This window comes from Salvia splendens, chromosome 1, assembly GCF_004379255.2.
Source record: "Salvia splendens isolate huo1 chromosome 1, SspV2, whole genome shotgun sequence".
NCBI classification, from domain to species: domain Eukaryota; kingdom Viridiplantae; phylum Streptophyta; class Magnoliopsida; order Lamiales; family Lamiaceae; genus Salvia; species Salvia splendens.
In genome coordinates this window covers 34,739,568-34,800,515 of record NC_056032.1, presented here as the reverse complement: position 1 = coordinate 34,800,515, position 60,948 = coordinate 34,739,568, and the positions used below count along the sequence as shown (strand labels likewise).

Below are 60,948 nucleotides of genomic sequence, written 5' to 3'. Positions count from 1 at the left end.
CACAAGGTCTTTAAAACAATGAAGGAAAAACAAACGTCAAAAGAAACTATTACATAGTTCGTCAAAACAAAACATTCAAAAGCTAACAAACATCAAACGAAACACTACTCCTCGGGAGCTTTCTCATAATTCGCCCCTTCCTCGCTGTCAACCTCAACCTCTCTCGCAAGGGGCTCTTCTTCGGGGTCTTCCTCGTCCTCCATGGGATCCTCCTCGTCTTCAAGAGGTTCCTCTTCATCTTCGAGAGGATCTTCCTCCTCTTCCTCGTCGTTCTCCCGAACATAAGTAGCCACGTCGATATGCCTATCGACTACAAGAACTTCCGTCGCGGGAGGTGCGGAGGTGCGCATCCCAAGCCTCCTCCTCTTGGGGAAGTTTGGTTGCGGAGTCTCACTCTCGTACCGACCCCCGCTGTAGGGGCTGCGACTCGATGAGGATGCCTCCTTCCTAGGAGGAGCATAGGGTGGCGGTCCATCACGAGCATCAACCAGTGCTTCCAAGAGAACCTTCACAAAACCATGCATGTCCCCTTGCATGCTGTAGTCGGGAAGCTTATGCCAGACGTATGACCGTGAAGCCTCGTCGGCCCACCTATTCCAAGGTGCCGGTAGTCCATCAATCAATCTCTTGATTCCCTCATAGTGCCTCACTCCACAGCCATGAGCATCCCGCCATAAAGTCAAGTAATCGGTGACATAAGATATCAAAGGGGCCCTCTCGTCCCTCTCGAACTCGCGATACATCTCCACCGCCCGCAATCCATTCTTGACGTACCTTCCCCTTAGCGGTGCGTGGATCATGATCGCCATCTACAAAAAGTGAGTCCCCTTAGCAACCAGTCGCAGAAAAGAACAAAGCAAGGTAGAAAAAGATAAAACGCGTAAAGAACGTCATGCGTACTACCGTGCATATACCTGTCGATTTCCATAAGGAAAAGTCGTAACAATTCTTTTCTTTTTAGATTATTATCATCTAAGGATAGATGTTCCGTATTTTATAAACGTGGTACTTTTGCAACTTCGTCTATCCTTCAATCTATCACAATCGCATTTCACAAGGTTATCCTTGCCGCGTCACCTCTTCATATTTTGGAAATCGCGCCCTTCTGCGCCCCATTCTTTCTATCACTTCTAATATACTTTGTTTCAAACTTTTGCCTTCTTTTGCGTTGAGCGCGGTGAGACGGAGTGTTGAGCTTTAAACGGATAGCCTTTTAGTCTAGCGAAACGAGTCTAGACTAGATTAAATAAATGACTCTCGGTCCAGAGTGGAAGGAAAAATGGCTCTGATACCATTCTGTCACGACCGCACTTCCTAAGGATAGGAGGCACGAGAAATCGCGACTCGTGGGGGAAATAAGAAGCGGGGAAGAAAGGGGGGAATACAATTCAAGGCGTTGCAACTTAACAATCAACGATGAAATTCCATTTATTCAAACCAAAGGTCAAACCCGAAAGTACATAACGAAAATGACAGAGTTCAACAATTCAAGAAAAATAACAAAAATTCTTAAAACATTGAGTAGCGGAAGCAATTGAGAGTTTAGCTACTACTATGTATGAAGACATAATAGTAACTGGAACAATTATTGAATATAGATCTTGATTCGTCGCTCAACATTCCTCCGCCTCCCGACCTCGCTCAACCTGCACATAGGGAAAACATATGCAGGGGTTGAGTACTTGATGCACCCAGTGAACTCATGCACGAAATACATTTATCGTTAAGATATGTCAAGCCATAATCGTGTGAATCCCGGGTTTTACTTTAAAAGAGACCGAGAAGCACAAAAATCATTCCTTTAAAAAGTGTCCGCGCGGACTAACATCATCCTCCATCATATACCATATCTGAACTATCATGTGAAACGAGAATGTGGCCACAATCTCGATCACTGGACCGGCCGACCTAGGGGACGGCTCACGATCCCTATCAGTGCACTAGTCCGAGTAGGGACTCACTCCCTAGTCAGACCCGAATTCGTTAACTATCAAAGTATAGTAGAGTTTTATTCTAGTAGACAATCAGATAAGCACATCAAAACATAAAAACGGCATGACATACTATTTTAAACCACCCTTATTTCACCATAAACATATCATTTCAAAATAAAAGAATTTAAGTAGAAAAGCCCACCTCAAACGCTTCGGATTTCCGTAAAACTTCTTCGTTCCGACTGTTAACGTGCGTGCGAACCACCTTTTCGGGAAAACACATAAAATTCATATCAAATCTCTGTAACAACGATAATTAGAATGCATGCACTCTAATTAAAATCTTTTAATTCTCTTTCTCGATTTTCGTGCATTTTCGGTTATTCGGCGGCCGCCCAAGGCGTCGCGTGCGACGCCGGTCGGCCGCTTAAATTCGTTCTTTCCTTCGTTGGCTCCTTGTATTTTCCATAACGTCGAAAATAATTTCTAAAAAATTATTTAAGCGCATACTTTAATTTCTGTAATTATTTACCGTTGAAAAAGTATTATTTCATACTTAGGTAAATTATTCACTCTTAAAACAAGAACTTACGGAACTATTTAAATATTTTCCCCCGATTAAATTTTAATTTCCGGCCCAAAAGATTTAATTCCTTAGCCACCTTATATCTCCAAATTAAATTAGTGAGCCCCAACAATTTAAAAGAAGAGCCCAAAATCAAATAAATTTTTCAATCACTTATGAGGCCCAACTAAAAAAAAAACACATGGCCCAAAACTCTATCTCCTTCCCCACTTCTCTCTCTCCTCTTATCTTATTTCTCTCTCCCCGACTCCCTCTCTCTCGGCCATCTGCCCTACGACGAAGCCCCGCCGCCGTCGCCCTCTCTCCGGCTCGATGCCACCGTCGGGGTCGTCGCCACTGCACCGTCATCGAAGCTGCTGTGCCGTCGGAAAGTTGCTGTCCGTCGTGGAGTTACCGCCGCTGCTGCCTCGCCATGACACCGCTGCTGCCGCGACGCCGCTGCTGGGTCGCCACGACGCTGCCGCTGCTGCCACGGAGAAGAGGAGCTGCCGCCATCGCCACCGGGAACCAGCGGCGTCTCTGCCGTCCACCAAAAGCCGCTGCCGGCCGCCGCTTTCCCCGATTTACTCCGAACAAACCCGAAACCACCCCGAAACAACCCGCATGGTACGTTTTCATTACAAAGTTATGTTCTTTGAGTCTTTCGATTACATACGGCGATCGTTTGGTTGTTTCTTAGTTTGTTTCTTACTTGAAGTGGTTATGGAAGAAATATGGTACAAAGACATATATTATGCATGCAAAGCTAATAAACAACTCATGCTTTAAGATAGAAATGGATTATACCTCCAAAATGGGTGAAAATGGTAGAGGAAAAACAAAGGATGGTGGCCCAAAACTTCCTCCCTTCTTCCCGTCGACTTCCTCTCGGCTCTCTCTCACTTTCTTTTTTTTTTTTTTTTTTTTGCTAAGTGTGAATGATGAGAGGAGTTAGAGGTGGAGTTATGGAAGGTAGTGGTGACTCTTGGGGTGGTGGAGTTATGGTAGAAGATGGAAGGGGTGAGAAGTGGAGAGTCTCCTCCTTGGGTTGAAGGCCGTCGGCCATGAAGGAAAAAAAAAAGAGAAGAAGAAAGAAAGAAAAAGAAAAAGAAACTTGGGCTTGGTCCACTAAATTAAAAACCATACTTGGGCTTCCATGATTTAATTTCAATTGGGCTCAATAAATAAAGAAGTTACAAGCCCAAGTTAAAAAAAACTACTACTTGATGGATTTAAAGAGTAATTAAAATTCAAGTTATTTTATATTTAATTGGACTTCAAATTTATTTTGGAAAGTCCAAAATAAATTCATACATTTTTATATTTTTCGTATTTTCCTTCGTTAATTAAAATTCACGGGTCTTTATTTTATTTTGTTATCGCGTTCTTCATAACCAAACATCAAAGTACGTTTAACGGCATCATTTTATATTTGGTGTTGTCCCAAATATAATATCCCTTTGACCATTCCTCGATTTATGCGCGTCGTTATCCATAAAAACATATATTCCTTCCCACTTATATTTTTTTCGTCTTGCTATAAATCAACAATTTCATTGTCGATCTTTCAACGAGACCTTAAACGTGTCTCCAACGTTCATAATTAAATATAAACATGCACGCTTCTTTTCATATTAACCACAATAGCCATATTTCTCCTAGAGCACATTTATCGAGAAGCATCATAATTCGAAATAATTTTATTAATTATTTCGTGATATACATTAAATTAGTACTTTAAAAAGTACGGGCGTTACAACAATACAAAATAAAACAGCAATTTGCATCCAATCATTTCATTATTAAATTTATCTTTAAATTTCTAAGTTACAAAATCGACTACAGGTGTATATGATTAAAATCTTAGTGTTATCATTCAATTAAATCATCTTAATCATTTGCATTTAATTATTTTATTAATAAATTATAAAAATAATACTCCCACCGTCTCACCACAAGTGATCAACTTTCTATTTTGGGTTGTCCCACCGCAAGTGATCAATTTCATTTTTTAACAAAAAACAAAACTTTAACTCTCTCTTACCCTATTCCCTCTCTCTTGCTTTATTCTCTCTTTATCTCTCATACTTTATTCTCTTTTCTTTAACTCAATACATATCATTTTCTTAAATCATGTGCCCAAAAGAAATCTATCACTTGTGGTGGGACGGAGGGAGTACATGCATATATACTTAATTTGTTAATGCTAACATCACACAAAATAAACATAGTCATTCGTAACCTTTTGTAATCTTTACTACTCCATCTGTCCCATAAAAATAGTCTTATTTTTTATTTTGGTCCGTCCTACAAAAATAACCACTTTCTATTTTTGGCAAGTCTTTTCTCCCTTATAAGATGAGTCTCATTCTATACTAATAATACTTCAATCACTTTTTTTTTCTATATCTTTCTTACTTTATCATTTCGCATTAAAATCCATGTTGTCCCTAAAATTCCTATTTTTATTGGACGGGGTGAGTATATTATTTATATATTTAGAATTGACATAAATATGAAGTAATATAATACTGAGTGACGTTGGAGGCTAGGGTGCCCATTTTTTCCTTTTAACTTTTTTTTTCATGTAAATTAATTTAATTTAATTATATAAGTAACTTTCTTTTGTTTTCATATGTTTACTTTTTTATATTCTAATATTTTTTAAATTTTTAATGTTAACAAGTGGAATTATGTATTTTATGTCTTGTTCTTTTCGTTAATTTATAGTAATAAAATTTATTTTTTTTATTCTTGTTTTTATAAATTTATGTAACAATTTAGTTTAAGATTATTAAATAGTAATTGCATTGGATTTTAGAATTGTTTGAATATAAACTAAGAACACAGAATAATTGCAGCATGACATGATTCCACGCTAAATAAAAACACCAGGTAGATGGATTAAAATGGCTAATCAAACAATCTGATGCAACACTATTTCTATATTTTTTTTATTGTAGTCATCTTCCATATTTTCCCGTTTCCATAAACACTCCATGTAATTTAATAGTGATACAATTTACAAATATAACAAAAGGGTAGTTAAGTACATAAATAATTAGTTAATAAGAAAACCGGTTTAAATAAAAACTGATTTAAAATATAAGGGCATATTGTATATACAATTTTTGTTAATTTATCTTTACTCATGAATTTATTACCAATATCCACACACCACAATCCAAATTGGTCTCTCAATATAAAGTTAATGTTCCATATATTAATTATAACATCTAATTACTATTGCGTGTGACCCTCCATGATCTCATTTAAAGACAAATATTGCATGCCACTTCATTAAATAACTATATAATCGAAACAACTCATGAGCTAATAAATAATCACTATAAATACGAATGGAACAAACGGAAAAGGGACTGGTGATGCACGATTTATATTACTCCAATACCAACATTGACATTAGTCACATTACATTTCTACTGAATCTAGCAAATTTTGAAAACAAGTGATAGTACAATATGAGATGTTGCAAAATGAAATGATGCAAGCTAAGAGAGACTTTGATTTTGACTTTTGCCACAAATTCAATATAAATATATTGAGATCCTTATATTCTGTTGACCATTAATAAACCGATTATCCGTTTTTATCAAAATATTTGCCTAATGAGTAATTGGTGATCGATCTTAACCATATTTTTCCATAGTAAATAATTTCGTAATCACTCTTCACCATATTTTTCCATGGAAAATTTGAGTCGTTATTCACATTTCTCTCCAATTACTGCAATGTTAGCTAGGTATGAATAAAAAAATTGCTAGCCCGGCCACTCATAACTTTCTTGATAATAGAACATAGTATTTCTTTTTTTTAGTGAAGGAAACGACGCCTATGAAGTAGTATCATATTCTATTGTTCTTTACCTAAAAAAGATATCGGTAATTTGTTGGTACTGCCGATTTATTAATACTCTCTCCATCCATGAATAAATGTCTCATTTTTTACCAGTTCGGATTTTAAAAAAAAGTTGTTTGACTTTGTAAAAGAAATGGGTAGAAAAAATTAATGGAATGTGGTCCTAATTTTATATATTGATTTTATAATAAAATATGAGTGAACGAATTAGCTAATGTGAGGTTCATTTGCTAAATATTGTAGAAAAGAAATGAGACATTTATTGGTAGATTGATAAAAAGGAAAAAGATACGTTTAATAGTGGATGATGGACGGAGGGAGTATATATCTAATTGAGTTTCACATTATGATACACACCGACTTTGAAGAAACATGCAGATGATTTCCATTTCAGCACGACGTACAACCAAATTCAATTATTTTTCTTGTTATATATTCCCACATAACCTCGCCTAATCATAATCCCATCTGCAAATATTTTTTCTATCAGAAAAGAGAGAAAAAATGGAGAGTAGAATTACATCTCTCTACATTCTAGCCCCCCTTGTTATTTCTTGCATTGTTCTGTTTTGCAATGCTCAAGAAGTAGGTATGTATACAAAATCACCTTCCTCTTAGAATTCTCATCCATTGTTTTTATTTTGATTGTGACCATTTTTTTTTCTGGTTTCAGAGGATGAAAGGGAGTTTGATTATGGGGCAAAAAGTGAAAAGGGTCCAAGAAATTGGGGAAAAATAAAGAAAGAATGGGGTGCATGCAACAATGGCACTTTGCAATCTCCAATAGATATTTCAGATAAAAGAGTAAAGATAATTTCAAAGCCGGAAAACACTAAGGTTTACTACAAAGTTGGTAATGCAACTTTGAAGAATAGAGGGCATGATATACAAGTAAGATTATTCACTAGATATAATTGATATGTTTAAGATGAAAGGATAAGCACATTTTTGTTGATGCAGATTCAATGGAAAGGTGGCGTTGGATCACTATTCATCAACGGCACCGATTACCCTCTCAAGTATGCCCACTGGCATTCTCCTTCAGAGCACACTATTAACGGCCGAAGGTACTGACTGTGAATATGTTTGTGTGAGGGTTCGTTGATACACCCGAATTCCATATTAGTATATGTCTCGACTAGTATTGATGGTTACTAACAACAGGTACGACATGGAGCTGCATTTGGTGCACCAAAATACAGATCCTAATCTAATATATACGATAGCCGTCGTCGGAATCTTATATAAGATTGGAACACCTGATCCATTTCTTTCCAAGGTACTACTACTAACTAGTAATTTAATTTTTCTAATTTCAATATCTAATCGTATCAAAATTAACAGATAATGACAAATATATCCTCGATTGTTGATAACAAAGACAGCGAAAGTGCTCTGGGAATGGTGAACCCCAACGATATTCAAATTGGTAGCGAAACATTTTACAGATATTTGGGGTCACTCACATCCCCTCCATGTACAGAAGGAGTTATCTGGACTCTTAATAAAAAGGTACTACTCTATATAACTTCAATTTAACCACATTATTTTTCCTAATTCATAATTTAAATGTGGAAATTGAATATCATGATCAATCATTTTAATGACCTTAGGTGAAGACCGTTTCCAGAAAACAAGTTAGGTTGCTGAGAGAAGCTGTTCATGATGTAAGATTTTTTAATTATTCCCAATTTGATTCTATATATATTTATGGTTTTATTGTGTAATTTTACAGTACGCAGAGGAAAATGCTAGACCCTTGCAGCCTCACAACAAACGGGATTTGTACCTTTATGGGCCAGGAGATTCCAATTGATTCTATCATTTTTACCTTTATAACTAGGAATGATGATGGGCTGGGATTTTGATGAGTTTATTTCATCTACTCCATTTTAAATACAACTATTAGTAATCTCCCTGCTAATAGAAGTAATGATTATTATATTAATAAAGAGAGAATACAATGATTATTATATTAGTAATAAAGAAAGAATACATTTTCTTATCATCTAGTCCTATTTATTATGACAACTAAACTTAAATTGATATCAATCTTAGTTATTATTACTCGAATCAACCAACCATCTTATTAAAATTATCTTCGATGCAATTTTAGGCAACCAAACAACAACATAAAATTCAACTACCATATTAATCTTTGACAAAACATATCTTAACTTATTCCATACTAAATCCCACTCTTATTTCATCTCTCAATTCGAACAACAGTTATGATGAGTGTGTACACATGTGACATGTCACCTAGTACCCGTGTATGCATTAGTTGAATTAGAGGTGCACAAGGTTTACGGTTCCGGTGGTTAACCGTGAAACTGTAACCGGCGGTTACGATTCAGATTCGAAAAAAATATCGAATTTAAAGCATGCCGGAACCATCGGTTCCGGGCGGTTCTAAATCGGAACCGTGAAAAACTGCCTGAAAACTATGAAGCCAAGCCGGAACCGCAAAAAACCGCCGAAAACCGAAACCGTAAAAAACCACCGGAAAACCGCCGGTTCATAACCAAAACTGAAACCGGCGGTTTTGGAACCGGAACCATAACCCGCGAAACACCCTCGCAGTTCGGTTCCAGAATCGTGGTGACCTCTAAGTTGAATATACTAGTAAACCAATTCATAATTAGCCGGGTATGCATAATAATAATACGGAGTGGAGTATATTTTTTTTTAAGTTGAGCAAGTTTCAGTCAAACATTCCTCATCTTCAAAACAAATTGCTTCCGCAAGTCAAGATTAATAATAGCCACCGAATCTATAAAATTAGGGCATGCATCCAACAGACCGAGATAAATTGCATCTCCAAACTACTTTAATGTTGGTAATTTACTTGAATAGCTTGAAATGACTCTAAAAAGATTTTGTATTATTATTTAAATATGTATATTATGTACAGATATACGCATGCTATTATCTTTCTAAATCGTGTTAATAGCCATTTAAATCACGAAATTTGGTCAAATTATGGTCCATTCCATGAAGTTTAAAATTGGAATACTAAATCATGAAGTTTCAAGTTTCAATTTTTCTCAATTATCTCATTTATATACAAGTAAAGTTTATCTTTTAGTTTCGCAAAATGTCATTTTTTGATGATGTTCGACATTTTACATTAAAATAAGAAAATAAAAAATAAATGAAAGGAAAATAAACAAATAAATACTTAATTTAATGAAACACGTCATTTTTCATTTAAAGATGACACTTTGTATATAGATGGGACAATTGAGAAAAATTGAAGCTTCATAATTTAATATTCCAATTTAAATTTTGTGGGACAGACCGGAATTTGACCAAACTTGATTATTAAAATGACTATTAACCCTATATGACCAAGCTTTGACCAAAATGGCTATCACAAACTTTAATAATTGTTGAATAGCTTCCACTGGCAATAAAATTCAATTACATTAAAATGAAATGAATAACCATACCTGACTTTTAGAGATTTTGTAATCACATCACTATCATTTTTCAGTGGTAACCATATCTTATGTAATGTAATAACAAATGAAATGTTACCAGATTTTGTTGCTGTTGGAAAAAATTCAACAAATATTTAGTTCGTGATATTATATGTCAAGTTCAATGTTCGTGGAAGAAAATAATTTTTTAAAATTTTTTGTGATATTAGGCGTCAGTATCACTATTTTTAAAATGTTATCCTCCACTGGTTTTCGACCTCTTTTGTGCTTAAAAAAGACTTAACTCACTGTCACACATAATTTTTCAATACATACCATAAAGTAATTGGGTAAAGAATCAATACTCCATTTTATACTCTATAGTTAAAATATCGACAGTTTATCCAATTTATCTCAATTAATTACATAAGTATCATAATCATGCGAAAGTAATATACTTTCCTTTAACTTCATTAATTATAAGTATAACAAATTGAAAAGAGATCCATCGCCACACCAAACTGTGTAATTTACTTGAAAAATAAATAAAATTAAAGAATTTCTGTAAATTATTTCAGAAGGAAGCTCCTTAACTATGATAATTTAAGACACTGCAAATGTCAATCACCGCCGCCTCTTACGCCACTGGCAATTGAAAAATATAAAAAAATAACTAGTGTACAAACTAACGTAAGATGGAAAGTTTAGTATACTTCACCAACATGTGTGTTTGTTCTTCCTTCCGTTGGTATATGTTTATATTCTTCAAAAATTGGGGTTTTTACGTTATATATTCTTCATTTCTTTATATTTATTTTTTAATTTTAGGAAAAGGAAAGAATAAAAATAAATGCTTTACTTACTAGATGGAAATATATATGCTGGCAGAGAAGACAGTTACGTGCCCTCAGCACACTCGTAGATATACGCCAAGAATATATCTCTCAAATAAATAACTTCAAATTATTAGAGCCACCGCCCAAAATATCGACATGTTTCTGAGTGGTGTATCATTAGTTTTTGCGCCTTCCTATTTTTGCTATTTTATATCCGAAACTTAAATAAGTAATTAATGGCGGGATGCGCTTTTGATTTTTAGAGTATGCTATGTTATACTAGTATCAATAGTCTGGGTGTTGTGTGTGACACGCACATATTTGTTTTTATATTCGTCTATTACGAAAATCAACTCTTCAAGAGCAGGAAATAATTGATATTCCTGGGTGCCACAAACACAAAGTGAACGTGCAATTATTCCATGCTTTACCAACTCTAATCATTGGGTAAAGTCGTCATTAGGGATTTAAGTAACTATACTTAATTTATTCGCGTGTAGTACTACTACTACTATTGTTCATCGGCACTAAGTAATGTTATAGAACAATATTGTAAGTGCATGGCAACTGCGCTAATAATTTTTGTTCCTATAATTAATAAAGTAATAGACTAATTAATTGCCTATTTTCTTCTGATATTATTTTTAACTTCAACTGACACAGAAATATTGACATTGAAATTAAAATTGAGGAATCATGAGGTATAGTTATTGCCTTATTGGAAAAGGACGCGAGAGTCCAAGGTATACTTTTAAATTTTACATCCAAATTCAACGTATTTAGAGTGTAACTGTAAACCACTAAAGTTAATCAATAATCATGCCTTTCTTCTAATCTTCATTTGTCTTATCTAAACGCATCCTAATTATCTGACTTTAATTCAATCATTAGTTGAAGATGTGAACCTGCAACACTTACAGCTAGGAATTGTAAACACTAATAAATTGGTTGGAAGGATATATTTAATAGTATAAAAAATGGAGCTAGTATTGATTTATGAATATGTCTGCATTCACATTTGAAAGTGTATAACAAATAAAATAAAATAAAGGAAAGAAGAGAAGAAGTGGTGAAGGTAGCGCAAATTCTGTGGTGCCAGGCTTGCACTCCAATTCTTCACAAGGAAAGGAATCGTTCCCAAAAAGTAATGGGTTTGCTTCAAAGCCAACCGATTCTCACTCCATTACCATCACAAACAACCACACCCATATACTACTATGTAATTCATGTTTCTGTTTCTCACTTGTTCACGTTACTACACTTATTTATTCCATCTTAAGTTGCCACTGCAAGAAAGGAAGAACCTCATCATAAGTGAACATTTTCACCTTTCCTTCTTTTCATATTCTATTTATAGCATCTCTTTTTCATCATTTCCATTCAACCAAAACCCATGATGCTGCAAGAAGTTAGTACTATGATCAAGGGGAAGAGGAGCAAGCGGCCGCGCTCCACCTCCCCACTCAGCGTTATAAGCGACGTCTCCCCTTCGCACTCCGCGCATGATGAGGAGGCGGAGGAAGATATGGCTAATTGTCTAATCCTATTAGCCAAAGGGAGATCATCACCACCACCGGCCGAGGACGCGTACCAATGCAAAACGTGTAGCAAGTGTTTCTCATCCTTCCAAGCTCTGGGAGGCCATCGCGCCAGCCACAAGAAGCCGTTGATGGATGACACCACGAATCTCTCACTTCAAATCTCAAGCTGCAGATCGGCATCGTCGCCGAGCAAGACTAGGGTTCACGAGTGCTCCATATGCGGCGCCGAGTTTGGCTCCGGCCAGGCCTTGGGCGGCCACATGCGCCGGCATAGGCCCATTCCGGCCAATCATGGAGTCAAGAAGCAGAGGAATCTGTTATCCTTAGATCTCAATCTTCCCGCACCGGAAGATGATCAACCGGAGTCTAAGTTTCCTTTTGCGACAAAGGAACAAGTCATAGTCTTCGCTGCTTCGCCATTGATTCACTGCCATTATTAACTAGATTATAGATTGATTTAATTTGTTGTTTCCATTCTTTTTTTTACTTTCATTCTACGAATTTCACATGAAAAGTGCCATTATTCAATATTCATATGCTCATAAATGAAGTTGATTCCTTTATATTTACCACTTTTTAGTATACAAGTTCTTTGCATTCTTCAAACACTGTTATCTTCATTTACAATCTCACCTAGCCTACCTTAGTATTAGTAAAATTCGCAAATACCACTACGATTAATTAATCGCCTTGTTTTAGAGAATCACGTATGGTATGCATTTTGTTCACACAACGTGAAAGTTACAAGTCATAAATTAATAGATGTCAGCATTACCTAAATTACATGGTTTTAGTGATTATGATAACCTGCACTATCTCAGGTCCACACACAACCACTAGGGAATTAGGTCAATTCTGTTAATCTACACATCTACTCCCTCCGTCCGCCATTAGGAGTCTCATTTATGGGCGGCACGAGTTTTAAGAAATGTTAAAAAAATTGAGTGGAAAAGAGTTAGTGGAATATAAGTCTCACTTGTATATATTAGTTTTAAATGAAATGTGAGTGGAATGAGTTAGTGGAAGGTGAGACCCTATTACCATTTATGGTAAAAGTGAACCGGGACTCTTATTCGCCGACGGACTAAAATGAAAAAACGGGACTCCTATTCGCGGACAGAGGGATTATTTTATATAGATGAGATGTCAGCCATGTGTTATAAACTCTGCAGTATTTATCTAGCTAATCCTTTTCTTTCATTGCATATTTACATTAATTTTTTTTATGTTTTCTTTAGTAAATACTACTAGTATGATTTTATTTTGAGTAACATTCTGTGCTAGTAAATATTGAAAAGTATATTTAGAGATAGCCTCAATCCAAACTTAGTGTCGCCGAATAAGTCATATCAATAACGTTTCAGGGTTGTGACTAAACGATGAGGGAAAATCAATATTGAATCTACAAATTTTCCCAGCCGTTGTAAGCCTTAATTAAAGTTTCAGAAAAATCTAAATTTTAGTAATTTTGTACATTGTTGTGGGACTGATGATATACTTCCTCAGATACTATGTGAATATATATGTACGATCATGTTTGCTTGACCTTACATATGAAGTGTTCCCATATATCCTTTATCCGTGACTCGTGAGTCGTGAGAGAGCAATTTATCCAATTAAATGAAAATTCAGTTTTTTTTTTCATGGAGAAAAGATTAAATGAACGTAACATAAATTAATATGTTTAAGGAGGGAGAACATCCGGACATATTTTGGAAGAAGGAATTACATATTAGTCACATAAAATTGGGATAACTACTCATAGTCTCATACTCTCATACATTGTTATATGTAGTGTCAAAGCTTCTCGATCCAATAAAACAATTCCTCCACAGAAGCCAGTACCTTAATTTTAGGAATATATAGTAAATACCAGCGGGGACATAAATATCGTTAAATTTTTAAGCGAAACAAACTATTACGCCTAATTTACCAGTAGTACACATGAATGAAGACATTATCACGAGTTCATATTTTCATGTCTTATGGAGTAATATTATATATATTACTACCATTCAAACTAAACATTATTACGTAGGAGCAATACATTTTGACAGCTACAGTAATACAGCCAACTAAATATAGTTGGGGAAATAATTTGTTTGGAAAAATGGTTGGTGGTAAATGGGCGAGCTAGGGTTATTTATATTTGAAAGGCATTAAGAAATATACTATGCGACTGGATTGAAATGAATCCACGTGATGGGTAGTTATTGTAAGTTTGGTGGCCACACAAGCTGATCCCACACACACACACACAATAAGCTCGGGTGCACATGATACCCTGCTGCTGGTGATCCAAGCTAAGATGAGTCAGTTGTAACTAATTGGCTGTTGAGAGTGAGATAAAAAGTATCAGCTCTCTTGTGTGAAGAAGTCGGAGAGTCTTCGTTCGATTATCAAAGAGAGAAAGAGGGAAGATCAATCAGAAACTAGAGCTAGCTTTCTTGAGATTAGATTGTAGCTAATGTTAGTTTGATTCTTTGTTGTTCAGCTTTGTAATCGTTGAGTGAGTGTGTGTGTGATATTCAATCAAGATCCAAACCCTTTCCCGTGGAGGTAGGCTTACGCTAAACCACGTAAGCTCTCGGTGTGTTGTGCTCATTCATTCATCACGATCCAAGATCCCAACAGTTATATTCCCACAATGTTACTACACTGCTGTTATTAGGCACTCGTCACACATTATGACACAATAGTTTGATTCTCTGGGGATCACACATTCAATGTTACTCCACCTTATAAATTTAATCTTTTCTTTATCCTTTGCCCACTACACTGCTGTTATTAGGCACTCGTCACTCACCACTACTAAAAGCTATCTCTCTCTCTCTCTCTCTCAAACACACACACACAAGTTCAAATTAAATTATTAACGTTTTGCATGAAATTAAGGCCCCTAAACAAACGGTAACATAATTGAATTGATCGGCTGAACCCTAGCCTATTGAATTGAGCTTCTATTCTAATTCCACTTCATCTAATCTTATACATGGATCTACAAAGTATTGTTTAGTACTCCATCCGTCCCATAGTAGATGTCACACTTTCCTTTTTAGTTTGTCCCACAAAATATGTCATATTTCCTCATTTGGAAAAAATTCCATATCACATCAATTATAAAATTATATTTTATCTCACCACTTAACACACAAAATAACATCTCATAAAATCATGTGACATCTACCTTGGGACGGAGGGAGTATTTATTTTCATAGATTGTTAGAATTTGTTTAATTTAATTTGATTAATCTTATCTTTAGTAATTATTTTTATACTATGATTTGAGAAAATGATGGAGTAGTATCCTTTTGTAAGTACTAAGTGTGAAGTATTTTAATAAGCAATAATGAAGATATAAAATCAGTGGTGTCAAAAGTCTTACATCCAACTACACCCCAAGTGTGGAATAATCTTAATTAGTGGCGAAATTAAAAATATATGGATATATCAGCGCAGGTAATGTTATGGTTAGTAGATAGTACTCAAATCCCGATAATTTAATAAAGAATGACTGCACCAATGAGAGGTTGAATTAATATACTATACTATACTAATTTCCTCTGCATTTTGATACATAAAGTGCCCTTAAAATAATTGTTGGGGATGAGCCTTATTCGGATCCTTGCCACCCACAGAATCATACAGTACTCCAATTGTTTAATAGAGGTGCTCCTGAACTGATGCAGCGCTCACCTTTTATTGTGTAACAACCAGCTGTATATAATTCACCTTTTTATTTGCTAAACTTGTAATTATTCCACTTGTAACTTATTCATAAATTCTTATATTTTTTATTCATACTATTAGTTTATTGTTTTCCTCGGTAATTTCAGAGGGTACATTATACATAGCCATACATATTCCTAAACGATTTATGAGATACGCTAGTGTTACGTACAAATCAAATTTTGTGAACAGGTTTTAGCATGTGTGAGACAGACTATTTAACATCATAGTAATTTTTTTATGTTATCTAAGAGTTCCCAATCTCCGGAGATTCTTCTCATTCTTCTTTGCTCACAACAATTATTTTGGTCATCAACTCCCAGTTTATATGTCACATGCAGCAAGATTTGGGTTCCAATGTCGATGCATATATATCGCCATTTTTTTATTTAGTTTTTCGAATTTTTACTTTCACCAAGTTGGCAAAGAGAAATAACGAAAAGGGAAATCTAAATTAAATAGAATGCTGAAGTAAAACGGCAACAATTAATTTGAAGTTTTGGAGTCTACTAGTAAGTTAATGGAGTACTATTTCCAAATAAAAAACCTTATTTTACGAGAAATGGTAAATGGATACGGTGCTTAGAGCACCCGCAACGCGGGCAACCGGCGTTCCGCGTGCCGTTCCGCCGGAACGACTTTGCAGCGGAACGCGTTGCGGAACATGGTTTCGTCGAGGTTCCGTTCCCATGCCGTGCCGGGTGCCGACGGCACGACTCGCGGCACGGTCTGTGCCGCCACGCGCTTCGGCGACGTGGCTCTCCCCCGCGTCGTGCGTGACGCCCACTAGCCGGCCCGCGAGTGGGCGACGTCACGTGCTGACGCAATAATTATTTTTTTAAAAAAAAATTCGATTTTTATATAAAAAAAATTAACTGTGTTATTACCGTTTTTTTACCGTTTTTAATTTTTTTTTTTTTTAATTTTCTAATTCTATAAATACTCCTAATTCATCCTTATTTCACACACAACTACACATCTATTCTTCCTAAATCAACTTCATTTCCTCTCCAATTTTCATATTCAATCTCTTCACAAAATGTCCGGCGACGGCAACTACGGCGGTGGCGGCTCCGATGGGTGGGATCTCAACGCGTTCGGCGATTGGGAGACCATGTACAACACACATGGTGGTTCCGGTTCGTCGACGCCGGGCACCCAGGGGTCGGCGATGCCGGGTGGGTACCAACCACCCACTTTCGATGTGGATGCATACGCTCGACCCTCCGCCTCGCGGCCTTCTCAGGGATTGTCCCAGATTCGGGAGGATATCCCCGTTGAACCCACCCAGGGAGGAGGCCGAGGTGGTGGAAGCTCCAGGGCTGCGTCTGAGGCGGCCGAGGAGGAGGAGGAATCGGAGGATCTGGGCCGGCATCCGTACAGCAACGAAGAAACAAAGGCGGTGTACAACGCCTGGCTCACCGTCTCGTACGATCCCATCGTCGGGAATCAACAAGCCGCCAAGTGCTTTTGGGAAAAGGTCCGTGATGTCTACCACCAGACTAAGCCGAAAGGGGTCCGGAAGCGCAAATATACAATGCTCCGTGCTCACTTTGGCCGAGTCGACTTACAGGTCAAAAAATTCTGCGGCATCTACTCGGCCGAAGCGGCGCACTACCAAAGCGGAGCTTCGGGCGCCGACATTCTGAGGGCGGCTTTGCGCGCCTTCCACCAGGACACCGGTCTAAAGTTCAAATTTGTTGATATTTGGCAGCTCGTCAAGGACGAGGAAAGGTGGGCCGGCGGTGTCCGCTCCAGCTCGGGCTCAACCTCAAAGCGCACGAAGCACACGCGAGCGGCAACTCTCGTCTGGTGACACCGGGGAGGGCAGCGAGGGTGAACCGCAGGTGTTTGCGGATACGCCCAGCGAATACGGGGGATCCAGCCGTGGGCGCCGTCGGCCGCAAGGGACGAAGGCGGCTAGAGCGAGGAAGGGCCGAGGCGAATCAAGCCAGCCGGCCTCGGGATCGGGCTCGCGGGGAGGCTCGGACACACTTATGGTGGCGTACATGACCGCCACAATGGCGGACACTTCCCGCTTCTCGTACGCCCAATTCTCAGCCTGGTGGAACGGAATTGTGCATATGGCAGCACAACTTGGCCATCCGACTCCCCCTCAACCTCGACCGCCTCCGGAGGATGATTAGCCGGCGGAGTAGTTTTTTTATTTTCCCACGTTTAATTGTGTGTTTTTTATTGTGTGTTTTTTTATTTTTTTAGGATTTTAATTGTGTATTTTTTATTTGTTTTTAAGTTTAAGTTGTAATTTTTTTAATGTTGTGTGTTTTTTAATAAAGTGTGTTTGTTTTAATTGAATTGGGTTGGAAATAAAAATAAGAAATGAAATTGAATGAATAGTAATTTAAGGAACGGTTAAGGAACGAAGGGTTGCAGGTTCCGTTCCTTAGTTAAGGAATGAAGTAAAAAAGTACAGTGTGGACCGCAAATAGTAGTTTAAGGAACGGTTTAGGAACGGTATAGGAACAACGTTGTGGATGGCCTTAGAGGGGTGGGGATCATCTGCGGTGCATTTCAGCACAGCAGCCCCTGCTGCTCCACACAAAGAAATAAAATAATTAAAGAAATTAAATAAAATAAAATAAAATAAAATAAAATAAATAAATATATACTTATTTTAATTGTTTGTATGGAGCAGCATGGCTGTTGTGCTGAAATGCACAGCAGACGAACCCACCCCTGCTTAGAGGTATCATGGGCCTTGGGTATTGGGCCAACAAATCCCTACTTATTTTGTAACCGCTGTGCTGTTGCGGAGGAATCATTTCAAAGATGGCGGTAGCTGATGGACGACGCGACGACGACGAAGACGGCGCCGCTCTCTTCGAGGAAGAAGGCGTCGACTACGCCGAAGACATCGATCTTTCCGATATACCTATTCATCTCCGTCCCCTCGCTTCCTCCGCCGAGTCTGGCAACCTCGACGCCCTACGCCAAGCCCTAGGTAACTTCTACTCTCTTACGCCACAGCGCACTCCTCAATCGTACTTTTTTTGGTTTTTTGCTCATTTCTCCTACCGGAATTTCCCTCCTTAGAGCCTGAAAACATTAGGTTCCATCTAGATTTTCAGAAGAGGATGCCCGATTTTAGAGAAAGAGGAATGTATGTGGTTTGTATTATATGGAGGATGAGATTTAATGCTTATGGTCCTGCCTTTTGGTTTTTGACTAATTAAACCTAATCCTAAGGTTGTTCTACAAATGATCATGCGTGCATTCGGAACACTGTTGCTGATGTTATTTTCGTTATACTCCTACTTATTAGTTTCACTTGAGTTTACTTGATCTCTGAAACACTTTCGCTGTCGCTGTTTAATATTTGTTCTATGTTGTTCTGCTTTGTGCTTAACCTTCTCTTTTCCACATAGGACGTTTCAGACTTGAGTAGATTCAGACTTGACTAATGATTACGATACTACATCTATAACTTCAGTTGGTTGAAAGTAGTTGCTGCAAGTTATACGACCAAGAACTTTATATGGAATTGTGATGTTGAAATCTAATAATTACTCTCAAGGATACTATAACTTGAGTTTGTAGCTATGGATAGACTCCTTGTGGTGGGTTCGATCGATCAGCTCTGTTATCAATGCTGTTTAGATGTGTTGATTGCTCATTTGTTAATTCATTAAGCACATTAGGAACATAACCACATATTGTGCAGTGCTGCTTGTGTATTCGCAACTGTTAAATTAGTTTGTATGCAAATCTCATAGAGTTTTACTAACTGAATTATGGAAAGAATGTGCATGTCAATAGATATATTTTCTTTGTTATGTTTTTAAAATATGTGGCAAGTTTCTAAGCAGCAAGATCAAAACCAATGGCTAGCTGCTAGTCTGAGTGTGTATCACTTGAGTTAGCCAGCCCTCTGACTCAGAACATTTTATACTTTCTATGATAAATTTGGTTGAGGTTATTTTGTGTTCTGACTCTCGAACCTTATGGACATTTTCAGATGCTTTTGATGGTAACATTGATGAACCAGTGGAAGATGGTGATACTGTTCTTCATCTCACGTGCCTCTTTGGCCATTTGAATTGTGTCCAGGTTAAGCAATAACTTATGACTATATGGTTAGAGTGAAAATCCCTTATTCTCACAGAGATGGATGTTTTTGGAAGCTATAACTTGCAATTACCAAATTATAATATGGGACACTATACAGTTTTTGTTGGAAAGAGGAGCTAACATGGAAGCAAAGGACGAGGATGGTGCAATTCCCTTGCATGATGCCTGTGCTGGAGGTGAGTTTATTGCTTACTGTTCTTCATATTGCCATCATGCTCCTTAGGATGTCTCTTTATTTCTGCTTTCTTAAACCACTTTGCAGGCTATCTGGAAATTTCCCAACTACTTCTAAGCTTTGCTAATGATCCTGACCGTGTGAACAGAATGTTGGAGACTATTGATATGGAAGGGGACACGGTGAGTATATCTTAGTCTTATCATGCTTATTTGTACTGTTCGATCTTTTAGTCTTGTTTTAACTCGAAAAGAAAGATGTGTGGATCAAGTTGCTTACATGATCATTTAACCTCTTTTTTTTTCCTTCTCAATATTAGCCTCTCCACCATGCTGCTAGAGGAGAGTACACCAATGTTGTAAGGTTGTTGCTTTCTTATGGAGCTTCTCCAAGTACAACAAATCTATATGGGAAGGTCAATATACAGTTGAAAATCTATTTTCTGCAATCTTGGATTTTTTTTGATATCAAAGTAATTAATGAGTAATGTTGACAGACTCCTGCTGAACTAGCTGATGCTGGAACTGAAACTAGGAGCATTCTGGAAGAGGCTCAAGCTCAAGGCGCTCTACTTCGCCAGCAGGCCTAGAAATTATGATGGCATCCTCTGCTGCATTGCATATAAAGGATTTCTAGTGCAACTTACTAACTTGACTTACTAGGTTCAACATTGAGTTCAATAGATGAAAATGGATACTCAAATGTCATGAAATGTTGCTACCCCCTATGACACAATCTGATTTTGGTTTGATGCGATTCTTCTCCCCTCTCATAGCCTTTTAAGTGTTTTCATCATTATATTACAGTTGTTGCTAGCCACCTTCCCTCTTCCCCTGCGTTGCCCTGTCTGAAGAATTTTCCTGTCAATCTGTGTTGTGTTTTAACTGTAACCAGGATGTAGGAGAGAATTATAGTGTAGGTTTGATGCTGCATTGCTCATTTTGAAGTATAAAATTTTGTTTTGCTAAGTGTCAAAACATAAAAGAAGAACAAAGCTGTCAGAATCTGTGTTTGTGTTTTGCTTCTCGTCTGAGGCAAACTCCACGTTTTCTCTATCTAAGCTTTTGGAAACTAGAAATACTAATCTTTCTTCGCTTGCAAATGCATGCTCGTCTTATTAAAACATACTACTAGTTTTTATTTATTTCAGCACTTGTGCCGCCTTATGTTATCTTCACCGTACTACATCAGCTCATCTTGTAATATGCATTAAAACCAAATATTAACCGTTGATTTAGGTGTATCCTCAACCGGACTAATATAGATCAGAACACCAAAGTTATCAACAGCTTTACAAGTGTTATTTAACAGTTTTACAATAAACAGCAGCACATACACAGAGCGAATACCCAGAAGCAGTAGAGGGAAAAGAAGCAAACTATCATTTACACATTGTGAACATATGAAACCTGCCGCTTAGAAAGCATGTGAAATGTTGTCTTGCATCATCTCACTGTGATTCTACGTGCAGCAACCACCACTGGGCGGTGTCTGATGTTCTTGTTTCTGTTTCAAGATATTTCTCTTCACTGTTGATCCTTCTTCGAGCAGCCTTGGCACCTCCATTATCTGAGGAAAATGGGAAAAATGAGACAGTTAACTATATCTCTAAATAAAACGAAATATATGTCATATTATCTTTGGATAGTAATGCATGTAAACCTTCAATGCTAGTTCTGAGAAACATTGCTCAACATTTTCTCGAGTTCTGGCGCTGCATTCCAAGAACAGACATCCAAGGTCTTTCGCAAGACTCATCCCTTCTTCCCTGCTTACAACTCGTTCAGATTCCTTAACGTAAAAAATAAGCACTTGGTTAGACAGAAAATAAGCAAGATTAATCAAATGTGACAATTGTTTTAGCAGACAGCACAAACCAGCTGAGTTTCTTGCAACAGACAAATACAATTGGAATTAAATCAAAGACATCCTATGTAGGCTAATATATAGTCGTCTAGAAGCGTGATCTGTATCTGTGCCCAATTTGTGCAACACCAACTAGGGATGTGCTCGTTAAGAACATTGAACTAAACTAGCGTACAATAGTGAATGGAATGTGAGAGCTATTTACATCAGAGTGGTAAAATAACATTTGTGCCTTGAATAATGTTTCACGAGCATAAAAGTAAAGCAAAAGGATAAAAAGAAGAGAGACAAGGATTAACCCTATCAACTTTATTCCCAACAAGCATCTTCAAGCAATCCTCATTGGTGGAGTATAGCTCCAGCTCCTTAGCCCATACATCAGATAAGTTTGTAAATGTATCTCTCCTTGTAACGTCATAAACTACAATGAGATGTTAAATTGGTGAGACATCAAAAGCTAAAGCTTTTATACATAAGAATCTTGAGAACAAGAGGATCTGTAAGAACACAAAGCTAATGTAGCAGATTAAAAGTAAGGAAGGTGTATACTGTAGGAAACTATCTTTCTCTTTCAAATGAGAAGAGAATGAAAACTTTCTCAATCAGAACTTTGCATTTGCTCCAACTTAAAAGTGTCAATTTGCAGAAGGGGGTCATAGGAGTGATTGACCGTAATATAGTTAGTAGTGGGTGTCATAGTTTGGGATTAAACTAGGAAGCAATGAAGATTGGTGTCCAAAAAAACCAAAGAGAAACATTTATAATTTGGCCGAAACAGGTGCCTACCACTTTGGTGAAAAAATTTCTGGCCATTTCCCGTTTCAGTAACAGAACATCACAATATTCTCAACCAGGTAAAACTCATTAAACTTTCTTGGTTCATTCATGGCTTACCGAGAATGATTCCATGAGCACCTCTATAATACGAGCTTGTTAGAGTCCTAAATCTTTCTTGTCCAGCTGCAAAAGACAGAAGCATTGCCATCATACATCTTAATCATGGGACTCAACATAATGGAAGCACGAGAATTACTTATAATTCCTTTTAAAATTGATTGAGTAAAGCCAAGATTGCTACAAAGATATTACCTGTGTCCCAAATGGTGAGCTTCAGTTTCTTCCCACCAACAGTGAGAAACTTGATCTTAAAATCCACACCTAGATGATCAATAAAAGGGTGACAACCACAAAAACTGAAGTACACAACAGATAATCATGAGTAATTTGGAGACCCTTAATTTTTAAAAATTCAAATAAACCACAAGGTCGGTGATTTCTAACTAAGGAGGGGCACTTAGTTGACCAACTTAATAATCCTACAGTCCTAGCCATAAGATTGCGGCTATCCCTCCACTTATTTTAATTTGGTCGAATTTCAAACATCTACCTCGACAACACCAAGGTTTTCATATTTTTTAATGCAGCATTTAAATCATATATATTGCCTAAAATTATTGTTAAGATATATAAATCTCACCGGAGGTTGCATGAAAATGACAACACCCAACGAAGTAATGTTGAAATAATTTGACCAAATTAAAATTGCTGGTTACTCATTCCAAATTTACTCTACACCTGAAACAAGATACAAACAACAAGCTAACATGATCGACAATTCATGCCTAATTTAATCTAATACTAGAATGCCAACAGCACTTGAGCCAGTTTCTACGCTACCAAAATAGCTCCAACATCTAACTATCTACAACAAGTAAAGAAACAAAAACCGAAATCGCCGCTTGAATCAACGTCGACAAATCATTCCAGCAGTAATCACAAAAAAACAAAAAACAAATCCAGGATCAAATTCAACAAAAAAAAATCTACGAAATTGAAATGAATTTGCATAAATCATAAATCTGACAGCTAAGAAACTGTTAGCTGTGCTCACAACTTGACTAGACTTCACGCGATGAATTTCATAAATGATAGCGGACAAATACCTACGGTAGGGGAAAGATCGTCGACTACGTTGGAAATGAAACTGACGAGCAAGCTGCTCTTGCCGACGGCGGAATCTCCGATGAGCAGGATCTTAAACGATAGATCATAGTTGCTCTGCCCCTGACCCGAACTCCCCATCGGAGCACGTCACTTTCTCTCTCTAGAAATGTACAGTTACCTTATCTCTCTAAATATGTAGACGATAAAGCAGATTAAATATAACAGGAACTCTCTGTCCTTGTACCTATCGTGTAGGTGCTCAACAACCTCAACAGTGACAATGCGCAATCAATTGGAGAGGGATGGAGAACTCAAAAGGCTAGGCTGATGAGGAGGAGCTTTTATGCCTTCACTTTCTCTCTCTAGCAAGGATGCAAATTTGAAAGGTAACGTTTATTCCTTTCTTTTTTTGATAGATTAGAATTAGATTCGATTCCCGTTTTTGCGAGATGAAACGCAACGTGGTTGCTGTGACTGACGGTTACCGTTACAGACAAAATGGCAATCTTGTAATTAAACGAAAAAGTCGGGGGTGATATGTCAACAGTTGGAAGTTATGATGGATGGGCTCCATCTGCATATATTTGGTAGGCCTTTTGCGATTGTTTTTAGGGTGTAAATGGGCCTGCTTCGGTTATTTTTTAATACAATTAAAATAGATCGATCCTACTAGCCAGAGGTACTTTATGTCGGTTTAAGGCTGTAAATCATAATTAAATAAGTGAAATATTCAAAACAAAAGTATAGTTGATAGTAGACCATGATGCAATTATTTTTAGTCTCATTAAGTCGATCGTTTTCACTTTCTAATGAGAGAACAATTGAAGCATCTCACTCGAATAATTGATATCTTATTTTAATCTAATGCTGGCCCAGATGAAGGCAGCTTCATTCTTTCTCGAAAGAGACCTGAAATGGTAAGATAATAAACCCTAATCTTTGTAATCATACTAGTGTTTACGCATATTAATGATGGTTATGATTGCAATTGGGCATTTGTGCACGGCCCTCATGCGTACAGACTGGGCCCATATAAAACAAGTGATATTATGTAACAAAAAGAAGACACAAAAGGACCTTCTACAAGGAATTGGTGTTGAATCTGTGAAACGTGGAATTAATTATGGTGCATGCATCTCTCTCTTTCTTTGCAATACAAAGACAAAGGGAGCACCTGACATACCATCACCATAGGCAATGTCACTATATGCAACCCCATTTTCTGTGTCAATAGACCCAAATTAAATTCATGTTAGATCTTCAACTAGTACCATTTTGGAAGCATTCGACAATCACCGAAAATCAGCATGTTGGAGGAAAATGAGGAAATTATCACCGAACAATATGATATACCAAAAATAGCCTTTGAAGAAGCCTCCTTTTCAAAAACTTAGGCCATTCTTGGTTTGATTGAATGGAATGATGGGATGGGATGTGATTCTTACTTCCATTTCATTTGCTCGGTAAGATAAAATGAAGGAGAGAATGGAATGAAAATGCAAAAAATTGTCATTCATACACATCTTCATTCCATTTCCATCCTCATTCTATTCCACCCTTATTTAATTCCATCGTACAAAGAATGAGCTTTAGTACTTGACTCACCCACCTACAGAGGGAAAAAGATTGCTCTATCCTGCTTAATAATTAAATAAACAGCACACATGATAATCACAACCACCAAACCAGCTAGGAAAAAGCTGATCATGTCTACTAAACACAAGAAAGGTTGACACAAATACCATTTTTCTCTGGATATCCCTCTTGTCCATGTTCAGGGAAGGCATACATGACAAAAAAAGGTAAACAATGCACCATCTTATATCTTAAGCATGACATGTCAACATCTCGCACTCCCACCATCGTCAACTTTTTGTTTTACTTGCATCGCCTCCGTCATAAAACGCCCACTCAGTGGATCAACTGGGCGCATGTCTCGTGGACCTCCTTTCCGTCCCATTGCTAGCATGGGTGGTGGGGGTAATAAGCCTGCTCGAAATAGAAGGCGCTGAACAGGATCAGAGGGTTGTGCACCAACTGAAAGCCAATACCTGTATGGTGATTTGAGACATCAGGATATCGGAACGTTCGTGCACTTTAGCAAACATATACTCTTTGATTGTCTGTGGAAGCTTGAACAAATCTGAATATCTATGATGTTAACACCAATACTAAGGGGCAGTTTGGTAGGGTAGATAACTCTTCTATCTTGAAGTTATGTGACCAAAAATTACCTAAACTGTGTATTTTTATCATGTTTTGGGAGATTTGTGGACTACCTCTAAGAATGCAGTAAAAACCCTTTTAATTGTAAATTAGGCCGCTGACGAGAAGTTGAAAGTGCAAGGCACGGAACATGAACAAGAAGGATATCCAGAAAGAAAAATGGAAGTTAAGTTAATTCACACAGCTGCCTAACCATAACTGGAGAGTATCGCATCTTCGGACACTAGCTAGCCAAAATGCGATTGTTATCATCATTTTGTGACAAAAATTGAAAGTACTAGTAGTACAATTTTGGGTAATTTGAGTTTGAGACTCTCCTATGGTTTATCCAGTATTGAAAAAATCAAAATGTCAGCAAAGAGATGTCGTCAGATGATTCTTAAAAAATAAACAGGTTTGAAATGAACTAGTGCTATAAATCCACTTACTTCACTCTGTCAAAGTTAACTCCCATTCTTTTGCCGCCATCCTGACCTGCATAATATTACAAATCAAAGTTGATTAGCCTTTTCTAGATAGAACTGATGCTGCAATAAGCTCTGTACAAGGAATTACACAGCGTAAAGCGCACAGAATGTGAGGATGAGAATCGCAAATGGAGTAATACTTTTTTAATTAAAAACAATGTAATTCGGGACTCAACAAAAAATATCAAGTAGTGCGCATCCATGCGTAATCAATAACACATTAACCGACGCTGCTGTATCCACAAACACTCTGTGGAAATGATCACAACACGAGAAATTACGTGGTTCGATTTACTGAGGTAAATCTACGTCCACGGGAAGAAGAGAGGGCAAATTTGTATTGCTTGGTCTCGCTTACAGATTACAATACTGATTTGCTATAAGATTCAGGATCTAGAGAGCTTAACCCTGGTCTATCTGATCTAAGTTCTATTTATACATTCAAACTAAGATCGTGGTTTGCAGCCCTGGTAGTGGGGTTGATAACTGCTTAATACCACTAAATAGATCGTGGGTGTAATGGAGGTCGTGGGGATCCTGCATGGGTCCACTATCTCCTTGTTCGGTCGAATACTGAGACCGAACTGCTGAACTTTGCCGATCTGAGAGTTGAGCTCGATTGGTCGGCTTTTACCGAGCTATAGGCTGTGACCGAACTCTTTGGTTGAGACCGAACTGCTGAACTTTGCCGATCAGCTTTTGCCGATCTGAGAGTTGAGCTCGATTGGTCGGCTTTTACCGAGCTATAGGCTGTGACCGAACTCTTTGGTTGTGCCGAACTGATACTCTTTCTTGGGTTTTGGGCTGATGGGCCGTCACTGCTATTGGGCTCGCAATTAGGGTTTAGTTGCTTAGTTCGTATCCCATCACCACCCCCCCGAAAAGCGAAGTGAATCACTTCGGCATTTTAGATAAGTGTAAGGGGGAGGCTAACGTCAGGGGACGTGCTCTGCACGTGTCCGCATTAAATGCGACAGCATATCCGGCCAGAGAATCCAGAAAAAGTGGGATTTGAAACGGTGTGACGAATTTGAAATGCCTTTGCAAATCTGATAAATATTTCCTCTCTTCATCATTGGAAACACTTTTGCGATTATTTCTTCTGTATTCTCTTCCGCTTCTTCAAGACTTTCTTCATCATTGAAAAAATTTCTTCCGCTTCTTCAAGACTTTCTTCAGACTTTCGACCATCAGAGAGTAAGAATCATGTCTTCTTCTTCTGAATCTGTTTCTGAATCAGGTAGCGGTAGGAAGGGGGGTAAGGGGTCTTCTGGCCGGAAGAAGTCCGGGGAGAAGACGGTAGAATATTTTCCGAGCATTTTGAGTAAGGATACTGTGATATCCTTACACGGAAAATATTTTCTTCCTGGGGGGTTGTTGGTGATTCCCGACGACATTCATAGGGCTAACTCGCCGCCGGAGGGTTATGCCACCGTTTACGAAGCCTGCTTAGAATGCGGGCTTCGTTTCCCTCTTCCCCCTGCCTTTGTAGAGCTGCTTGATTTTTTTCAACTCCCTTTAGGTCAAGTGACTCCGAATTCTTGGAGGCACTTATCGGCCTTTGCTGCCGAACTGCGTAGATTAGGAAAGGATCTGTCTCTGAGGGCAATCCTTAATTTCTTTCAGTTTAAGAGGAAGGGATCCTGGTTTTACTTGATCCCTTTACAGCCCTTTAGAGCCTTTTGTAAAACCAAATGGCCGAAATGGCAAAATCGTTTCTTTTTTTACAATAGGACAGCGGCTCCGGACTTTCCCTGGAGAGGGCCGAAGTCCGTAATTCCTCATCCTCGGGTAGAACCGTTGGACGAGCTCGAGGGCGAGCTCAATAAGATTCCCATGATTAGGAAACAGTACTCGGAATCTGAGCACGTCAAGGGTGACTTCGTGTTCGATATCTCGTCTTCGGACGAAGAGACTGAGGGTGAGGATTTCTTTTTTATGCTTTACTGCTTTAACGACGAAGACTAACCTTGTTTTCTTGCTTTTTGGCAGTGAACATGCTAAACAAGCTCGGTCGCAAATCCTCCGAATCTAATGAGCCGGAGAGACAGAAAGCCACCGGCTCGGCGTCTGATGCCGAGAAGAATTCGAAAAGGCAGAAGACCTCTTCTTCGGATCCAAAAAAGCCGGAGTCGACTTCGGCAAAGGGGAAGGGGAAGATTCAGAAACCCCCAAGAGCGCCGGAGAAAGACATTGTCTTGGCGGCCCCTTCGGAACATGTCTGTGAGCCTTTTGCATGGCCAACGGACTTTGTAGAGGTGAATTCTCTTCTTGATTTTCTGGCCTTGCTTTTTTCCTATATTTTTTGTGGCCTCTCTGTTGACTTTTTCCTTTTTCCATTTTCAGAGGAACAATATGCTCTCCAAGCTCGTCGCCGTTGAACTCTCCAAAGCGTCCAACGATTATGCTGAGATGCAGAGGAAGTTGAATGCTGCTCGTCACCAGGCCGAACAGGCTCGGGCAGACTTTGAGAAGGCAAGGGCCGCTAGGATCTCGGCTCAGGATGAAGCTCAGCGTGCCAAAAACCAGCTCATCATCCAGAGAGAGCAATCTAAACAGAGGGAGGCTGCCGCCGTGGTTGCTCAGGGGGAGGCTCTCCGTGTTTTCGCGGAGAAACTCTTTTTGAGCAATCAATTTTCAGCCTTTATCGGTGATCTGCTGAAATTGATGACCGATAACGCTGAGCAGGGACCCGAAGTCGTCCTGCCGCTGTATGGCCGAGAGATTTCAGCTCGTCTCCAGAGTCTGCCGCTCCTTGAGGAGCTTGCTTCTTCCTCGGTCCTGCTCTCTGCTGAAAGAGTCCGTAACTGCCGCGCTGACCGGGACGAGAACATGGAGGCCATCTTTGCCTCCTTGGGACCTGTTTCACCCGCTCCAATCTTTAACGAAGAGGGTGGGCAGGAAAACGAGGCCGGCAAGGAGACCGAGCAGACGGATCAGCAGGCCGGCGACGGGCATGCCGAGCAGGAGGTGCAGCAGATCGGCGATGTGGGCACCGAGCAGGCTGGAGGGAGTAGGGAGGCCGAGGCTGAAGCCGAAGTAGACAAGGAGAAGGAGGCTGAAACCCACAGAGGAGCCGGAGACGAAACTGACGGAGTATGATTTCGTCTCCCTTCTCTTAGTTTAGTTTCTTTCTCTCCTTGTAAAATGGCCTTGAAGCCCTCCTTGTGTAAAAATTTTTTCTTGTGAATGAAAAAATTCTTCTTTCTACACTCGTGTCTTCTTTATAGCTTTTCGTAATCTCTTTTACTCCTGTTGTGGTTTACTGCCTGCTCGGTAAACTGAAATGCCGAACTGACATAGCTGCTTTGTATTCTTAACTCTAAGGAGCTGGAGGTACTTCACTGGAAGCGGCTATACTCTTCGGCTTTAAACGAAGCTGAGAAAAAAGCCATAGATGACCAGGTGAAGTATGACGAACTCTTGGCTCGGTTAGTGGAGCTGGAGTCCAACAATAAGGACTTAAAGTCCATAAAGAAAGATCTGGATGCCGAGCTGAACACTGTCATCGCTGAGAGGACTGCATATGAGGATTTCATCTGCGGGCGCGGGGGGAATGACCATATCTGAAGTTCAGAATCAAGTTGATGAACTGTGGGAGGAGCTTCATGTACTCCGGAAGAACAATGCGCTGGAGAGCTCGGCTTGCCAACAAGTTGTGAAGTCATTGCGGCGCTTGGCTTCTCGGTACGACATCATTCTTTCCCGGCGTCCCTCAATCGAGAGATTCCTTAGGCGTTTCCCGCCAACAGATGCTCACACTCCAACTCAAACCTCTAATCCACTTGCTCAAGATTCTACTCCAAACCAACAACGGACTCAGGATGAACCGGAAACGTCAAGACGAGAACGTACTCCAAGTCAGCAACGGACTCCGGAGCAACCGGAAATGTCAAGACGAGAACGCCCTGAAGTTCGTAGAGGAGTTGTGATTATGAGTGAGCAAGATCAGCGGATGCTTCGTGAAGAGACTCTTCGCCGCCGAGGTGCTAGAACTTCCCGGACTCAGGGAAGGGGCGGTAGGTCGATCAGAGCATCTCGTCGACCTACTTATTCTTCAACTGTTCGGAACACCCGAACTCAGCATCATGAGGATTTTTTGGATAGGTGGCTCAACTTTAGCAACCGTGGACAGTAGAATAGTCCTTTGTAATGGTGTAACGCCTTCTCGTAGGGCAGCGAAATTGTATGCCGAACAAGACTTAATAAATGAATTTTTTTCATTTCGCTTCTATCACTGCGTATTTACAGTTCGGCGATTTTTTATTTCATTTATTGTACTCGTCCGCGGTCTTATGAAGAAAACTCTTCTTTGGCCGGACTCGTCCTCAGTCTTATGAAGAAAACTCTTCTTTGACCGGACTCGTCGTCGGTCTTATGAAGAAAAACTCTTCTTTGACCGGACTCGTCTTCGGTCTTATGAAGTAAATTCTTCTTTGACCGGACTCGTCCTTGGTCTTATGAAGTAAACTCTTCTTTGACCGGACTCGTCCTTGGTCTTATGAAGTAAACTCTTCTTTGACCGGACTTAGTTTGTGTCCTTATTTGGCGAGTTTTATCGCTTGGATTGGACTTTCCCTTTGTGTCCTAATTTGGCGAGTTTTATCGCTTGGATTGGACTTTCCTTTTGTGTCCTAATTTGACGAGTTTTATCGCTTGGATTGGACTTTCCCTTTGTGTCCTAATTTGGCGAGTTTTATCGCTTGGATTGGACTTTCCTTTTGTGTCCTAATTTGGCGAGTTTTATCGCTTGGATTGGACTTTCCCTGGTTGACCGAAGTGGTTTTCGGCTTAATGCAGTCCGTTTCAGACGAACTGCTTGTTTCTTAAGCTGAATTGTGGTCTTGTATCTTCCTTAGAAGCTTGGACTCACAATTGTCTTTAATACATGATCTAAAAAGGGGATCAGCCTTTAAAGATCAATATACCTCAGTAATATTTATAAGAGACAAAACGCACATAGAGACTAAACGCACATAAAGACAAATAAAAAAGACGAAAAAGATTTTAAACTTTTATAAAACGACCAGCATAAAGGACAAATAGAAACATGAAAGCACATATCCCTAGGACCGAACTAGATACAAGACTGACCGGACCTTGTCTCTTACAAATGGAACTTCTTGAGGTTGGAAATATGCCATGTTCGGGGTACTTGTTCTCCTGACATGTGAGTCAATTTATAAGACCCTTTTCCCAGGACTTCTGACACCCGATACGGACCTTCCCATGTGGGTTCAAGTTTGCCCAGCTTTTCTGCTCGGCTTACTTCATTGTTTCTCAATACGAGATCTCCCACTTGAAACTGCAGCTTTTTCACCCTTTGGTTATAATACCGGGTTACTTGCTCCTTGTACTTGGCTGCTTTTATGCAGGCCAGTTCTCTTCTTTCTTCGGCAAGATCTAGTTCGGCTCTCAGTCCGTCATCATTCAGTTCTGTTGAGAAATTGAGTGTTCGGGGGCTGGGTATGCCGATCTCAACCGGAATTACGGCTTCAGTGCCGTACACTAGACTGTACGGAGTTTCACCGTTGGAGGTTTTTGGTGTAGTTCGGTAAGACCATAGGACTTGAGGAAGATTTTCTACCCATTGTCCTTTGGCTTGTTCTAACCGAGCTTTTAATCCTTTCACCAAAATACGGTTTGTTACTTCCGTTTGTCCGTTTGCTTGTGGGTGAGAGACCGAAGTGAACCGCTGTTGAATATTCAACTCTTGGCACCAATTCTTGAATGTCTTGTCGGTGAACTGAGTCCCATTATCCGAAATGAGGATATGGGGTATGCCAAATCGGCAAACTATGTTCTTCCAAACAAAATCCAATGCCTTCGAGCTCGTTATCGTAGCTAATGGTTCAGCCTCCACCCACTTTGTGAAGTAGTCCACGGCAACGATCAAGAATTTCATTTGCCGAGGAGCTTGTGGTAGTGGTCCTACTATGTCTATGCCCCATTGCATAAAAGGCCAAGGGCTTTGCATAGCACATAGATCGGTCTGCGGCATCCTTGGGATATTTGCATGGATTTGGCACTTCGTACATTTCTTAACGAGCTGTACTGCTTCTTGTACCAAAGTTGGCCAATAATATCCCCATCTCAGAACTTTTTTAGCTAAAGCTCTAGCTCCGATGTGGCTGCCGCACGATCCTTCATGAACTTCTCTAAGGATGTAGTCCGTCTCTTCTGGTCCTACACATCGCAATAACGGTTGAAGGTAGGACTTTCTATATAGGACTCCTTCATGAAGTTCATACCGAAGTGCTCGGCATGTGATTTTCCGAGCTTCACTCTTATCCTCGGGCAGTTGTCCTTGATCTAGATACTTTGATATTGGCGTCATCCAGTTCGGCGAGCTGGTTACTGAAAGTACCTCAGCATCATCAATGCTTCTGTGCGGTAATTCCTCCACTTTTGAGCTCGGATATGAGGCTAACTTGCTTAAAGTATCTGCTCGGCCATTTTCCGCTCTGGGAATGCGGATTATCCGAAAATAAGAGAAACTTCGGCTAATGCTTCGCGCTTTGTCCAAGTATTTTTTCATCCTTTCATCTCGGGCTTCACTTGTACCCAACATGTGATTCACTATGACTTGTGAATCACAATGGATTTTGAGAGATTTGATAAATAGACTTTGCGCTAACCGAAGTCCGGCAAGAAGGGCTTCGTATTCGGCTTCGTTATTAGTGGTTGGGAATAAGAACCGAAGTGAATAAGTTACCTCGTGTCCGTCGGGAGCGATAAGTAGAATACCAGCTCCACTTCCCGTCTTATTCGAAGCTCCATCTACGAATCCAATCCAACAGTCCGGCGGCTCTACTTCGGGTTCCTGGGGCTGTGTTGGTTCATCATTGGTAGGGCTTTTCTGTCCGGCAATAATAGGGATTGCTTGGTCGAACTTTGCCTCTACCAGAAAATCTGCCAAGGCTTGTCCCTTGATGGCTTTCCGAGGTAGATATTCTATTGAATGTTCTCCCAACTCTATGGCCCACTTGGCAATTCTGCCTGATGCTTCAGGCTTAGTCAAAACTTGCCGAAGTGGAAGATCGGTTAAGACGCATACCTTGTGAGCATAGAAATATGGCCGCAGTCTCCTTGCTGCATTTACTAATGCCAGAGCAATTTTTTCCAGAGGTTGATACCTTGTTTCGGGACCTCTTAATGCTCGGCTTGTAAAGTAGATAGGACGCTGCTTTAGGCCTTCTTCTCGTACAAGTACCGCGCTAATGGTTTGATCTGATGCCGCTAAATATAAGAATATCACTTCGGCATCTGTTGGAGCAGAGAGAATAGGGAGTTCGGCTAAATAACTTTTGAGTTCGTCAAAAGCCTTTTTCTGTTCGGCTCCCCACTCAAACTTTGGTGCCTTCTTCAAAACATTGAAGAACGGCAGTTGCTTTTCGGCTGCTTGGGAAAGGAATCTATTCAGTGCGGCTAGACATCCAGTTAGCCTTTGCACATCATGTATGGACTTCGGCATTGCCATGTTCTGAACAACTTGAACCTTTAGGGGATTTGCCTTGAGTCCGTCCTTTGAAACCCAACAACCCAGAAACTTTCCCGAATCTACCAAAAAGGTACATTTTTGGGGATTGAGTTTGAGGTTGGCTTTTTTGAGCACGTCGAGAGTTGATTTGAGATTGTCTTCGTAATCCGAAGTGCTTCTACTTTTAACAACTATGTCGTCAACATAGACTTCAACCTCTTTTCCGATCAGGTGCCGAAATAGCTTGTCTACCATCCTTTGATATGTGGCTCCGGCATTCTTTAAACCGAATGACATCTTTTTATAAGCAAAAATGCCGAAGTCAGTAATGAAAGCCGTTTTTGAAGCATCATTCTCATCCATTAAAACTTGGTGGTATCCTTTATACAAATCAAGAAAACAGAAAATTTCGAAGCCTATCAAAGCTTCTACTTTTTTATCTATGTTCGGAAGGGGGTAGCAATCTTTAGGACAGTGCTTATTTAGATCGGTAAAATCTATGCACATCCGCCATCCTCCTTCTTTTTTCTTGATCATCACAGGATTGGCCACCCAAGAAGGATATTTTACTTCGAATAATACATCCGCTTTCAGTAATTGGCGGACTTCGTCATGGATGACTTGATTTCTTTCTGCCGCAAAGAGTCTTTGCTTCTGTTTTATAGGCCGGACTGAAGGATCAATATTTAACCGATGTGTAATTACCTCGGAAGACACTCCGGTCATGTCCAACGGAGACCACGCAAAGACATCTTTGTACTCTTTGAGGAGCTGGATGGTCTTTTCCCGGAGCAGAGGTGTTCCCGCGAAACCGATCTTGACCGTTCTGGATGGATCATCTTCGTACAACTGAACTGTCATCGAGTTCGGCTCCGGTGTGACTTCGGTCACTTCGCCTGCCTCTGACTCCGGCTGCGGTGATTGCTATGCTTGATGGTGCCGATCTGATTGCTCGGCACTTTTAAGCGCAATCTGCAAACATTCTTTTGCTCTCTTTTGATCACCTCGGATGACTGCAATCCCTCCTTTAGTGGGGATCTTGATTGTGAGGTGATAAGTAGAGCAAATGGCCCGAACTGTGTTGAGCCAGTCTCTTCCCAGGATGATGTTATACGGGGACCGAGCTTTTACCACAAAAAACTCGATCACCGTACTGGAGCTAGTAGGCGCTCTTCCCACCGTAATCGGAAGGCTGATAGTACCTTCAGGGCGGGTGTCTTCCTGGGCGAAACTTTTCAGAGGAAGTGGGGCCGGACTGAGCCGAGCTGGATCCACTTCCAGTTTATCAAAACATTCTTTAAAAAGAATGCTAACCGACGCTCCTGTATCCACAAACACTCTGTGGATCAGTTTGTTTGCCACTCCGGCCTGAATGACAATCGCGTCTTGATGAGGAGAAATGGCCGGGACGGGATCTGCATCTGAAAACGTGATTACTTCCTCCTTCTTCAGCCTTTTATGCATAGGCTCCTCTCGATTGACGCCTCTGCGTTCTGCTTTTAGAGACGACTTAGTCTTCCCGGCTGGGAGAGCGTCAATAGTCTGGATTACTCCGTCATATTGCGGCTCGTCATCGTCTTCGGGATCCTGTTGCCTTTTAGGATCCTGAGGAGCGCAGTTCGCACCTCTCTGTTTCTTATTCTTCTTCGGCAGCTTGCTTTGGTATTTTTTTAACGTCCCTGCTTTCACAAGAACATCAATACCTGCTGCCAAATTCCGGCACTCCTCGGTATCGTGACCGTGGTCTTGATGGTAGGAGCAGTACGTATCCTGACTTCGGCGCGTGGCTGATTTCGTCATCCGCTTTGGTTTTTCGAACATATCAGAATGCAGTTCGAAAATTTCCGCTCTCGACTTGTTCAATGGTACGAACTGAGCGGGCGGTTTCTCAAGATCGAGACGTGGTCCCAATCTGCCTTGTACCGGTGCCCTTTGAATTCTTTCAAAAGGAGTTCGGCGAGGAAGCCCCTGATCGCTATGATCGGGCTTCTTTTTGTCTCCTCTGGATGAGCTGTCTAAAGACCGTTTTCGACGGTCTGCCTCATCGGCACGAGAAAACTGGTCCGCAATGTCCCACATCTCTTGAGCTGTTTGCGGACTGCACTCAACGAGCTTTCTGTAGAGAGCTCCGGGCTGAATTCCATTTTGGAATGCCGAAATGACAAGTAGATCATTGAGATCATCTACTTGTAGGCATTCCTTGTGGAATCTCGTCATGAAGTCGCTAATTTTTTCATCGCGACCTTGACGTATAGAAAGCAGCTGAGCCGAAGTGATTCGGGCTTCCGCTTTCTGGAAGAATCTCCTGTGAAAAGCATCCATTAGATCTCTGTAAGATCTAATGCTCCCTTGAGGGAGGCTGTCAAACCACCTTCTTGCGTTCCCGATAAGCAGCTCGGGAAACAGCTTACACATGTGAACCTCATTGAGACCTTGGTTCGCCATATTATACTGATAGCGTCCCAGGAAGTCATGAGGATCCACTAACCCGTCATAAGTCATTGACGGAGTTCGGTAATTCTGTGGCAATGGAGTTCTGGTGATATCATCCGAGAATGGAGTCTTCAGCGCTCCATACATAGCGAATCCGACATCTCTCCGGTATGGTGGAGATGGAGTTCTCCTGTGATTTCGGTAACAAGGAGGAGAAGGAACATGTCGGTGGTGAGGATTCTTTCTCCTGGAAGGTGCGACACTACTGCGGTAGTGACTTTCATGTCTGGAGGGGGAGGGAGAATCCGCTGTTTTCTTCTCCGGCTTCTGGCTCTTTTGCAGGAATGTTAAGAACTCATCCTGCTTCTCAGCCAAGAACGACTTGACAGCCTCATTCAAAGCGAGCTGCTGGGGAGGCTCGGTGCGATGACTTTTTGAGTGGTTTGTTCCTTCACCGTGAGAACTGGAGGCAGATTTCTCCCGAGGCTGTTTTCCAGACCTACGGGCTGGACTAGCTTCCTCACCTTCATCACGGACGGAAGTACGGGTATTATGTGATCTGGTATGCATTTTTTTTTGGTGGAAAAGGATCAAAAACTCGCTTTTATCACAGTTTTGGTTCTCTGTTTCCCACAGACGGCGCCAGTGATGATGTGGCGAATTTTTTATGGGAATAAATGCAAGTAATAAATGATCACAACACGAGAAATTACGTGGTTCGATTTACTGAGGTAAATCTACGTCCACGGGAAGAAGAGAGGGCAAATTTGTATTGCTTGGTCTCGCTTACAGATTACAATACTGATTTGCTATAAGATTCAGGATCTAGAGAGCTTAACCCTGGTCTATCTGATCTAAGTTCTATTTATACATTCAAACTAAGATCGTGGTTTGCAGCCCTGGTAGTGGGGTTGATAACTGCTTAATACCACTAAATAGATCGTGGGTGTAATGGAGGTCGTGGGGATCCTGCATGGGTCCACTATCTCCTTGTTCGGTCGAATACTGAGACCGAACTGCTGAACTTTGCCGATCTGAGAGTTGAGCTTGATTGGTCGGCTTTTACCGAGCTATAGGCTGTGACCGAACTCTTTGGTTGAGACCGAACTGCTGAACTTTGCCGATCAGCTTTTGCCGATCTGAGAGTTGAGCTCGATTGGTCGGCTTTTACCGAGCTATAGGATGTGACCGAACTCTTTGGTTGTGCCGAACTGATACTCTTTCTTGGGTTTTGGGCTGATGGGCCGTCACTGCTATTGGGCTCGCAATTAGGGTTTAGTTGCTTAGTTCGTATCCCATCATTATAGTAGCCCAAGACTTCCAAATGCTTGCCGTCTCTCGGGGATCGGCTATCTGCAGCCATCAATCTGTAGAATGGCTTGTTCCTACATCCAAATCTCGACAGCCTCAATCGTACTGCCACAGCGGAGCGGATCACCTATTTAGCTAATCGAAACCAGAGACGAGCAATCGCTACCGATCTAACTTTAGTTGCTGTGTAAGCGGATACTTGGGCTTCTTTGTTAGGCCCATAAAATGCGTACTAATCGGGCCCATTCTTAAACCATAATTTAACTTTTATTATGCCGTTATCTCTCTCATCTCCTCCATTCCGCGCAGATTTACACAGAAATGGACAGGGAGTGGGGTTCGAAGCCGGGAAGCGGAGGCGCCGCCACCGCTCAGAATGAGGCCATCGACCGAAGAGAGCGGCTCCGCCGACTCGCTCTCGAAACCATTGATTTGGCCAAAGATCCCTATTTCATGCGCAATCACCTTGGAAGGTACAAACCCTAGAATTTAGCGCCCAAGTGTTTTCTTCTTTTGCTTCGCGTTCTTTGACGTGATCTTGTTGCAGTTACGAGTGTAAGCTCTGCTTGACCTTGCACAACAATGAGGGGAATTACTTGGCGCACACACAGGGAAAGCGTCACCAGACCAACTTGGCTAAGCGAGCAGCTCGTGAAGCCAAAGAAGCTCCGGCTCAGCCGCAACCTCATAAGCGCAAAGTCAATCTGAAGAAAGTTGGTAAATGATCAATTCATTTACCTTTTTTCAACGTTTTAATTTGTCGATGAATTGCTGTTTCCAGTATTGCTTCATTTCGCCTAGGCTTTTGTAATTGTTTTTTAGTAGGAGTATTATTTTTGTTCCCATCATTCAAATGCTTTTATTGTAGAAAGTTATTTTCTAACGCGTTAGTTTATGGAGTACTACTTATTTGCGCCGTGAATTTGTGAATATATGTATGGAAATAATGTTTTATTAAAAATTGATCTTGCATTTAGATATCGAGTCCTTTGTCATTAAACAATGTGCTAAAATGAAGTTTGCCTGATATAACTTCTTAATAGTATAAAAGTAACATTTGAGAAATTAACTACTCCGTAATATTGTTGGAGTCCAAATTACATTTTGTAGAATTCGCATAATAATTGGAACTGTTGACAATTTGTTGCTAAGTTACTGAAGCATAATAGTGCATAGGTGTTTGATATTGTTTGATGTTTGTGTTTGGTTGTTGTATCTGTCCAGGTCATTCTTTTACTGATTTAGTTTTGTACTTATGTTTAATGTATGGCTAAGCAATTATTCAGTTTTCCCTTCATACATCCTACTGTGTAGTTAAGACCTGTTCTTGCTATGGCAGTTAAAATCGGTCGGCCTGGATATCGTGTGACCAAGCAATTTGACCCAGAGACCAAACAGAGGTCACTGCTTTTCCAGGTTTGCATTATGTGCTTCTTGTATGTTTTATCATGCAAATCAAAATAGCCATGCTTGATATTCTAGTAGAATCAGTGTTCACATATGTAGCAAGTATTTTCTTTCCTTTTTGTGCTCTTCTGGTTTGTTTTGAAAGTTTGTTGTAAGTGCACCTCCTTATTGCAGTTTATTACCACGATTTCGTTCTTGTATAGCATCAGCACGGGGCATAGGATGCGAAAAAACCTATATGAGTTTAGAATTGACATCAATTTCCGCTTCTTAGTATGGCACATTGTGACATTGACAGCCAGAAATTAAGTAATGTACTTTCTGAAGAATTTCGATGATTTGGTCATTCCAGATAGAATATCCTGAGATTGAGGACAATACAAAGCCAAGACATCGGTTTATGTCATCCTTTGAGCAGGTACCTTCTTTCGCTGCAGCTAGCCTTATACATCAGATATTGAGTGCCAGTTACTTGTACTGATTCTCTTGTTGCTCAAATTCTTTTTATCAATGCATTTCCATTTATATTCACCCTGCTCTGGATAAAATTGCAGAAAGTTCAGCCGTTCGATAAAAGATATCAATACCTGTTGTTTGCTGCTGAACCATATGAAATTATAGCTTTCAAGGTAATAATCCATTCCCACTCTAAATGCAGCATATATGCATATAGTCAATTACTACTTATTTTGGTAAGCTCATCCCTTGATTTTTATCTTTTAGGTTCCGAGTATAGAGATTGATAAGTCAACTCCCAAATTCTTCTCCCACTGGGATCCAGACTCAAAGATGTTCACGGTATGCACCACTTCTTTTAAAAGTGTACATATCATGGTATAAATGATACTACACACCTAGTGACCTAGCTTGGTCCTAGGTTAACTGACGAAGGCTGCACATCACTGGTATCTTACACTTGAGAATCTTATACCTTAATCATGTTTTCTTTGTGGAATGTGTGAATGTGCAGTTGCAGTTGTACTTTAAGACGAAACCACCAGAGGCAAATAAGCCTCAACCTCCTCCTGCAGCTAATGGGACTTTGCCACCGCCACCTCCTCCACAAGGACCCCCTCCAGCACCACCAAGTGGTAATCCTCCTAGGCCTCCAATGCCTGGATCCTTACCACCTCCTCCTCTAACCAATGGGCCAAGGCCTATGCCTCCTGGTGGAAATCTGCCCGCCCCACCTCCTCCCCCTGTTGGCAGTGGTCATATGGCAAATTTTACCCCCGGTGCACAAATGGGAAGGCCTCCTATGCCACCCCCTCAAGGTTACCCTGGGCAGCAAATGCAGGGTCCTGGAATGTACCAACCCCCTCCACCTAAAATGGGTTGAACCCTCAAATCTGCAACACATTCTGTGTGATGGATGTTATATGATAGAAATCTTCTGGTATAAGGTTGCTTCATTTATACAACAGAAACCTACTATGGTGGTCAGCGATCATCTTGGATGCAAATCATGCAATACTAGCGTGGAGTGGGGGCAATAGAGATTGAATTAAAGGAATCGTTTTCTGTTGTGAGTGTGATTGCAGTTTGAGTTCTGCTTCTTTGAAGCATTTTTTGTAAGAAACTTTGCTGTGAGGATTAGATGTAGTCCATGTTGTATCAGTAGAAGACTTTATAGCCTCATTATATGCTGATTTGCCTTGTTGAAAAATGAAATTGTGGCCTTCAACTGTTAACGAATTCCTCATTTTGATGCAACCTTATTGTCCACATTTGGCTTGCATGCCGTCATTGAGATTGCTTTTACTACTCGTTGCATTTAATACTTCGACAACTCAAAAGCGTGTCTGCATTTGATATGGAGTAGTATCTAATATCTTCAATCAAACGAGGGGCCTTGTTATGCAAAATGTAGAATTCTCAAGTGACTTGTTTTTTTAAGCGGGAAAAATTTAAACGCAATGCATGCGTGGAAAGGTAAAATTAACAGCCATAGTGTCTAAGTGCTATCAAATTATATGATACATCCATAGTTTCTCAGTGCTAACAAATTATATGTACATCCAGTGCCAAGTAGCTTGGATTGTTGAAATTTGACAAATTAAATCTAAGTGTTTATTTACTAAGGAAATTCGTTGAATACATAACAAAATTACAGAGTTTATGCATGGTCTCAGAACAGAGTCGATCAGCTCTGCTCAACCTATTACATACAAATAGCACAAGATCCACAAATATTCAGCCAGCAAAATGGATTCCACTGAAGCTTTTTTATCGTTGGAAAATCTGGCTGTTTTCATTAGCCAAAATGACAATGAGATCACTCTGCTGTTCTATCCTGGGACACCATTTGATGGAAACACCTTTTGGATGAATTCCAGAAAGCGTTCTGAGTAGAATTTCGGGTCAACAGCAGAGATCTTCACCGAATCAAATTGCACGGATTTGTAGGCATGTTCTATCTTTTTAGTTATATTGTACTCTTGCAGGATATCGATAATGCCCAAATATAAGACCACGTCATAAACCTCCTGAAACGTTTCCCTAGCATCATCCCCATGAAGTTTCTCGGCTCTTGCTGGCATATTCACCCCAAGTTGGATCTGGAGCCTGTTAAAAAAATCTTAGTACGACAGAGATATGCTGCATGGAAAAATGTTGGTCCAGTCGTTTTTACAAGTATAAGGCTTGCATATCTTGTTGTTATTGTGGTTTCAATGTTAAAGACTATAGTTCTAACATCCAAAGTTAGACACAGACTTCCGTGGTATGACAGCTTTGAACAGAGAAGATATCTCACACAATCCCTCTAACTCAGTGATTGTTTAACATGATGTTAAGTAAAATCTGGAAAAGTGCGATATGAATTATCATTTCATGCTAGAGGAACCTCACATGTATAGCCTTCCCACCTCATTGAGATAGTGAAACTAACATCTCTATACTCATGACCTTAATGAATTGCCTCTACTAAAGAGATCTAACCTAGTACTAATAAGCTTTCAAATTTAAAACAATTAGTGAAGAATAAAATACTAAAACGTTCGAGTTACATGGTATTACCTTGCTGTTCCCGGGAGGAGAAGATCTACTTCCTCATCCCCAGTTGAGGATGCCGCACGCAGTCGGCTGCCTCTAATATGTGGTCCCGTAACCACACTACTGTCGTCAGAACTGCGTGGGACCAAAACAAGGCCTTGTGGTGATATTTCATCCTCCATGGACTCTTATGGTTTTAATCAGCATCAAAAGGGAGAACATCATCAGAAACTTGGAAAGTTAGAAGTCGAATACGTATTATGCTTTTGGCATGGATATTAGAATATTGGCATGCTGTGTCCTATGCAAGGCAGTTTCCTACATGAATTTTACTCATAGCGAGAAGCGGAAAATCAGATACTAATGCCACTGTCCATTTGAAGATATACAAAAGTTCAATACACTCCAGATCTAATGATTGGTTGAACATGCCGAACTTACCATCTTCAGCGACGATCCCCAATGCATCCACAGAGATGCGCTGGCTATAAGACATTAGAGAGCGTAGATGTTGTGGTGCTCGATAATGAACTCCGAGTAACAAGCTGTAATCCATTATGTCCTCTGATTCCAAGAATTTGCTGTCTATTTTGATCTGCCTGCATGTAGATGAACCAAAGAGCAGAGCTACTGTGTTATCAAGTAAGCTAGGTAAGTTCACTCTATTATCACATAGAAAAAGAACAAAACTGACCATTAAAAAAACACACCAAATACAAGCAACATGCCGAGTCTAAACAAAACTTAGGTCTTTGAATCTCTAAACAGTTGAGAATTAGTCTCTGTTACACTGAATACAATAAATAGCCAATAAAGTTGGATTTGGGATCAAAATTTGATTGGATGGTGCGTATTAATTTTCTGGGAAAAAATATTTTATTGGAAAACAATGATAAGCCAAATCACTAGGACCTAAAATGGTAAAATCTTGGAGATGGCATTTTGAAGAAAAGTTGAATATCCATATCTACAGATATCAAAGATGGAGTTCTATAATAACAAAAGAAGGCTAGAAACTATGAATGTTATTAATAAGTGAGGGATGGTCATAGCATGGAAATAGAGAAAAACCAAGAAAAAGGATAAATTCCCACTTACTCTAGAAGTGCATCTCGCCAAGTTGGTTCCAAATAGAAGGAGTAGTTCAAATCCAGATCTTTAAGTATAGTATTCTCATCAATTTCAACTTTGTCAGCAGATCGCCCCAATGAAGAACCTTTAAGATCAAATCTCCGATGGATTCGTAACTCCGTGCAGAACATATTCCCCATTACAACAAAGCGAAACTGCATATCGGTAAGGAGGTTTGGCATAACAATGAGAGAGTAAAGCAAGTTCATTAAGCAAAACCAACACAGACATAATTGCCTGAAGAAAGTGTTGCAGAAGAATAGATTTAAACACTGGTGCTTATAGTTCAACCACAACGTGTAAGAGGCCAGTAGTTACTGGGTCATCAATTCACCAACAGTTATACATAATACATATGAATTGGGGATAAGACCTTGAAGACATAAACAGAAGAGAGGCCCAAATTATCTCACCTTTCCCGTTTTAAACAGAATGTCATTGATATCATAAACACATGTTATCCCTGAATTGGAGAATTAAAGACAAAATCTATTGGTGATCTATACAAACATTTTGGATCCATCATTGCATCTGTAGTTTTTATGGGAATAACCGAGCACAATATTTAACTGTAACCCAAGTGAAGCAGAAATAGTGATTTCAACGGTACTATCAATAAGTAGAGGAGGGGATCCATCATTGCATCTGTAGTTTCTATGGGAATAACCGAGCACGATATTTAACTGTAACCCCAAGTGAAGCAGAAATAGTGATTTCAACAGTACTATCAATAAGTAGAGGAGGTCATTTCCATTGTAGGTGTATTTCTTCTGTTTTTATATAAATATTAGAGGTTTCATTATTGAGTGAGGTTATTGGATCATCTGTTAAGCTTGGAAAAATCTGAGTTATTCTGAGTATAATCATACAGGAATTTGTTATTAGAAAAGAAAAAGATGTCATGATGGGATATCAGTCGCACAAAGAAATTTGTCATAATCTCCCTTACCTTTTGACCACTAGAAGGTTTAATCCTGTGAAGACCAAAAAACTTTGTTATGAGGGTATTATCATATCTGCGCACATGATCATGATAGTTTGGAAGCATCCTCAGCAGAACCTGCAAGTGAGATCATTGGCCATAAATTCATAATAGCTCTAGCAGAATATTACAATATGCTTTAATATGATCACACACAACATACGAGCTAATTTAAAAGCTTATAAATTTCAAAATTTCTTCACTCGTCTCCATTTTTTTAGCTCCAGAATTTCCTTGTAGATGTATCTAGCATTCCCACTTCTACATTTCTTTATTGAATAGTTTTATTTATATCTTCCATCCTTATTTTAATTGCTTCAATTATCTACCAGGGTAATATTATAGTCTAAAAGCAGCCTTTCAGTTGAATGAAGTCATCCTATCCTGTGAATGAGTTCTCACACATCTCTCTACCCTCGGGCGTATCTACTATGGGGCTGCAGTGGTCTCAATCAAGTGCAACCCCCAAACCTTTCATGATACTCGTATATTATATTAAGCCTGATTTAATGATTAGAATACTTCAACAAACCCGTTATGTACGTGTGTGCCTCAAGCAAATAAATCAGACTGAATACCTAAATATTTTTGTTCTTAATTTTATTTATTGAAGTCTTGCAGGCACAAGTTATGTGAATATAGAAACATTTTGATAAGCAAATAATTTAATGAAGCTTAGTTTTCAGCCCACCAATCAGCCTCTTTGGAACCAAACAAAATAGTAATAACGAAAATGGGAAATGCAGTTCGTAACATTCAGACAATGCAATATAAGCTAGGTATAAAGAAATTCAAAGCAAGACAGTAAGAGGTTTTCAGATCAGATATTGAACCTTAACTTCAGACTTCCGCAGTGTTTTGATCATAAAACGATCATCTTGAGACAGGAAAAAAACGCTGCCACTCTTTCCCGGAGATGAAAGTTCTCTTAGGGCATCATTTCCACAGATTGACATCATGTAGTCAGCAGCATCAATTCCAAACAACTCTCTCAGGTTCCTGTAAAGGAAATGGAGAACATTGATGGGAACAAAACCAAAGTAAAAGGAGAAAACTAACAGTAAGCCAGTAGGAGACCCTATTAATTGTTTCAGTTAAAGCGACACATAAATCCATTTATATACTACTCCCTCCGTCCCCAAAGAGTATGAACTTAGGGTTCGGCACGGATTTTAATGCATTATTGGTAAAGTAAGAGAGTATAGATAGAGAAAGTTTTTTGAGTATTGTTATTGGAGAATGGGTCCCACCTCATTAGAGAGAAGATAGTTTCCAAAATTGAAAGTTCATACTCTTTGGGGACGGACGAAAAAGGAAATAGTGCATACTCTTTAGGGACAGAGGGAGTACTATAAATGATAAGAAACCACATGAGGGCACAAAGATGTGAAACAGAGGCATGAAATGACAAAACGTAAAATTAGAAGACTTCACTAATCTCACAAGTATCCATAACATGAAAATTGGCATCCAACAGCTGATAAAATGAAAAGGATGTGATGCTCCATGACAAACCTGAAAACCATAGGGCAATAATCTTTCCACTTGAAATCCTCAGACTGATGCGAAGGTGTCAACTGTGAGCCTTCTTTAGGAAAATTCATCCAAAAGCTGGCACGAGGACCGAAATCAGTAGTCCTGACTTCTCGCCTTTGTATGGGGGTAATTTTACCCACAGTATATCTGATCATATTATGAAAGCTCTTAAGTATTGATTTATGAAACAGGTCAAGAAGATAGTGAAATATCAGGCATAGTATGGAGAAATAAATGATAGTTGTATCTGAGGTACACTATCAGAAATCAGTTATGCTCAACAAATGAAATCTGAAAAATCAGTTCTCCTATCAGATGCAACTTTGGATGATCTTTAGGAAATAAAAATTGCTATAAAAGCCATTTGGTATGACATACTGTATATGTTATTCCTGTTAATATATATTCTTACCTAATTCCGAGCTGCAAACTTAACATCAAATCATAACTCCTATGGCCTTTGATAATTTGTTCGCCTGGCCTCTTTATATCTCTTGCAAGTTTCTTTTGCCGCCTATTTGCTCTTCTTGAGGTTGGTGAAAAGCGGTTGTTTAATACGATTTCAGTGATCAGTACCCCTTGCATGTATTCTCTTTCCAGTATTGGAGAAGTTAAGTCTTCATCTTCTTCACCTCCCAGAATGCTATCAGAGACACTCGATGACCTCACATGCCCTAAAACTTTCTCAATGGAAACCTCAAGGCTCCAACGCCTTTCAAGGGACACATTTGAGGTGTGAGATTGTTCCAGATGTAGTAGGCCTCCCTTGGAGAGTTTATCAGATGCATTCTCAACTGAAGCTCGGTTCGAACCAACCTTAGCATCTCCCACATCTGTTGCCGTTTCATGTTGAATATGGGAAACCTGATTCTGCTTTCTATGGTCAGGTAGCAGTCCTTTTTTTCTCAAAGCATTGAGATACAACTGCTGACTAGCTGGAAGCTTCCTTCCATTTGGATAAAATGTACCTTTCCCATCCTTCAGCCCCCGTGTCCAAGTTCCAACATAGCAACCGCCATCAACCCATGTGTATACTCCAAACCCATGCATCATACCATTCAACCAGTTGCCTTCATATGAATCACCATTAATCCAAGTGAGAGTTCCCTTACTGGACATTTTGCCCCCTTTCATATTTCCTGAATACACATTTCTGTTGGCCCAAGTGTACTTCCCAGGTCCTTCAGGGGAACCCTGGATCCATGATCCTTCAAACACATCTCGGTTTGGGAAATCTTGATACCCCAAACCATGCTTTAAATTCAACCGCCACCGACCCTTGTAGGTCATTTTGTCAGGTCTAGTATACGTTCCATTACCATGCATATAACCACCTGAAAACTCACCTTCGTAGATGGCACCAGATGGCCATTGAAGTTTTCCATGCCCATGCCTCATCCCACTTCTCCACTCACCCTCATATTTACAACCATCTGACCAGACATAATCCCCTGCCCCCTCCGGCACATTGCCATGCAGGAATCCAGAATAAGACTCTCCATTGCCCAAAAAGATCTTTCCAGCTCTGAAGCTGAAAGTTTCTAACGAAGAATGAGAAACCTCTCCATTAGATTCATTTATACAGCTTTTCTCATTAGATATTGAGGAATCAAGTGACTTTGTCCGGTTAGATATAGAGAGTCCTCTTTCAATTTCAACATTACTCGCAGTGGCCACAGGGCCAGACATGCATAATGCTCGAGAGTTTCAGCCGTCGAATGCTCTCGTGAGCTCCTGAAAAGGAATGCACTTCAAAATATCTGCCGAAAATAGTCACTCTCTTTAATACAGATAGGTGTTTCATAAAATAAAATGAGTTTAGCACACCAACTTCTCAAACACTAGAGAAACAAAACAGATCCCACCACATTTAATTTTCTTAGTTTAATTTTTCAATCCTAAACATATCAGATTATCAATGATAACAAAAGCAAAAGATCCTTATTTACAAACTTGATCTAGCAAAGGTCATTGACTCACTGCCAAATAATTCAATTCGAACCAATATGCAATAACTGGATTGAAAGGAGGGAGGAAAACTTAAAAAGTATGATTAAACCACAAAAAAACACCAGGAAAAAACAAAGTAACAGTAAAAAGAAACCACAAAAAAATCGTACTGGTACTGCGGTTTAAGCTTCTCAGCTGCTGCGCTCAAACTTCTCTCTCTTCTTCCTGCGGAGTTTGAGCCAAATTAACTCATACATACGTTGACCTTCATAAATCAATCTTCAACATAATACTGTAAGATAATAAGATCGAAAATACTGTTTTTACAAAAAAAAGCAAAAATTAAAAAGAAAACTCCAAAATCTTGACTTCAAAACAAAACAAACTAGTCAACATACAGAAGAATCGCAGGAGGGAAAAGATAACAATGAGAATTGAAAAAAAAACCTTTAATGCAGCGGAAGAGAGAGAATAATTATGAGAATTGAGCAGCAATTGTGTTTCCTAATTCTGTTAAATTGCAGGCAGCTGAACTCTTTTTAGATGGATTCGATCCTGCTAAAAGAAGAAAAATTAAAATTTCGCGACGGAGTCGAATCCCAATAAACTCAGTTAAACTGAAATGACTTAAAACTGCAAATTGCTTTGTGGATATTAAACTATCGTTAATATCTTATCACATCAACCACCAAACCATCTCTATTCTCTAGTGTATATTGTATTATTTCAAGTAATTTTTTTTATTTTTTATTGAATGGTCAATTTTATGGTCCATAGGTCTCCATCAAATTCCGATTTTGTACAATTTTTGGTTCCATATACTGTTTATTAGTATTTCTTACGTGCCACCTAAATTTTGTTTTAGGTCATTTAATTTGGAGGGAATATTTTTTTTGGTCCACGAACTTTGCCAAAGTATCATTTTAAGTCTGTGAACTTTGAAAATATCATTTGAGGTGCACCAACTATAGATTAATATCAATTGAAGTACTTTTTACTATTTCCATGTTTTTTTGGACGAAAATACCCTCAATACCTTAAAGTGTATATATTTTTAATAAATTTATCATATACTCATATTTTTTTTATAAATATCTTTACAATATATTTTTGACAAATTTTCTAAATATAATTAGACCTTAAATATTATCACTTAATTTTGTGACATGTAAAATTGCTTCTTCAATTTTTTATATTAATTTTTTTAATTGTATAAATAACTTTTCTTTAATAATAAAAAATTGAATAAAGATCTTTTCTTGCATGTCACAAAATTAAATGATAATATTGAAGGTCAAATTATATTTAGAAAATTTGTCAAAAATATGTTGTAAAGATATTTATAAAAAAAATATGAGTATATGATAAATTTATTAAAAATATACACTATTTAAGGTATTGAGGATATTTTCGTCCAAAAAACTTGAAAATAGTAAAAAGTACTTCAAATGATATTAACTCATAGTTAGTGGACCTTAAATGATATTTTTAAAGTTCACGGACCTAAAATGATACTTTGGTAAAGTTCGTGGACCAAAAAAGATGTTCCTTATTTAATTTAAATTCATATGGTTTTCTTTCTTTTAATCCAATTCATATGGTTTTCTTTCTTTTAATCCATTTCATTTTTTCAAAAGTTTCCGTTGGGTCTAGAATGGAAATTTCCGACACATTGACGAAGTAGTACTAAATTGTACTCCATGAATAGATAAAGGTTGCTAACTTAATTTATTACTCCTGCTAGTATTACATGAGATCTATTATTTTTGTTCAAACATGCTAACAAAAACTATTTCTTTTGTTAAAAAAAAAACTATTTATTTTGGGAACGGTATTTAGAAGATTAACGTGTTAAAGGTTATACCGGAGAAAATGAGTAAGAGAATGAATAAAATAATCCTTTTATTCCATAGTAGTGGAGACATTTCCTTCCGGCAAGAAAATTAAGAAAAATATGGATAATGTATTAATAAAAAGATAATTAAGTAGGAGAGAAGAAAAAGTAGAGACAAGAAAAAGTAAAAGAATGAAAAGTAAGTAAGAAGAAATGTGTTAGACTTTTACTAAAAAAATAAATGACTACACTATTATGGAACGTACCGAAATGAAAAAATGACTCCACTCTATGGAACGGAGGGAGTAAGAGAGATGAAGATAGAGTAAAGTATGAGATAGAATAAAGTTTTTGCCAAAAAAGAAAATTACTCAAATACCTTGGAACAACCCAAAAATGAATACGACTAAACTACCTCGTAACTGAGGGAGTATATTATAAAAATTACTACTAGTAAACAAGACAACATAATAGATAATTATGCACCCAGGTCCAATTCACCATAACCAGTTCATCGGATTTCGAGTCAGCCTTACTCGGATTGTAGGCTAATCGGGTTGAAATTTCATCGGTTCAAATATTTTTAACTCTAACCATCCGTATTAGTGAGCTATTCCCTGACCATTCCATGGGTTTCGGATTGCAGTGGCATTCCTAAATTTGTACTCCCTCTGTCCCATTATAAATGAAACGTTTTCATTTTTTGTCAGTCCCATTAAAAATGAAACGTTTCTAAAAATGAAAACAATACTCTCTCTACTCTTTCTTCTCTCTTACTTTACTCTCTCTTAATTAACTCACAAAACAACACTACATAAAATCTCGTGCTAAAAAGCAAATGTTGCATATTTAATGGACGGAGGGAGTATATATATATATTGTGTGATGTGTATGTGTGTGCATTATGTGCATTTTATGTGTTGTGCGTGAGCTATTGTGTGCAGTTTGTGCGCGCATGTTTTGCATGTGTGTGGCGTGTTACGTGTGTTGTGTGTATGTAACGTGTGAAAGTGTTCAATTTTATAACTATTTGAAATTCCAAATAGTAGTATGCAAATCAAATTATGGATTGAAGAAATTTGAAATGGTACTTTAGTTTCAGATCCAAATAATTTTAGTTGTACCAACATTGAATTTGTAATTAAAGACTTCAATTCCAATTGTATACCTAGGAAACTTAGAGTTTGGATGAAAAAAATTTAGATAGCCTTCGAGATATATGCATAGCCCTGTCTCACTGCAACTTTCAACATGCCACGAAAATCCGATACAAACACGCACGAAATTAATGCATTTGTATCATGTCTTATTGGATTTTTATCCTTATCAGATTAACCTGTTAGAAACCCGTTAATTTCGAGTTGGATTAAATTCGGTTAAAGTAACTTGCTAAAAAAACAATAATATTATTATTTAAAAAAAATAATGCTTTAATTTAAATCTTTAGTTTTGTGCAAATCAGATTTAAATCATGTAAATTGGTTTTTATTATGTAAATTAGGTTTAAATATCAGATTTATTAGTGTACTATCATATTTTAATTATATGACCTTCAAGTAAGTTTAGTTGTGTAATAGTAGTATCATGTTTTAAAAAATTAGATTTAATCCTAAAAAATGACCCCCAGCCCCCTGTCTGCACGAGATCTTGACTTGGCTTGATTGTTTCTACTACTTTTCCAAATTTAAGTCTATAATGTCAAATTTGAAACGAATATTCCAAATTACTAGTATTTACATTGTGTCATTGTAACTTAGCAACAATCACTCGCAACTGTAATGTGATTTTTAAATGCACAGCTGTGGTACTAATTCAATAGATAATCATATTTACAGGCAATATTCAGGAATATCCATCACAATATTCTCAATTTGATCAACTGGCCTATATATTTTTTTGTTCTTGAAGGAAAAGTTGCATTATTTTTGCAATAATTAAATTTCATTTGCATAGATTTAAACTAAAATAAATTTGTTGATTCAAATATTAACTAAATGTATGTTTACCCATGGATTTAGTTCCTTATCATATAAATACAATAGCTACATACCTATTTTATGCGTAGAGCATTATCTAAATATAATAAATAAATGAATTTGTTCCTCTACTTCTTTTTATTATTTTTATAAACGAATGAATATAAATTTAAAGACATCATTACAATGGACTCGAATCCAAGATCTTTAGTCTCCAAGATTATCACACTACTACTCTGTTAGGAATTCTTGTATTCATCTAATGAGCGCAGCGGAAATTGCAGACAAGAATAACAGATCTAGATTCATAATTATATTGTAAGTTGAGCATGTAATACACAATGGAACTAAATCTTACTTGTTGTGTTGTTTTCTTCTACGATTATGTCCTGCAAGTTGAATCCACTACTATCGAGTCCACGTGTATTCTGATCCGATGCAGGAACAATTCCTCGGTACAATTGTTCTACAGAGAAAGCTAGGAAATCTCTTGGTGAACGTAGCGCTGCTTTTCTTTCTTAGAAAATTAGGTTTTATGTGTCTTATGTTCTCTACAATAAAGCATATATATAATAGAATAATTGTAACATTGGACCAAGCCCAATAGAATTATTTCCTATTAATCTAATCTAGCACATTAATCTTTCATGCTCGGCCAACTCACACACACAATGGGAACCTCTACCTAAAAATATGGCGGGAGGCCTGTGAGTTGTGTCAATAAATGATATAGTTATAGAAGAAGCGTTGCCAAAAGGGAGCATAACATAAAATAATTGAAGGCCAATGAAGTGAAAAGCTAGCATTACGATTGCAAATGGAAAGTCAAAACATTACTGCTTGCCCTGTGAGGTAGGACGAAGATCTAGTAAATTTACAATTAAATTCATTTAGAGCATATAGGGTTTTCAAAAGGAGAGGGGGTGTAAGTATATTATATTTTTTATTTTAGCATGTTTTAGAAAACATCTGATCTTTTATAAGTTCATAATTTAATGCTAATTTTCAATGTTTTTTCATAAAATGCTCTGTTATTTGAAATTTGGTCTCGAAAAACTTATTCATCTCACTAGATTCCACAAAATATCCACAAGTGTGTGTGCGTGCGCACACAGAGTGTAGACATTTTTTACATAGAAGGATATTTTATGAATAATATTAGGAGTCTGTAATACTTTGAAAGACGATGACATTTTCACAAATATTATGAAATTGGGTAAATTAATTTTAATTTTACCTTTGTGAAAAAAATTGGACCTCACAGTCTAGCGAGATTAGTGTACATTTTTTCATCACCGAATTTCGTAAGACGGAATATTTTATAGAAATGGTGAAAGTTGGAGGTATTTTATAAATTACTATGAAATTGAGAAATTTTCTAAAAATTTGTAACGGTTTAGTTTTTTTGTTATGGGTAAAAAACATTAATACTCCAGATAAACATCACTTAATAAGGCTGTGAGAAATAATCCGAAATATAAAATTATATTCAAAATAAACTGCCGATAATAACTTTTTTTTATTTAAATTACATCTTCAAAATTGATTCAAACACGCATTAATTTGGTGATTGGTTTGCACTTTATTTTACAAATGATAAGGTTACGTACTAAGTTTGAATAATTTCGTAGGTAGGGGCCAATTCAACATTTCAACTAGGCTAAATATGGTGCTGTTAGACGACAAATGTAGAGTTTATTGATTAAATAAACTAAGATTTATGGATCACGGTCGGCTCCCTATTCTAAAATTAAAACTTCTTCAATATTTTGAACCTGTCAAGGTCCACTTACGCTTTAAAATTTATGAAAAAAAATACTAAAACTATTTAACTTTTCCAAGGCCATTTTTTCTTTTAATGTTAAAATCAAATAAGATAACTCATTTAAAATGAAATTGTAATCCCACATATATTAGTACATAATATTCTACCAAGCATACATAATATTCTATTATACTCACAGTTTATTAATTAAAACAGTAATAAGTTCTAGATAATCCAAAGCCTCTCAAATTTTCAAATAGGTACGTTGTGGCCCACATTTTAGATGTATGTTGGTTTAGAAAGTTTATAAACTTTTTCATCGGTTTGTTCAATTCATGATTACCTAACTAATATCCGTACTTTTCAATACAATATGATTTTGTATTTGTATGGCTCGGTGCTGTAATTGTCACAGTCGGTGGAATATTTATACTAGCAATATACTTCTATTATAAATCTAAATAAAATGCAATAATAATTAGATCAAGAGATAAGACCTTTCTGTACAAGTAGATAAGTATTGCCTTCAAATGGCCTAGCTAGATATATAGCTTTTGAAAAATGAAAATACCTTAACTAGGAATGATATGTACATTACCTTACGTGAGCTTATTAGGTAAGGATGATTTTCGTTTGATGCACATTTAGCATTATTCGTTTCGATTTATATATTTATTTTGGTTCTATTATATTAAAAATATTATTGAAATTTTTAATTTCATAAAATTCTTAAAAATCAAAGCTCGATTTTCTCATTTTCTCTATAATTTCAAATAAAATAATAAATAACAAATCAAGTTTTGATTTTTATGAATTTGTGAAATTAAAATTTTTAATAATATTTCTAATGTAATAGAATCAAACTAAATATATAAATCAAAACGAATAACGTTAAACGTGCGCTTAACGAGAGTGATGCTTACATAAGTAGCTCACATAAAGGATGTAACATATCATTCATCTACAGCTATATCTAAACTTTAAATGTAGAATTTGAATTTATAAAAATATTAATGCATTTATGTTAGTTTTGTCCTCAAGAGATTCAGAAGTAAAATGAAAAAATGGAGAAAAATCTAAAAAGTGATGATATTATATTTTAGTTGTGGAACCGATGTAAAGCTCATTTTACAAAGACCTAATTTCAAGTTCTTATAATTTAACCAAAAAAATGAGCAAAACCGGTTCATTCGACCTTATGGCACGTAAAATATGTGCTGAAAAGTTGATAAAAATTAATAGAATTAAAGCAAAGTAAAAAGTCCAGATAGTGTGTAGTAGTAGATTAATTGGTTTGGAGATAGTCAAATATAGGATGATGATGCTATCGTGATCGTGATTATGGCAATGGCACTAACACAGACAAAGACAACCTTTACATTTGTCACCTCATACTTTCTGCTTTTTCTCATCATAATCTTTAACTAACGCCTCCTTTTCATCACCATCAATTTCCAATATATTATTCCATCGCATCAATTATTCATAACAGATCATGCTTAGGCAAATAAAGATTAGATTATGTATATTCGTAGTATACATACAAAGGATTGTGGAACCAACGCTAGTAGTAGTATTTCATAAAAACAGTTTGTGTTTACAGACGTAAACACAATTTTAGATATATGGAATAAAGTCAGAGAATAGCTCTCAGAGGTAGTTAGGTAAGGAATAAAATTTCAATTCACGAGAATTTAGCATATGTCAGATCATGCCAGGCAAGAAAGTAATACTATTATAAGTATCATTAAAACACTAATCCACACATACAAATTACTAGGAGCATCGCAGCGGTGCTATTCGAAAGGCGGGAGCCCGTGCCATCGGCATGGATGAGCTCTTCCCCAAGAGCTCCGTCCTTGGCAGCGGACAGGACGCATGACATTTTTTGATTGGGCATTAACTTTATTTTTTTTAACAAAATTCGTAAAAAATCAGAAATAATCCAAAAAAACAAAAAAAAAATTCGGATTACCAAAAATATAGCCATTTTTTCAATTTTTTAAATTTTATCTCCAAATCATCTATAAATAGTTACATTTATCATCCATTCTTTACATCAAATTATCTCTCGCTCATACTTATCTCATAGTATTTTTTATACAACTCACCTTCATCTCCCTCTCTCCCTCAAACACTCTCTTTAAATTCAAAAATAGATCGGTAAGATGGACCTGATCATTGTAATAGTTTTTCGGATATTTTTTAATATATTTTAATATTGTGGAAATGTTTTTAGTAATTGAAGTATTTAAAATGGATAATAGAATTGTGGGATCCATGAATAGTATAAGCGCGTGTCTTGCGAAAAAACATGAATTTGGTGTTCTGCTCTTGCGGAAGAGCAGAGAATTAAAAATGAATAAAAGTGAATCCGGCTCACATCCATGCTCTCACGGATGTGGATGCTCTAACTCTCTAAGTAAATAAAATAAAAAAGAATTTTAAAAAAGGCTAAGAGAATTTTGAATAATCCACAAAAAGAGCATTTCTTCATACCGACTTTGGTAGGGATGTCAATCGGGCCAGCCCACCGGGTTTCGGGCCAACCCTATTCGGGTTGCGGGTCAATGTGCAGGCTAATCGGGTTGTGATTTTTCCAGGTTATAAAAGTTCAACCCTAACCCTAAAAGCTCGGGTTTCGGGCTAGCCCATCTGGTTAATCGGGTTGCTACTGATAAAATTAACATGCGATCAATCCAATAAATAATGGTGAAAATGAGTTATATTTATAAAATGTAAAATATTTAATTATGATAAATTTGAGATACATGCTTAAACTCAAACATAAACATGATCAAATACTAATATTTGAGATTTATGCAAAATTAAACATAAACATCAAGAAATTTTAAAGCATGTTTAGAAATTTAAATATATTTTTTAGTAAATTTGAAGTTTCTAATTCATTTCTCTATTATTATATTAATAAAAATTTAATATATAATTTATATATTTAATATATAAAATGTAAAGTTATTTTTTAGTAATCTATATTATAAAATAATCAATGAAGTGTCGAATTAGAGTCAAACAAATAGAACAATAGAATTTTTATCGGGTTTTCGGGCCAGCCCATCGGGTTTTCGGGTCTGGCCCTAACGGGTTGCGGGTTAATCGGGTGCGGACTAATCGGACTGTAATTTTATCGGGCTGGAAATTTTCAGCCCTAACCCTATAAATTTGGCGGGCTATTCGGGCCAGCCCACATGTTGCGGGCTAAATTGACATCCCTAGACTTTGGTGTCATAATCAGATAATAGCAGCACACAATTCCAGCTAGGGTTTTGTCCGGCAGCCGCCGACCACCACCGCCTCCTAATTTTTATTTCAAAAATAGCTGCTTTTTTAATTGATGTTTATGCTTTATGTAGCTGGGATGACCCTTTCCCGCTGCCTATTAGTATTTCATATGGCACATATTTTAGCTTTGTGACATGATCAATTTTGTTTAAAACCAACCTAAAACTAAAAGGACGTTGTTTACTAAAACCAGATGCTACAAACGCAATCCAAGATTTTATTACATGCTCCCCCGTCTCATTAGAAACAAAACATTTACTTTTCTGCACGAAATTTTATATAATATTATTTTATGATTGAGTTATTGAGAAAAAAATAAAATAAGGGATGAGAAAGTAGAGATGGTATTATTTTCATTTTAAGAAATGTTTCATTTTGAATAAGATAACTCTAAAAAGAAAACGTTTCATTTTTAATGGAAGATAAAGAGTATTAATCTATAATAAACTATAGATTATTTCTTTGATAAAGAGTATTAATCTATAATAAACTATAGATTATTTCTTTTTTACTACCGTCTACTATTGGAAGTTGTTACAAATTATTGGTAACAGTAGGTAGGACGAAATTCATACAGTAAATTTGACCTCAGCACCTATATCTGGTATACCATAGTTTGACTAAAGATGTTGTTTATTCAAAATGAAATAATAGAAGAATTATGGAAAATATAGCTATACAAATAAGATTAAAACTTCTTTTGTTAAAGTCAACTTGCTCTTTAAAATGTACTATAGTACTAGTATAAAATTATTTATTGTTCTCAATGGCATTTTTTCTTCTGATCTCCCTATTTTACTTGTTTTCGGGGTCTAGAGCATTTACAAATTTGTATAAATAGTTAACAGATTACCATAATAAAAAACCAAAAAAAAATAAAAATATACCATAATAAAAAACCAAAGTATCCGTTTGACAACTTCTTTTAACCCTTTTTCATTCACTCTATATTCATCATTTTAACATTTCTTTTTTTAGTTTCAGCCACTCTTAATCTAACCTTTGACAATTTGATCTTGTTATGCATTATCTTTAAGAGAAAAAGTATATATAAAGATGATTTGGATAATTTGGGACAAAATTAACTAAAAAGTGATAAGGGGGTCGAGTGTCTAATTCCTTCCACTTGTGTCCGACACAAGTTGCACAATGAAGTTGAGCATGAACTAATAATATACTACTACCTCTTTTATTTTTAAGAAAACTACATTTAAATCACAATTTTTGGTTGATTTCTCTGGTCAATCTCATAACGTACAAAATCAATAAATTAAATCACAACTTTTGTATTTTTCTCAATTATCCGATATAATTAAAATATTGATGAAATTTATCATTTAAATCATAATTTTTTGATTTAACTTCTAAATAATTTAACATTGTTCAACAGTATGGTAGTCTATTTCTAGATGATTATTATATAATTGGTGAAGATATGATCACGAAGTATAAAAGTCACAACAAATTTCATCAAAATTGTAATTGTATGAGACAATTGAGAAATACAAATGTTTGACTGATTTTATAAGTTTGACCAGAAGTCAACCAAAAGTTATAATATAAATAAATAACAATTTTCCCTTTATTTTTGTCTCATAATATGAGTTTATTCGGATAAACTTGGAAATAATACGACAAACTTCGCAACTGACTTCAGCTAACAATTATACATCCCGCAAATATTTTAATCTCCGAATTTAAAGTCTTCGAGAATAGTTTCCTATATACAGAGGACGCAGCAAATTGTTATAATAGGGCTATACATTCTAAATTTTATATGAAATAATAATTTTCGTATATTTTATTATCTAGATAGGACCTTTTGCATGTCAGTTTACACAAAATAGTAATAAAATTATAATATTATACAACTAAAAAAATAAAAAAAATAGTTTGATAACCGATTTGATTATTTTTTTAAAAAATAAAAAATAAGTATAGAACTTAAACCGCAGTAGGCTAGAAGAAGTTTCTAAAATCTTACTAGCGGACAATATAATTTTTTTATTTTTATTTCCTCAATAAAAAAAATACTCCTAGTACTAGTTTTATTCTCAAGTCTTTCAAAAATAATAATTGATTTAGATTTTAATTTATTAAAAACGTATACCTCATTGAGCAAAAATTTAGTGGTCAAGGCATACCACATGGCAATGTGATATGGTATGTCCCACTAATAATACTTTGACAAGTGGATTTATAGAAGTCCAACTAAATACTTTCATCCTTTTCTAAAAATGGACATTATTATAAAATTTGGAAAGTCCAAAAATTAATACCACCTATATAATGAATACATGTATAACACACTTATATATTTTGTTACCAAATTAGTTGTCAATAAGAATGCAGACGAGTATTTAGTATAACAAAATTAAGGTCATTTGCCACCTTTATGTTTAATAGTATAATTATTCATATATGTGCAATGGTAAAATAATATAAAAATGAAACTATATAATTATTCCTAATTTCGCATAGTTAATGTAATGCCACTTAATTTTATTTATAATTTAATTTATAGTTACATTTTTTATTTGTGATTTTTCGCACAGTTAGTGTAATGCTAACTTAAATTTGTTGTTTACTTTATTTCTTGTTTTATATGTATGCAAAAAATTACAAATGATTACCATAACCTTAAACTAAATCTTAAACAAAATTTGTTAGCATTATATTAAACGTATGTAACTATGATTGATTATATAGTTTCATTTTTATACTTATTTTACCATTGTTAAAGACTATATGAATAATTATATTAAATATATAAGTAGCTAATAATAAGAAAATGACATAAAAGTTAATTTTATTATATTAAATTATCATTGACATACCATAAAAAACTCTAAAAATCAAAATATAATAAGTTAATTACTACATATATTTTGTTTATTAAATTATTCTTAGAATTAGAAATATAAAAGGACGAAATAAATTTTGCTAGTTCATAGTGGAAGTATTTTGGTCAAATATAAATGCATTCATTATATAAAATATAAGTACTCTTAATTTTTGGATAGTTTCTGAATTTTATAATAATGTCCATTTTTAGAAAAAGATGAAAGTATTTAGTTGGACTTCTATAAATCCATTTGTCAAAGTATTATTAGTGGGACATACCACATCACATTGCCATGTGGTATGCCGTGACCATTAAATTTTTGCTCATACCTCATTTGTGTTTTAGTCAATTTAGGCCGCAGTTTACTTTTACTAGCTAGGGTCTGGTGTATAACTTAATGTGATTAATAACTAATTTGGTTAAACCAAAGATTGCCCCCACCTACAATTTACTACTAATATTTACCCAATCAGCTAATCAATATTTTGCGTTTTGACTTTTTCAATTTTCCCCATATCAATTATGGTTGAACAAGAGCAAGTGCCAAACACTAAAATTTCAAAAGTCCCATCACCAATCATAGTTCCACGTTATATGTCTTTCTCTATTTCCATGTTTGAATCATTACTTTTTAATAGTCATATTGACAAGCCTGCCCTTTTAATAAGATAAAAATACGAGACAAAAAATGTTTCAACAAATACTATAGTACGTGGTGAATTAGTCATTTAATTTACCTTCTTATAGATTTAACATTTCAGCCATCCTGAAATTTAAAAAAGGATCAGTTCAACCATCCGATTGAATTTTTAAAAATGATAATAAATGAATAATAGTAGATCTAAATTCAATGAGTTTATACTCAGAAGTCAGAGGCCTAAATTTATGGTTCCACGTATACATTTTCCTTACAATAATTATTAAACGAACTTTTTCATAGCATACTGCATATATAATTGCGAACAAAATTATTTCGAGAAAATATGTAAAGGTTAAAATAAAGCTTGCTGTCTTATTACCGACCTTTCTGTATATTTTTTCCCTAATTCACTTAGAAGTAGGATCACTATCCTCAGCTATAATGTGATAAATAGTGAAATGGCATGGCCTATGATAACTGAAAAAAAGATAATCATGAGTTACACTCCCTTTAGCATTAATATTTTACTCCCTCCTTCGCACAGTAGATGACACACTTGGGGATTGACACGAGATTTTAGATGATGTTATTTTGTGTGTTAGGTAAGAGAGAAAATAGTATATTTATATTAATGTGAGAGAGAACTTTTTCTATATAAAAAAATGTGACATCTTTTATGGGATAAACT

The 60,948-nt window shown here is 37.4% G+C and overlaps 6 protein-coding genes and 1 long non-coding RNA gene across 9 annotated transcripts; 4 read left to right on the top strand and 3 right to left on the bottom strand.

Moving 5' to 3' along the window:
- Positions 1 to 6,882: 6,882 nt before the first annotated feature.
- LOC121778918 (alpha carbonic anhydrase 7-like) lies at positions 6,883 to 8,194 on the top strand. Its single transcript, XM_042176321.1, has 7 exons — positions 6,883 to 6,967; positions 7,052 to 7,269; positions 7,339 to 7,445; positions 7,543 to 7,657; positions 7,723 to 7,890; positions 7,992 to 8,045; positions 8,114 to 8,194. Exons 1-7 carry the CDS (start codon positions 6,883 to 6,885, stop codon positions 8,192 to 8,194), a joined length of 828 nt encoding a protein of 275 aa, XP_042032255.1.
- A 3,319-nt stretch (positions 8,195 to 11,513) lies between these two features.
- On the top strand, positions 11,514 to 12,746 carry LOC121802384 (zinc finger protein ZAT5-like). Its single transcript, XM_042202052.1, has one exon. It carries the CDS (start codon positions 12,030 to 12,032, stop codon positions 12,615 to 12,617), a length of 588 nt encoding a protein of 195 aa, XP_042057986.1. The 5' UTR covers positions 11,514 to 12,029; the 3' UTR covers positions 12,618 to 12,746.
- Positions 12,747 to 18,657: 5,911 nt separating this feature from the next.
- On the top strand, positions 18,658 to 20,940 carry LOC121798890 (poly [ADP-ribose] polymerase tankyrase-like). The gene is made up of 6 exons (XM_042198141.1): positions 18,658 to 18,868; positions 19,883 to 19,974; positions 20,093 to 20,171; positions 20,258 to 20,352; positions 20,490 to 20,585; positions 20,667 to 20,940. Exons 1-6 carry the CDS (start codon positions 18,697 to 18,699, stop codon positions 20,757 to 20,759), a joined length of 627 nt encoding a protein of 208 aa, XP_042054075.1. The 5' UTR covers positions 18,658 to 18,696; the 3' UTR covers positions 20,760 to 20,940.
- Positions 20,941 to 21,379: 439 nt separating this feature from the next.
- Positions 21,380 to 24,377, bottom strand: LOC121798879 (ras-related protein RABC2a-like). 2 transcript variants are annotated; one of them, XM_042198129.1, is made up of 7 exons: positions 24,225 to 24,370; positions 23,980 to 24,140; positions 23,126 to 23,194; positions 22,931 to 22,996; positions 22,336 to 22,457; positions 21,833 to 21,961; positions 21,380 to 21,739 (listed from the first exon to the last, which is right to left on the bottom strand). In XM_042198129.1, the coding sequence occupies exons 2-7, from the start codon at positions 24,116 to 24,118 to the stop codon at positions 21,632 to 21,634; spliced, it is 633 nt and encodes a 210-aa protein (XP_042054063.1). In that variant the 5' UTR covers positions 24,119 to 24,140; positions 24,225 to 24,370; the 3' UTR covers positions 21,380 to 21,631. The 2 variants fall into 2 exon arrangements, with proteins under 2 accessions (XP_042054063.1, XP_042054054.1); XM_042198120.1 differs by having other exon boundaries at positions 23,980 to 24,377.
- Positions 24,378 to 25,485: 1,108 nt separating this feature from the next.
- LOC121804529 lies at positions 25,486 to 26,829 on the bottom strand. The gene is made up of 3 exons (XR_006051167.1): positions 26,762 to 26,829; positions 26,635 to 26,680; positions 25,486 to 26,031 (listed from the first exon to the last, which is right to left on the bottom strand). It is a non-coding gene; the product is annotated as an uncharacterized LOC121804529 (long non-coding RNA).
- Positions 26,830 to 38,177: 11,348 nt separating this feature from the next.
- Positions 38,178 to 40,995, top strand: LOC121798869 (splicing factor 3A subunit 2-like). The gene is made up of 7 exons (XM_042198107.1): positions 38,178 to 38,370; positions 38,445 to 38,614; positions 39,237 to 39,313; positions 39,657 to 39,722; positions 39,859 to 39,933; positions 40,028 to 40,102; positions 40,275 to 40,995. The coding sequence occupies exons 1-7, from the start codon at positions 38,219 to 38,221 to the stop codon at positions 40,641 to 40,643; spliced, it is 984 nt and encodes a 327-aa protein (XP_042054041.1). The 5' UTR covers positions 38,178 to 38,218; the 3' UTR covers positions 40,644 to 40,995.
- Positions 40,996 to 41,351: 356 nt separating this feature from the next.
- Positions 41,352 to 48,585, bottom strand: LOC121748146 (phosphatidylinositol 4-phosphate 5-kinase 9-like). 2 transcript variants are annotated; one of them, XM_042142374.1, is made up of 10 exons: positions 48,345 to 48,585; positions 48,068 to 48,122; positions 46,360 to 47,707; positions 45,927 to 46,094; positions 45,245 to 45,410; positions 44,379 to 44,489; positions 43,397 to 43,584; positions 42,740 to 42,897; positions 42,323 to 42,485; positions 41,352 to 41,869 (listed from the first exon to the last, which is right to left on the bottom strand). In XM_042142374.1, the coding sequence occupies exons 3-10, from the start codon at positions 47,634 to 47,636 to the stop codon at positions 41,593 to 41,595; spliced, it is 2,508 nt and encodes an 835-aa protein (XP_041998308.1). In that variant the 5' UTR covers positions 47,637 to 47,707; positions 48,068 to 48,122; positions 48,345 to 48,585; the 3' UTR covers positions 41,352 to 41,592. The 2 variants fall into 2 exon arrangements, with proteins under 2 accessions (XP_041998308.1, XP_041998315.1); XM_042142381.1 differs by having other exon boundaries at positions 46,360 to 47,681.
- Between the last annotated feature and the right edge of the window lie 12,363 nt (positions 48,586 to 60,948).

Coding starts and splice junctions, on each gene's coding strand:
- LOC121778918 (XM_042176321.1), top strand. CDS start 6,883: ATGGAGAGTAGAATTACATCTCTCTACATTCTAGCCCCCCTTGTTATT. Junction 7,270..7,338: donor ATAGAGGGCATGATATACAA/GTAAGATTATTC, acceptor TTGTTGATGCAG/ATTCAATGGAAAGGTGGCGT. Junction 8,046..8,113: donor TGAGAGAAGCTGTTCATGAT/GTAAGATTTTTT, acceptor GTAATTTTACAG/TACGCAGAGGAAAATGCTAG.
- LOC121802384 (XM_042202052.1), top strand. CDS start 12,030: ATGATGCTGCAAGAAGTTAGTACTATGATCAAGGGGAAGAGGAGCAAG.
- LOC121798890 (XM_042198141.1), top strand. CDS start 18,697: ATGGCGGTAGCTGATGGACGACGCGACGACGACGAAGACGGCGCCGCT. Junction 20,172..20,257: donor GCATGATGCCTGTGCTGGAG/GTGAGTTTATTG, acceptor ACCACTTTGCAG/GCTATCTGGAAATTTCCCAA. Junction 20,586..20,666: donor CAACAAATCTATATGGGAAG/GTCAATATACAG, acceptor TAATGTTGACAG/ACTCCTGCTGAACTAGCTGA.
- LOC121798879 (XM_042198120.1), bottom strand. CDS start 24,118: ATGGGGAGTTCGGGTCAGGGGCAGAGCAACTATGATCTATCGTTTAAG. Junction 23,195..23,979: donor CGATCTTTCCCCTACCGTAG/GTATTTGTCCGC, acceptor TTGATCATCTAG/GTGTGGATTTTAAGATCAAG. Junction 22,458..22,930: donor TGCTCATGGAATCATTCTCG/GTAAGCCATGAA, acceptor ATCTCATTGTAG/TTTATGACGTTACAAGGAGA.
- LOC121798869 (XM_042198107.1), top strand. CDS start 38,219: ATGGACAGGGAGTGGGGTTCGAAGCCGGGAAGCGGAGGCGCCGCCACC. Junction 38,615..39,236: donor AGTCAATCTGAAGAAAGTTG/GTAAATGATCAA, acceptor TTGCTATGGCAG/TTAAAATCGGTCGGCCTGGA. Junction 39,723..39,858: donor TTATGTCATCCTTTGAGCAG/GTACCTTCTTTC, acceptor ATAAAATTGCAG/AAAGTTCAGCCGTTCGATAA.
- LOC121748146 (XM_042142374.1), bottom strand. CDS start 47,636: ATGTCTGGCCCTGTGGCCACTGCGAGTAATGTTGAAATTGAAAGAGGA. Junction 46,095..46,359: donor AGTTTGCAGCTCGGAATTAG/GTAAGAATATAT, acceptor TAATATGATCAG/ATATACTGTGGGTAAAATTA. Junction 43,585..44,378: donor AACCTTCTAGTGGTCAAAAG/GTAAGGGAGATT, acceptor ACCGATATGCAG/TTTCGCTTTGTTGTAATGGG.